General features: G+C 48.6%; 4 protein-coding genes across 6 annotated transcripts; 2 read left to right on the top strand and 2 right to left on the bottom strand.

Annotated features, from left to right (window-relative positions):
* The first annotated feature begins 29,752 nt into the window (after window positions 1-29,752).
* LOC101761527 (pentatricopeptide repeat-containing protein At1g73400, mitochondrial) lies at window positions 29,753-34,561 on the top strand. Of its 2 annotated transcripts, XM_004953929.3 has the most exons (3): window positions 29,753-31,686; window positions 33,161-33,290; window positions 34,053-34,561. In XM_004953929.3, the coding sequence occupies exon 1, from the start codon at window positions 29,972-29,974 to the stop codon at window positions 31,622-31,624; it is 1,653 nt and encodes a 550-aa protein (XP_004953986.1). In that variant the 5' UTR covers window positions 29,753-29,971; the 3' UTR covers window positions 31,625-31,686; window positions 33,161-33,290; window positions 34,053-34,561. The 2 variants fall into 2 exon arrangements, with proteins under 2 accessions (XP_004953986.1, XP_004953987.1); XM_004953930.3 differs by lacking the exons at window positions 33,161-33,290; window positions 34,053-34,561 and adding an exon at window positions 32,311-33,154.
* A 1,579-nt stretch (window positions 34,562-36,140) lies between these two features.
* Window positions 36,141-39,579, top strand: LOC101762209 (F-box protein FBX14). The gene is made up of 3 exons (XM_022827648.1): window positions 36,141-36,945; window positions 37,561-38,071; window positions 38,170-39,579. The coding sequence occupies exons 1-3, from the start codon at window positions 36,221-36,223 to the stop codon at window positions 38,929-38,931; spliced, it is 1,998 nt and encodes a 665-aa protein (XP_022683383.1). The 5' UTR covers window positions 36,141-36,220; the 3' UTR covers window positions 38,932-39,579.
* An 8,538-nt stretch (window positions 39,580-48,117) lies between these two features.
* Window positions 48,118-50,659, bottom strand: LOC101762610 (SNW/SKI-interacting protein). 2 transcript variants are annotated; one of them, XM_004953933.4, is made up of 2 exons: window positions 48,693-50,659; window positions 48,118-48,297 (listed from the first exon to the last, which is right to left on the bottom strand). In XM_004953933.4, the coding sequence occupies exon 1, from the start codon at window positions 50,512-50,514 to the stop codon at window positions 48,694-48,696; it is 1,821 nt and encodes a 606-aa protein (XP_004953990.1). In that variant the 5' UTR covers window positions 50,515-50,659; the 3' UTR covers window positions 48,118-48,297; window position 48,693. The 2 variants fall into 2 exon arrangements, with proteins under 2 accessions (XP_004953990.1, XP_004953989.1); XM_004953932.4 differs by having other exon boundaries at window positions 48,118-48,598; window positions 48,693-50,658.
* Window positions 50,660-55,079: 4,420 nt separating this feature from the next.
* Window positions 55,080-57,577, bottom strand: LOC101763304 (cyclin-D3-1). The gene is made up of 6 exons (XM_004953934.2): window positions 56,911-57,577; window positions 56,627-56,713; window positions 56,443-56,541; window positions 56,148-56,349; window positions 55,917-56,038; window positions 55,080-55,791 (listed from the first exon to the last, which is right to left on the bottom strand). The coding sequence occupies exons 1-6, from the start codon at window positions 57,244-57,246 to the stop codon at window positions 55,558-55,560; spliced, it is 1,080 nt and encodes a 359-aa protein (XP_004953991.1). The 5' UTR covers window positions 57,247-57,577; the 3' UTR covers window positions 55,080-55,557.
* Between the last annotated feature and the right edge of the window lie 9,406 nt (window positions 57,578-66,983).

A 66,983-nucleotide genomic window follows, 5' to 3' on the forward strand; every position in this document is an offset into this window, starting at 1 on the left:
ATCCAGTCACACACACACTTAAAATGGTGTAATCCGACAGTCCGTTGGGTCAAGCCTGATGCAACCACTGAATATCTTGATCGAAACAACATGCAACAAGTCTCACATGAAGGTGAACACAGATGATACAACATGGTATTTCAGGTTACAAACATAGAGTTCTTAAGTAATTTACAAACCGAGTTAGAGTTCATAAAAGATTACAAGCCAGAGTTCTTGAAATAAAATACAGTGAAAGTCTAAACGATAAAGCGTGAATAAAGATACATGACGACATGAGTAGCCTGCCACATGTCATCCAACACGAGACCACCTCAAGGTGAGGGCGGAGACCACTCAAGCAACCACCGTTCAGGTAAAGGACGGTCATCCCAAGGTTGACCGGCAACCAACTCTATCATTTCATCACTAGTACCTGAAAGTAACATCAAAGCAAGGATGAGTATACTAATACTCAGCAAGACTTACCCGACTATGGTATATACTTAGCCGACTCCTAATATGAAAGGATTTTGACAGAGGGGTTTGTTTTGCCAAAAAATAACTAAGAGTGGATCCTTACTTTCAAGTTTTGGCATCCAATTTAAGGTTGAGCTAACCATTCCAAGTGAGCAACATTTTCAAACTTTTCAGTGTGGAAAAACTATTCATTAGATAACAACATCAACATCAATTCACATTTTCTTTCATTCCACTTCTTACTACGAGGTGATGCAGTGATCAAGGTTCTCTTAACTGAGAGCGGCGGCGAATCGATTCCATTTGTAACCTTGCAAGGTGGACCTATACACACGACATATGCATGCTCCATCGAGCCGCATATGGCAAATGGTCCCCTTAGAGAACGATGGCAGTTGCGAACTCCTAAGACCCTCGAGTGATAATCCCAACCAGTACCTCCCCGAGCCTACCGTGACTTACTGACTAGCACACGAATAGGAAACAGGACCAACTCAATCTGCAATCGCACCCTAAGGTACTAGGTTTTACCAGTTTCAACTACCTCTTACTTCCAGCATGTGTATAGTACAGTTCAAACTTGATGAGCAAGGCCACAACGAACAAACCTTAATCAACACAGGCAGAGCGCAACCACAATACTAACTTCAACTTTATTTTTTGTCGTTGCCCGATCTCCAACTTTTCTTTCATCAGTGGTTCATTCTCAAGTAACTTGCCATAAATATTGAAAGTTCCTATGTCTCGTGAGCGACAGGCAGTCACTCTACTTTTACCGTTCTTAATTAAGCATGGCACTTCTATCGACCTACACATACTAGTATTTTGAACTTGGGAGTCCTAGGGATCATGCAACTAAGGTTTCATTCAACTCCTAGGAACTTAATGCATAAAAGTAAACACGTATTTAAGATAGTTGTATAGTTCTGAAATTAGGGGTTATGCTTTGGGGCTTGCCTTCCAAATTAGCCTTGGGCTCTTCTGAACATTGGTTCAGGTCTTGGGATGCTTCAAATGGAGAGGCTTCACGATGCTCACTCTCGGGCACGGTGATCAATTCATACTGACCGTCGACTAGCGGGTTATCTACATGAAATGCATATGTATGAGTTTATTGAAAGGTGATGACACATGCATGAAATCAAGTTTAGAGATTGCAACAACTCAATCATACAAGATTACGAGTTCCAGTAGAGCATTAAAAAAACATATTCTCTCTACACAAGAAAGATGCTAAGGATAAAACTATAGGAATAACATACTAGAGGCCAATAAATGGCATATACAAGCAACCAGAGAGATTCTGCTAGCAAACTTTTCAGGGATGATCATGCTACTGATAAAGAGCATAACAACAATCTATTAGCCTAGAATTTCAGTAGCAAGTATTTTTAATAACTTAAACTAGTTTATCACAAGAATAATTATTCAGAACGCATTCTAGGTTATATGAACATAAAACATTTACAGTAGCTTTCTCACCACACCTAAAGTTTGCTGAAAAAAATTTGAGCATGATTGGATTAACACAGAAATTACTAAAAATCAAACATGGTGACATGGCACATTATAAAAGAATAAATTATAACTGGAGTTATATCAGTGATTAGGTGCTAAACACCTCTCAGAATAGTTTTCATCACTAATCTATACTACTGAGAATTTAACAAGATTTTATGAACAACATAACTATACCTTCCAAATAAAAGGAGATTAAACAACATGCATTTTATTTAGTAATGGAAACATATGGTGCACCTCAACAAGTAGATTTCCCTAGGTAAACAGTTCATAGGAAACCTAAAAGAATTTATTTCGCATTTTTATCAATTTCCTACAATTTTCCATAGGTTTCACAAGCTTCAGCCCTTTTAAACAAATCTAAACCCAAAAAAAAAAAGAAAAATGCTTTTGTGAGAAAGCCCTCCGAAACAACTTTTTCCAACAGACCTACCCTTCCTTTTACGAACCAGCCCCTGACTCTCACACTTAGGCCCCTTGATAAACTCCCACCTCACACTTAAACCTAGAACTTTTATGCATAACCCCCTTGACTTCTATCCTCTTCTCACACAGCTCCCCGCCCTTCTTCAACCTCGCGACGGTCACGGCCGGTGGCGGCGACGCGGCCACGCCAGTGCAAGGGCGCGTATCCCACCCCAATGACTACTCCGAGGGCTTTCCCTAGTGCAGACGCATCACCTCTCGTACTCAACTTTGCAAAACCCAAACCCTAGCTATCCTGGCGGCAAGCGGCGGCGCAAGGCCAGCGGCGGGCTCGAAATCGAGCACGGAAACTAGCCTATCTCCACTAAACCGCGGGCGCATCACGACCAGGAGCTCACTACAGTTCGGTTTTGGTAGTTTGTGGAGCAGAGGAGGTTGGGAGGTGAGGATTCATTGGTGGTGTGGAGCTCAGGCGGGTGGCGGCAATGGTGGCACTGGAGCTTTAGTTCTTGGCGAGTTGGGCCATGGTGCAGGCAACAAGTGGTGGCGGAGGTAGCTGGAGGGTTGAGAAGCGGTGGGCGGCGGTGATTTGAGAATGACGGAGGGTGAGCGGTGGATTGGGCCGACGGATGGAGAAGAACTCGCTTGGTTCGCTTGCTCTGGTTTTTTGCCATGGCATGGAAGCGAATGGAGAAGGCAGAGCGAGACCTGCGGCCTGGGGAGGAGATAAGGCCGCAAGCGTCGCCGGTGGTCTTCGGTTCCTTAGCAAGTAGTGGCGCGGCACAATTGAGCAGTGTGGCCAGGTGCGAGCAGTGCGCAGGCAAGGCATGGCGTGGCGTCAGCAGCATGGCGCGGCGGAGTGGTTGGCGACGGGACGGCGACGTACGGCACGCGCACGAGTGCTAACGGGCGCACGTGTGTTGACCGAGAGGCTGGGTGGTGGAACAGGTGGCGGCACGGTAGGGTCGGGGCTCACCCCTGCCATTTGTGGTAGAGAAGTGGTATGGGAGGAGGGAGAAGAAGGTGATGAGTGGGCCCGTGCTATTTTTCTAGAATTAACTTTCCCCATTCAAAAGAGCAAGGTGCAGCTAGCCAAAAATTCCCCAAAAATATCCATTGGAAATATAAAATCACAAAGAACTCAAAGTGCTGCGGAGACCGGTGTTGCTGATCGAACTCATTTTCTTTCGAGGAGATCGAAAATCTGTTATTTTCTGCGAAACAAATTTACATATTTATTGCGAGTTGAAAAGCGAAAGGATGAAGACTGATTTAGATCCTCTAAAAGCACAGGAAGTATGGATTTTGAGCTTTTTCTCCACCCACCTCTGAGCATCCTGTTGGAATGGAGCTTGAACCAACTGCAAATCTAACAAGGATTGCTCAGAATTTGGAAAGTAAAATAGTTAAAATTGAAACTTCACTGAATTTTTATCACTAGCAAACATCACCCTTAAATTATGGAAATTCTATAAATTCATCATTTTGCATCTAATATTTAATTAAAATAAAAGGAGGCACAGTTGTATTGCAAAAACTGAAGTTTCTTCACAAAGTCGCATTTGAACAATAAATGTCAATTTGATGGAGTTTTAAACTGATGCAATGACATGCTGCTCATTATGCACTAATGAAGTTTTCTAATCCTAAGATTAACACCCGAGGTGTTACACTGATGCTCGGGGGCTGTTCAACCTGTTTGACAGACCACTCGCTTTAAGCTGGGGGGGCTTCCCCCATGAGATAACCTCTGGGTCTCGCATCCTGCTCCTCCCCCTCCCAAGGCAAAACGACTAACTTGTGTGGTCAGCGTCCTAGCTCACGGAACCTAGACAACCTTGCGTTCACCCCTCCTACAAGCTCAAGATCCGGGCTCAGCAGGACGCTGGTCAGGCAAGGCTAGGCACTTAGCGGCTACAGGCCTCGGCTACACACTGTACTGTCGTATACACCAAGGGAGGGATGGAGCCCCTTTTCTCTACACATACGTTAAGTCAATCACATCACATGTCTTATCATACAGTTTGATACACCACAAGTTTCATTTTATAGGTCAAGATCATTAACAATGTTTTTTGCTACATCATTAAACTGGTCGGCCAGTTCTGGAAGTTTCTCTACAAGGAAGTCGCCCGCGACCCCTGCACCAGCATGCTCCAAGGGAATCCGCAGGAAGTGTGTCTTCAACACGGTCAAGACATTCTTGACGCACTCCACCACGGTGTCCTTCGGTAGCTCTGTCAGTCGACCAGGCGCAGCCTTCAGGCGATCGAGAATTGGCATCAGCGCGGTTGGGTCGGACTCTAGTTGGACCACATCCATCGCATAGCCGGCCGCTTTGCGCAGATCTTTCAGCTCCACTTCCAATCCTATAATCACCAATTGGTCATGCTGAAGACTATGCATTGCAGCCTCTAAGCAGTGCTCAGTATCTTTGCGCGCGTCGACTTCGTAGGCCAACTTCTGCAACACAGTGTACTCACGGTGAATCGCTACGTCATGCTCTTGCTGGAGACGAGCATTGCTGCTTGAGCCGTTGGTCCCTGACCTCGGCATCTGCTCATTCGAACAAGCACACATCAGCAAAAGGACTCCAAAGATAGAACTGAGTTGACAGGTCGGTGCAACTTACCTTTCAAGTGTGCAACAAGAATCTGATCCCACAAGGCATGGTCCAAGTCTTTTTGCCGGAGTTGCTCGGCATGCTTTACGACATCCTCTTTGGCCTTCTTGAGGTCGGCCTCAAGTTGTTCTTGTAACACCCCGGGTGTTAATCTTAGGATTAGAAAACTTCATTAGTGCATAATGAGCATCATGTCACTGCATTAGTTTAAAATTCCGTCAAATTGACATTTATTGTTCAAATACAACTTTGTGAAGAAACTTCAGTATTTGAAATATAACTGGGGATCCTTTTTATTTTAATTAAATACTCGATGCAAAATTATGAATTTACAAAAATTTTGATAATTTTTGGAAGATGTTTGCTAGTGATAAAAATTTAGTGAAGTTTCAATTTTAACTGTTTTACTTTTCAAATTTTGGCTAATCCTTTTTAGCTTTGGAGTTGGTTCAAGCTCCTTTGTGTTCTTCATGATTTTATCTTTCCAATGGGTATTTTTGGGGAATTTTTGGCTAGCTGCACCTTGCTCTTTTGAAGGGGGGAAATTTTTCTAGAAAAATAGCTTGGGCCCACTCATCACCTTCTTCTCCATCCTCCTATACCGCTGCTCTGCCACATATGGCAGGGGCGAGCCCCCACCCCTTCCATGCCCCCGCCTGTTCCACCGCCAGCCTCTCGGTCAACACACGTGCGCCCGTTAGCACTCCTGCACGCGTCGTACACCGCCATGCCGTCGCCAACCACTCCGGCGTGCCATGTCACTGACGCCACGCCATGCCTCGCCTACGCTCGCATTACTCGCGCCTAGCCACCACTGCTCAACTGCGCCACACCATTGCTTGCCAAGGAACCGAAGACCACCGACAACGCTCCCGGCCTTATCTCCTCCCCAGGCCGCAGGTCTCGCTCTTCCTTCTCACTCTCTCTTCCACACCACGGCCAAGCCACCGCGCAAACAGAGTTGATGGGTTACTCCTGTCCACTAGCCCAATCCGCCTACTCACCCTCGCCATCCTCAAATCACCACCACCCACCGCTCCTACACCCCTTCAGCTACCTCCACCACCACCTCTTGCCCACCGCCATGGCCTAAAACGCCGCGAATTGAAGCTCCCATAGCTGCCATTGCCGCCACCCGCCCAAGCTCCACCCCACCGCCGAACTCCACCTTCCCGGCCCCCTCTGCTCCCACAAACAACCAAAACCGAACTTTGGTAAGCCCTTGATCGTGATGCGCTCGCCGTTGAGTCCAATCACTTGATTTGCCACGCTCGATTCCGAGCGTGCCACCGGCCATGCGCTGCCACCTGTCGAAGTAGGGGCTACGGTTAGAGAGTGGAGGAGAAAAGAGGGAAAGAAGGTGCGCCAGTCTTGAGCAAGGCTCTAGGGGAGTCATCGGGGAGGGAAAACGCACCACCGCACCGGCGTCGGTGCGCCGCCACCGTCGGCTGTGAGCCGTCCCGAGGTTGAAGAAGGGCAGGGGCTCGACTGCGAAAGAAATAGAAGCTCAGGGTGTTGTGCGTAAAAGGGTCACGTTTAAGTGTGAGGTGGGAGTTTGTCAAGGGGCCTAAGTGTAAGAGTCAGGAGCTGGCTCGTAAAAGGAAGGGTGGACCTGTTGGGAAAAGTTGTTTTGGAGGGCTTTCTTGCAAAAGCGTTTTTCCTTTTCCGGGTTTAATTTTAGTCGAAATGGCTAAAACTTTGGAAATCAGTATAAAATCATAGAAAAATAAGAAAAAATTGAAATAAATTTTGTTGTCTTCCTGATGCTCATATCTACCTAGAAAAAATACTTGTTCTTGTGAAATAGGTGTTTCTATTTCTGATTAAAATGCATGTTGTTTAATCTCCTTAATTGGGAATAAATAGCTAGAGTACTCATAAAATCCTGATAAATTCACAGTAGTATATATTAGTGTTGAAAACTACTCTGGAAAGTTTGTAGTACTAAACTGATGATAGAACTCTAGTTATAAATCATCCTTCATAACTGCAGTGTAACCATGTCTGATTTTTAATAAACTCTATTGTAGCCCAATCAAGCTAAAATTTTTGCAGTAGATTTCTTGAGTAAGGGGAAAGGTCCTTTAATCATTCATGTTCATACACCAACAGAAGCTTCCTGAATAATTATTCATGTTGAAAGCTAGTTTATTTATTAAAGATACTTGCTACTAGGATTTGTAGGCCCACAAAGTATTCTTTATGCTCTCTATCAGTAGCATGATCCTACCTGAAAATTTTGCTAGCAGAATATCTCTGGTAGCTTGTACATGTCATTTATTGGCCTCTAGTATGATATTGCTAGAGTTTTAGCCCTAAGCATATTTCTTGTGTAGAGAGAATATGTTTTTATGCTCTACTGGAACTCGTAATCTTGTATGATTGAGTTGCTGCACTCTGTAAACTTGACCTCATGCATGTGTCATCACCTTTTAATCCACTCATACATATGCATTTTCATGTAGATAACCCGCTAGTCGACGGATTGTATGAATTGATCACCGTGCCCAAGAGTGAGCAGCGTGAAGCCTCTCCATTTGAAGCATCCCAAGACCTAAACCAAAGTTCAGAAGAGCCCAAGGCTAATTTGGAAGGCAAGCCCCGAAGCATAACCCCTAACTATGCAATTATCTTAAATATGTGTTTACTTTTATGCATTAAGTTCCTAGGAGTTGAATGAAACCTTAGTTGCATGATCCCTAGGACTCCCAGGTTCAAAATGGTAGTATGCATAGGTCGATAGAAGTGCCATGCTTAATTAACAACGGTAGAAGTCGAGTGATTTCCTGTCGCTCGCGAGACATAGGACCTTTCAATATTTATGGCAAGTTACATGAGAATGAATCACTAATGAAAGAAAAGGTTGAGACCGGGCGGAGACAGAAAATAAAGTTGAAGTTAGCATTGTGGTTGCGCTCCGCCTGTGTTGATTAAGGTCTGTTCGTTGTGGCCCTGCTGATCGAGTTTCAATTGTACTATACACATGCTGGAAGTAAGAGGTAGTTGAAACTGGTAAAACCTAGTACCTTAGGGCGCGATTGCAAATAGAGTTGGTCCTATTTCCTATTCATGTGCTAGTGAGTAACTCACGGAAGGCCCGAGGAGGTACCGATGGTGATTAGCACTCGAGGGTAGCAGGAGTTCGCAACTGCCATCATTCTCTAAGGGGACCGTTTGCCATACGCGGCTCGACAGGGCATTTATATGTCTTGTGTATAGGTCCACCTTGCAAGGTTATAAATCGAATCGATTCGCCACCACTCTCAGTTAAGAGAACCTTGATCACCGTGTCACATCGTAGTAAGAAGTGGAATGAAAGGTAATGTGAAATGATGTTGATATTGTTATCTAATCAATTGTTTTTCCACACTAAAAAGTTTGAAAATGTTGCTCACTTAGAATGGTTAGCTCAACCTTAAGTTGCTTTTGGCAAAACAAACCCCTCAACCAAAAGCCTTTCATACTAAGAGTCGGCTAAGTATATACCATGGTCAGGTAAGTCTTGATGAGTATTAGTATACTCAGCCTTGCTTTGTTGTTACTTTCAGGTACTAGTGATGAAATGATAAAGTTGATTGCCGGTCAACCTTGGGATGGCCATCCTTTACCTGAAGGGTGGTTGGTTGAGTGGTCTCCGGTCTCGCCTTGAGGTGGTCTCGTGTTGGATGACATGTGGCGGGCTACTCATGTCATCATGTATCTTTATTCGCGCTTTATCGTTTAGACTTCTACTATATTTATTTCAAAAACTCTAGCTTGTAATATTTTATGAATTTCAAACTCGGTTTGTAAATGAATTATGAACTCTAGCGGTGATCGTCACGATCGTCACTACGGTGGTTGCGGTTGTCATGGTAGTGGTCATCGCAGCGATGGTCGTCGAGGTCGTTGCGGTCATCGTGACGGTGGTAGCCGCGACGGTTGTCGTCCCTACAGGAGTCATTACGGTGGGGTCGCTTGTACTCCACCGGGGCGCCAAGCTCTTTGTTGAGAACTGTGCAGTCCCAAAGATTGTGGTGTGTGTCCTTGTGGAAGGGCCATGGAGCGTTGAGGGTATCATCAAACTCTTCCCGAAGGCAGGTGGTCAGCCTGGCGGGGTCGCCTTCAGCAGTGAGGACCTTGGGGGCCCTTTTTCGAAGTCGAGACTCCGGTCGAGCTTGGTGTTCATGATGGGTCGGCTGTTCGTAGTCGTCGTTTTTGCGATGCTTGCCATCTTAGAATTGTACTGTCGCCGCCTCCTCTATGTTTGCCTGGGTGTTGACAACCTCCATCATCTACCCAACCGTCTTGGGGGTAGCCTCATACAACTTGCAGAACATGGGGCAGTTCATCAGGCCAGAGCAGAAATACCAGATGATGTCACGGTCCTCGACGCCGGCCACCCTGTTGCGGTTCTCAAAGAAGCGGTTGGTGTAGTCTTGAATAATTTTGTTCTTCCACTGACGGACTTGGCCAAGGTTCTCTGTGTTACCAGGTCGGCTGTAGGTAGCCTAGTAGTTCTAGGTGAAAGCTCTAGTGAGCTGACCCCAACTGTTGATGTTGTTTGGTGGGAGGTTCTCCAGCCATAGAAGCGGGACGGGACCCATCACCACCTGAAAGTAGGTGGCCATCTGGTCATAGGTGCCATAGGCCGCTTTCACCGCGGTGTTGTACGTCTTGAGCCAAATGGTGGAGTCGGAGCAACCATCGTACTTTTCATTTATGGCTGGCTTAATTGGCGCAGGCCAGTCAATAGCCCTAAGCCATGGGGTGAAGGTGGCGAAATCATCAATTGTCATGTCATCATCGTCCTCTAGGTTGTACACAACGGCTGGAGCCCTGGGGCATCTGCAGTTGTCGTACCTGGGCGAGACATAAGCATCTTCAGGGGCACTGTACATGTGGTTGTAGTCAGCGCAGCGGCGCATCTCATCTTCCTGGTGCTGGTGGTCCTCGCATTCTACGTCACGGTTGAGTCCAGGAGCGCCGTAGTCGCGATTGTACTCGGCGCGGCGACGGAGCTTGGCCTCTTCCCGCTCTTGGTGAGAGTTGTTGAGGTCAGGACGGAGGTCCCAACGGTCATAGAGGTCACGCAACTCTTCAAAAAGATCACGTTGCCGACCATGTCTACCGCGATCCTCAGCATCGCCTCTTCTTGATGCCGGATTTTGACACGTGTTTGGATCGGCGTCAAAGGAGAGGAAGGCGGCCGACGTGGTGAGCAAGAAGCTACAGGTGGGAATCGACCGATTAGAGCTACAGTGTTTCGATCAATCGGCTGAAGGAGTCAATAGAGGCTGGCCGATTGGGAGCCAGAGTGGCTGGGCTGATGTGGGCCTAAAGTGGGCCAGGGTGATGATTAGCTGAAAGAGAAGATTGGCCCGTGGGAAAATAATAACCAACTCCGATATGGGTTGCATACGTTTCTAAATATTTATCTTTAAAATTAGAAATAGATCTTAGTTGGTTAGGGAAATCAGTTGTAACAGGGTATAGATAGCTGCCTCGTAAGGCTTGTAAACAGCAACACTTCAATCAACAAAACAAATCTACTTTTTCCTTGCACTTTACTTTCAAGTCGGTGACTTTGCCAAATCCTTTTCTTTTCACGAGTTTGTACGAGTTGGTAGGGCTACGTCAACATGATCTCTGGCCAATTTGTAAGTTCCACTTATCGAGTAATATCTAAGCTTTAACTTCGAGCGCATCACTGTCATTTCGTTTAGATTTATTCACCAGTTATCGATATTAATTAGAATTATAGGTTTTACCTGTCGTTTTAGTTTTATCACCAGTTATCCAGCTTGAGACACGAACTGTCGGCTTTTCATTATTATTTTTATTTATCATCACATAGCCGATTAGATCTATTCCAAGTGTTGCTTCTATAGCTTTGTTTAGGTTGCTCTATTAGTTTTTCCTTACAATTGCTACGTGATTATCGGCTGTTTTATAAACGGTTGTCTCTACAGTAAATCGGCTGATTCGCTGATACACTTTTCAAGACAGATCGGAAACTTAGCCGATCGAAGCCCCTGGAATTTAACATTTTTTCTTTCCTTGTCAATCAACAGGTCAGATTGACTGGCACGCCGCGCGAATCGCACTAGGGTGATCACCCGACCAGGAGTTAAGCATATTCTCCTGGGTCGTGTGTCCGACGCCGAGAGTCATCAGCCGATTTTTAGTGTCAACACACTTTTGGCATGCCCAGTAGGACTAAAGCAAGATCCATCACGTCAAAGGCTACTGAGATCTCGAAAGATAACATCATCAAAATCATTGAAGCAAATCTCAAGGACGACCAGAAGGAAAAGGTGGCAAAGGCTTTGGAAGAATACAAGAAGGCATGCCTGCAATCCTTTAGTTGTACCAGAAGTGGGAAGACCGTCAGGAAGGCTGCTCTTCCAACCCCTTGCCATATCACCATTGCCGAAGACTCGGGAAAGATATCTGAGATGATCCAGCAATCTGTTTATCAGGCTATGATCGACCAGTCCAAGATGATGACCAACACAGTGTACAACGCCGTCGTTAGCTCCATGGTCAACAGCACGGCTCAGGGGTACCAGGGATCAGCTTACGCCCCCCCCCCTATCGTAGCACCGATCAGAGGCTTATCAACGGTGCCAAATATGCCTCAGTCGGCTCCTCAGGCGATACAGATGCAGAGTGGGGGGTACAACGCTACAATGCCCATGGGATATAATGATGCAATGCTCTATCAATCACAAGCGCCATTTTACCCTGCACCGGTTCCCCCTGCACAACTGTCGTTTTCAACCTCGGTGCCATGGGGAACGACAGCGACACTTGCCGATCTGGACCCGTCCTCTAGTTACGGAAAATCTCCAATACAGGCATCGTTTCCATTGGCCTCTCGGCTAACAACCCCGCAATACCAGAAGACCACATCGGAAATCGGCAAGGGGGCAAACGCTCCAGATCCACTCAGAACTGCGGCGCCGGTAGTATTGTACGATAGGCGGCGGATGCACTACGTCAAGTTGACCCTGTGCGACAGCAGCCATGGGCTCCTCAGCCGGCAGCACAACTGCAAGATCCGCATCACGTACCAGCTTATCACCCAATTGTGGTGCCGCAAGTCCAACAGCACGTGCCGATTCCTCAGTCGGTTGTGCATCAGCAACAGCAGCATCAGCAACAAGTGGACTGGACCGCAAGGATAGCTGATATAATACAGGATCAGTTCAGGCTAAAACCGAAGGTACAGACTTACACGTACAGGACACCGTACCCACCTGCTTATGACCTCTTACCGTTCCACATCGGTACAAGGTGCCGGATTTCACTAAGTTCTCAGGCCTGGATGACACGTCTACGGTGGAGCATGTCAATAGGTTCATCATCCAGTGCGGAAAAGCTATTGCGCAAGATGCTCTGAGAGTCCGGTTGTTCTTGTCATCCCTCTCTGGGTTAGCCTTCCAATGGTTTACGATGCTGCCGCCTAACTCCATTGTTACCTGGGCCGATTCGAAAAACAATTCCACAAGTACTTCTTTGCGGGGATCCACAAGATGAAGCTCTCAGCCTCAAGCAGAGAAGCGACAAGTCAGTGGCCAGCTACATACAGAGGTTCAGGGAAGTCAGGAACAAGTGTTACACCCTAGTTCTGACCGATGCCCAGTTGGCTGACATCGCTTTCCAAGGATTCCTGCCGCACATCAAAGAAAAGTGCGCTTCACAGGAGTTCGAGAGCTTGAGCCAAATCTTTCACCGGCTGTCCGGCCAGGAAGTGCACCCCTTTGACTAGTGAAGAAATTTTCAGAAAAAAGTGGCGTACGTGGAAGGGTCCAAATTGAAGGAGGAAGCAGAAATCGGCCTGGCAGAGTGGGAAAAAGGGAAAAAGCCAATATCGTGTCCGTTCGGTAAAAAGGAACCGGAGACATTCGGTTTCAACACGTCCAAGGCCAAAAAAATCTTTGACTTACTACTCCAAGAAGGAGAAATCAAACTTTCACCCTACCACACGATTCCGTCGGCTGAGCAGCTCAAAAGGATGAAATATTGCAAGTGGCACAATGCCACATCTCACGACACTAATGAGTGCAAGATCTTCCAACAACAGATACAATCAGCTATCGAGCAAGGGAGACTTAAATTCGAGGTCCCGGTGAAGCCAGCGAAGCCAATGAAGATCGACCAGCACCCCTTCCCTGCTAACATGGTCGACATGGGAAGGAACGTGCTCCAAACCAAAGTGTTGATGTCAGAATCGGCTAGAAGGATCAGCGCGGTGGACCCTAGAAACCAGGCCTCGGCCAAAGACATTAAAGGGAAAGGCTGGATGGAAACCGAAAGTGAAGGTTCGGAGAAACCACATCAGCCAGTCACGTCCCGGGACTTGCTCAGCAAATACCAGAGGCAGCGGGAGGATACAAGACACCGTGAAGAGATGGTGCGCCGACATGAGGATCACTGGAGATGCCCGTTCTTCATTCACTGTTGGGAAAACAATCTCAGGCTTTCATCAACCGATAACTGCCCTGAGTGCAATGGTCAGTATCGCAGCAACCGCCCATTCAAGAGATCACGCTCCGAGGATCGAGGACTAGAACCGATCAGCAGAAACAGGCACGAGCAAGGAGATTGGCGCATTTCAATGCGTGATCGGCTGGGGGGTAGAGTAGACCACCGTAATCGGCTGGGGGGCAGAACCAGTGCACATGATCGGCTGGGAGACATGGCCGACGCAAGAGTCTCAGATGAAAACCCTCTGAGGTGGGAGCCAGACTGGGAGCACGCTAAACCGCCAAGCAAACCGGTGAACCTCAGGTGGTGCCCAGACGGTCTGACTAAATCCCACAAAAGAAGGGTCCAACGTTTGCGCCAATGGGAACAGCAAGAAGAGGACAAAGACAAGCAGTGGACAAGAGAGGGGTCAGATCTCAAGTTTGGCACCCCAGAAGAAAAACCGACGAAGAGAACGACGATCAGGATTCAACTACTAATGTCAACATGGTGTTCATCTTGCCGATGGAATTCATGGCTCCCGTCGACCGTGACGACGTGATAGAAATAGAGGAGCAAATGGCACAATTGGCTTTGGAGCCAATGACCGCCACTTTTGAGAAACCCGAGGATGAAAAACACCAGCACCTTAAAGCTCTGTTCCTCAAGGGGAGTGTCAACGGACGACCGGTCGCTAAACTGTTGGTAGACGGAGGCGCTGCCCTGAACATCATGCTATAAGCTATGTTCCGCAAACTGGGCAAGGGAGAAGATGATTTAATCAAGATGGATATGATGCTCAAGGATTTCGAAGGCAACATATCTCCGGCCCGGGGGGCACTCTGCGTCCACCTCACCATCGGCAGTAAGACCCTACCCACCACTTTCTTTGTTATTAATGGCAAAGGGTCCTACAATATGTTGCTCGGGCGAGATTGGATCCATGCAAACTGCTGCATCCCGTCTACAATGCACCATTGCCTCGTCCAGTGAATCGGCTACACCATCAAAGTAGTCACCGCCGATTCCATCTCCAGTGTTGCCGCAGCCGACGCGCAACAATGGAGCTGCGAGCACGTCAGATGCATATCTGGCAGGACTTGGGACACTAACTTCCTGAAGGTGTCCGATTTTGGTCTACAGCCGATCCAAGCAGTCGGCTTTGAAGAATCAAATTAAATAGATTAGTTTGTCCAAGAAGACGGGAAGCTTGGGCACGGGTTTACGTCGGCCGATTCATTGGAGTTGGTAGATCTTGGAGACGGTAGCAAGCCAAGGCCGATGTATATCAGTGCTAGGTTAGACCCCGAGTATAAGCGTGAGTTAATGAGTCTGTTAAGAGAATTTATTATTGAAATTAAAATCCGACCAAGAATTTGTCTGCAGCGTGGAACAACAGAAAGCCTTGGATAACATCAAGCAGTACATGGTCTCCCCTTCGGTGTTGGTCCCTCCGCAGGCTGATAAACTGTTCAGACTGTACCTATCGATCGATGAGCGAGCTATCAGCTCAGCGCTGGTCCAGGAGTTCGAGAGGAAGGAAAGGGTGATTTATTACATCAGCAGAAGACTCTTAGATGCGGAAACTAGATACCCTCCGGTGAAACGGCTGTGCCTTTGCCTATATTTTTATTGTACCAAACTCAGACACTACCTATTATCGGCAGAGTGCGTAGTCGTATGCAAGGATGATGTCATCAAATATATGTTATCGCTGCCAATCTTGAAGGGGAGAATTGGAAAGTGGATTCTGGCCCTTTCAGAATTCGACCTGAGGTACGAATCGGCCAAGGCTGTCAAGGGTCAAGTAGTGGCCGATTCGTAGCCTAGCACTGCGGACCAGAGATTGACGTCGTCGAGCCAGCTCTATGGACACTATACTTTGATGGGTCTTCTTGCGGAGCCGGGTCAGGAATCAGCATCATCCTCATATCGCCTCAGGGGCAAGTTATGATTTCTCTCTGCCGATTGAGGCATTCGCTACTAACAATCAAGCCAAGTACCGGGTTGTTCTAAAAGGCATCCAACTGTTGAGGGAGGTCAAAGCCGACGCGGTGGAGATATTTGGGGATTCCATGCTTATTGTGGACCAATTAACTGGAAAATCTGAATGCAAGGATGATATTTTAAGGATCTATTATGAAGATTGCCACCAGCTTCTGAGGGAGTTCAAGTCCGCAATTATTGAGCATATTCCTAGAGATTACAATGAGGAAGCTAATAGGCATGCCCAGCATGCTTCCGGGTATCGGCCGATTCAAGGTACTATGGCCCTGGAGCTTGCAGCTGACGACTGGAGTAAAGAGATCGCCGATTATTTAAAGGACCCATCCAAGAACGTCAAACAACGAATACATTTTCAGGCTACAAAATATGTAATGCTTGAAGATGATTTGCTTTACTGGACGATTGATGGAGTGTTACTCAAATGCCTTGGGGTAGAGAAAGCAAAGACTCTGATGGGGGAAATTCACGAATGCGTGTGTGGAGCCAATCAATCGGCCTTCAAGATGAAGTGGATGATTAGAAATAATGGTTACTACTGGCCGACAATACTTGAGGATTGTTTTAAATATCATAAGGGATGTCAGGATTGTCAGAAATTTGGCAACGTGCAACAAGCACCGGCTTCGGCTATGAACCCAATAATAAAGCCGTGGCCGTTTAAAGGTTGGGGGATCGACCTCATCGGATAGATTTATCCTCCATTGAGCAAAGGACATAAGTTTATATTGGTGGCTACTGATTATTTCACCAAATGGGTGGAGGTAGTTCCTATGAAAACCATGACATCAGCCAACATGATCGAATTCGTGAAGGAACACATTATCTATCGGTTTGGTATTCCTCAAATAATTACAACTGATCAAGGGACAATGTTTACTTCAGGAGAGTTTCAGGAGTTCACTGTCGACATGGGAATCAAGTTGCTAAATTCTTCTCCATATTATGCTCAGGCCAATGGCTAGGCTGAATCGTCCAACAAGGAGGTAATCAAGTTAATAAAAAGGAACATAGAGGAACAACCAAAGTGGTGGCATACAACTTTGAGTGAGTCCTTGTGGGCCTACAAGATGGCTTGCCACGGTGCTACCAAGGTGTCTCCTTACCATTAGTATATGGACACGAAGCAGTGCTTCCTTAGGAATTGAAGACTGGGTCTAAGCGCGTGTCACTTCAAGATCAGTTGATGGCCGATGACTATTCTATCCTCATGAGAGGGGAATTGGAGGATTTGGCATATCAGCGATTGAGGGCCTTGATTAGTATTGAGGAAAATAAGAAAAGGGTTGCCAGATGGTATGACAAGAAGGTCAAGGTCAAAGAGTTCTCCCAGGGAGACTTGGTCTGGAAGTTGGTCCTGCCGATAGGATCTAAAGACCCCAAATATGAAAAATGGTAACCTACTTAGGAAGGGCCATACAGGGTCAGTCGGTGTGCACTGGGAAATGCATACATATTAGAGACCATCGAGGGAGAAGAATTTACAAGGGCTCTAAATGGAAGGTATTTAAAAAGATATTATCCCAGCATATGGGTAGACGCCTAGCCGATGATATAGCATTTCGGTTTCTTATGGCCGATTCCTATTGACTCGGGTTTATATAGCCAATGCGAGAAGCATCGCCTTAAGGACAAAAAAGCGAGAAGCATATGTTCAAATAAGCTGATTATTATTCGGTACAATAATTGGGTACATGGCCGACATGGTACAAGTCGCCCTCAGAATAAAAAGTACCAATACATTCATTGAATTACAATATGTTAATGGCGTTTTAATTGAGCTTTACTTGTGTTGATATCTCTTTGAATCTGGCCTAGTTCGATCAACAGGCGGGAGCTCTTTTCCTCCACATCCGCCATGGCATCTTCAAGAGCGACTTGGCGGGGCAATTGGTGGCTCCTCTCAACTGGAAGCTGAGGTGGCTTCCTGGAGGCGTTGGCCTTGATATGGTCCACAATCTTCTTGATGTGGGTGGGGAGATGGTCCTTAAGTTCTTCACAATGGGCTTGGATCAGATTTGTGTCCGCCTGCGTCAGCGGTTCATCGGAATGCATGATCTTGATAGCCCGCTCAAGATCGGGGCTGAGCCAGGCTGGTTGGAGAAACAATGGGCAGTCAGTTGATGGTAAAGATCGGTCAAGAAGCACGAAGTTGATTTTGTACCTGATTGACGGAGGAAGAAGAAGCCATCAGGATGCCTGGTTGGAGATCTAAAAGCGTTTAGTAGAGGGCAAATGTATGGATGTGGTGTGAGTACCTCCAGAAGAGACACGAAGATCCCATATTTATAGAAGAAAATGATAAGAAGCAACAGTTAGTAAAAGCATTCATTCAAAGCAAACGACTGTTGGGCTAAAAGACTGCGGAGAAGATCTGTTCATCTTCGTATTCACACAGCAACGTTAAAAGTGTTAATGTTTTACAAAACATCCAGAAGGCGCTCAATGTTCTGTACATTCATTCAAGGAGGGAATTAATGGCCGCGATCGCCCAGTGGCGGATCTGATCTGCCGAGTCTAATACTTGCTCGTCGTCATCGGCCGATCCGGGAACTTCTGGCATGTTGCGGTGGAGTCGGATGGCCTCGTGGGTGACATTTTGCCTCTCCTGTTTCAAATCGACGATGATGGCTGGGAGGTCTTGGAGTTTCTTTTCTTCAGCAGCGATGGCTTTCACAACCTGCTCCATCTCCTTGGCAAGTTCTGCCCTGCGCCGCTTGAGTCGGGCAATGGCGCTGACAATGCTTGGGCGTGAACTCTCGAGAGTGCCGATTTGGTGATGCACTTCTTGAGCTCGGTGCTTATAGGAGTCTTCCTCTTCGCGTGCCTTTGCCAGCTTGGCACGGTCGGCCATATGCCTGAGAGCCCTAAACACCAGGATTTGCATTGATTCAATATATGCCGCGGGTGCAAGAGCTTCTTCTGCGTCTTCTGGGACTCGGCCTATGATTTCATTGAAGATTTGCCGAATCGGCAAAGTATCTTCCACCAATCGGCCGATGTCATCCTAGAGGAGGGTTCGTATACTCTGGAGCTTGGCACGGATTTCTTCGGTTATTGAGCCCAGGGCCACTTGACGTGAAGCAACCTCCTCATCATAAGAGACAGCAACCGTGAAGGAAAAGAGGCTATTGTTGGGCGTGTCTTGTTCCTGAGAAAGTAAAGAGGAAAAAGTGTTTTAGCCAACAGAGGTAGGAAATCGGCCGGTAAAATACTGAGGGTTCTTACCTCCTTAAATCGGATTTCCTCTGCTGGCATTGGTGGGAGTGCTATCCTTGTCTTAGGAATCGGAGTGGTTGGCTCGTCAGAAGAGGAAGATTCGACGATGATTGGCACGGTGCTTGGACCAGCTTCCTAGAGAATGATAGGAAAAATCTCTATGAGTATGAAGGGATAATTGGATCTGAGAATGGGTGTCAGTTCTCTTACTTCCAAAAATCGCGCGGTTGATGGCTGCTTGAAAGGGACAATCAATGTATTCAGGACGGCCTGTGCCAAAGATCAGTCAGTTTTAATTGAGGATTGGGAAACTCAAATAAAATGTACATTCTTTACCTCGACTGGAAGGCTTGCTGGTGGTTCGGTCTCTGCCCGAGGGTCGGCCGATTGATGCATAGTTCGCTCCGGAAGAATTTGCGCAACCTAATAAGGAGTGGAATTTAATGTCGACAGTATACTTAGAAGGAAAGGGTGATCATTGACAGGATTACCTGTACATCTTCTACTAGCAAGGATGCGGCCGCCGATCCAGCTTCTGAAACTGCTTGGGGGTCAACCTCCTGAATGATTGGCAGTACTTCTGATTGAGTCGGCGCAGCTGAGGGCTCGGCTGGTAGCATCACCGATTGATCGGCCGATTCTATACGGGCACGTACCCGTCGGCTTGTTTTCTTCGAAGAGGACATCTTCAGTTTCTGCTTCAATCAGCCGGTGGCTATGTACTCCATCGACGGGGTGTGAAAGCCGATAATCGGGAATGATGTATATGGATGGCGGTTTTCTATCGGCCTTCTGCTTCGGCTGCGTGTTGGAGGAGGCTGACTTTCAGACTGTGCAAAAAGGGGAAGTCAGTAATAACCCTGTAGCATGAAAAAGACAGTTAGAAATCGACCAGGAAGATTGTTACCTCTGCGTTCAGGTCAATATGAGCAGGGTCCAGCTTGTTACAATATATTGCAGGAGATGTGCAAAAAAAGGTGTTGTTTCCACTCTCTCCACCATAATTTGAATTGTTGAACGAAGAAGGGTGCTATTAGCCAGCTGGTCAAGTCGATGGTGCTAGAGTCTGGTATCAAGCTGCACAGCCGATTGTATTCGAGCCCTCTTGAAAGCCACTCTCGAAACTTCACACGGCTGACAAAGTAAATCCCAATTGGCATCTGTCCTAGGCCAAATTGCCGAGCTGCCACCGATGGATTGTAGAATTCATAAGTTGGAGAATCCTTTCCAGAAAAGAAGTTTGCTAGCAGGATCCTGGGCTTGATCAAAATATCCATGAGTCCATCTTCAAAGGAACTAGTGCTCAAGTCAAAGCAATCAGGGTTTTCGAAAAGAGGTTCTTCTCTCTGCTATGGTACCAGCTCGTGGTTTCTTCACTAAAACCAATGTAAAAACATCTGAAGTATTCAGCCGTTCTCGAGGGAGTAAATCTGCTGCCAAGAAAAGATGATACAGCTTCACCAAAGGATGTGCAACGGCGTCGTGATGATGGATCATCCTCTGATTCAATGTTGGGGAAGTTTTTGTCTTTGACCCATTCTCTGGAAACTCTGCTCATATACAAGTTAAGCCAGAGGGTGGTAAACCACCAGGGACCACATGGGTTCCCAATAGCCTCTCCGGATGATAGCTTTACGGCGATCTGATGCATCATGTAATAGGCTGATCCCAGCAAATGCTTTCCCAAAGGAATAGCAGAGCCTCTTGCTAAGGCTTCGGCCAGAGATTGTGTGTTGGAGGAGGAACCGACTGCTCTGCCACAGAAAAAGTGTTTCTTCAGCCACATCATTAAAAAGGCTGTGTACTCTCTGTCGCCGATAGGCCCGGTCTTCATGTTTTTCTCGATGAAGCCCTTCCACCCATCGATTCCTTTTGTTTCCAGACGGTGAGTGGGCTTGATTAGGAAATCAAAGGGCGAGTCAGGGGAGGAGACGTCAAGACTAGTCAACATCAGGACATCGGCCAAAGTGGGGGTCATGGGCCCGTGGCCGAAAAGGAACGCATTGAGGGCGTCGAACCAAAAATAAGATGCCGCGATGACCAAGGAATCATTCCTCTCCATTTGAGACAGAGACAAGTTTATGTAGTGGCCGATTTTTATTTCGTCCTAAAGAACTCTCTTGGAATTGGACATCCTCAGGAACCATTCCCTCCAGCCGGGGGTCTCATTCGGCCAGGATCTAAATGTGCCTGACCATTTGTTCAAATCCATGCTTGATTGCTTGAAGGGGATTCTATGAGTCTCCAAGTTGATTAACTCGGTTGGATCTGGATTCCCCATGGGACCAAGACCGATAAGACCCGGTGCATCGGATATAGGAATGGTGATTCTTTCCCTAAGCTCCTGAGAAGATATGAGAGAAAACTAAGAACAGATCTGAAGATGCGCAAAATGGTGAAAAGTGAAAAGGGAAAAAAATTTCGGAGTATTTACCTCTAGGATGAAAGCTATGGTTGACGATGGAATCGCCATTAGGGAGACCGGTGCGGAATGATCAAAAGATGAAACAGGAGTCGCCGGAGGAATGCAGCTGGAAGCTGAATGGGCGTCAGAATGCATCGGAAGATGATCCGCTGGAGAAGAAAAGCTTTTGGAGCTCGGGGAGAAGAAGCAGCGGAAGATGTGAGTATTTAAAGGCCGGTTTGAGAGAAGGGAAAAGGTGGGATTTTTATCGCGCCGTCTGCACGAATTTCGGGAAGAGCAATTGCCTACGGGTGCGCCGTTCGAAAGAACCGCAATCATCAAAGGGAAGACTTCGGAGCAAAAAGGAGTTTTGACGCGTTTACTGTTGCACTTTCTTTGGGGAAAAATTAGAGTTGAAGAAATTTCGGAGCAAAAGATATGTTTCACTCCGAAACTAGGGGGCATGTGTTGACGCTGGATTTTGAAATGTGTTTGGATCAGCTTCAAAGGAGAGGAAGGCGGCCGACGTGGCGAGCAAGAAGCTACAGTTGGGAATTGGCCGATTAGAGCTACAAGGTTTTGGTTGATTAGCTGAAGGAGTCAATAGAGGCTGGCTGATTGGGAGCCAGAGCGGCTGGGCTGATGTGGGCCTAAAGTAGGCCAGGGTGATGATTAGCTGAAGGAGAAGATTGGCCCGTGGTAAAATAATAACCAACTCTGATACGAGTTGCGTACGTTTGTAAATATTTAACTTTAAAATTAGAAATAGATCCTCGTCAGTTAGGGAAATAAGTTGTAACAGGGTATAAATAGCTGTCTCGTAAGGCTTCTAAACAACAACACTTCAATCAACAAAACAAATCAACTTTTTCCTTGCACTTTACTTTCAAGTCGGTGACTTCGCCAAATTCTTTTCTTTTCACGAGTTCGTACGAGTTGGCAGGGCTGCATCAACACGACCTCTGGCCAATTTGTAAGTTCTGCTTATCGAGTAATATCTAAGCTTTAGCTTCGGGCACATCACTGTCGTTTCATTTAGATTTATTCACCAGTTATCGATATTAACTAGAATTATAGGTTTTACCTGTCGTTTTAGTTTTATCACCAGTTATCCAGCTTGAGACACGAACTGTTGGCTTTTCATTATTTATCATCACATAGCCGATTAGATCTGTTCCAAGTGTTGCTTCTGTAGCTTTGTCTAGGTTGCTCTAGTAGTTTTTCCTTACAATTGCTACATGATTATCAGTTGTTTTATAGCCGGTCGTCTCTACAGTAAATCGGCCGATTCACTGATACACTTTTCAAGACATATCAGAAACTTAGCCAATCGAAGCCCTTGAAATTTAACGCTTTTCTTTCCTTGTCAATCAACAGGTCATATTGACTGGCACGCCGCGCGAATTGCACCAGGGCGATCACCCGAACAGAAGTTAAGCAAATTCTCCCGGGTCGTGTGTCTGACGCCGAGAGTCATTGGCCGATTTTTAGCGTCAACACCTCTCCTGCCACGACGTCGGTTGTCGTTGTTACCGTTGTTGACGTTGTTGGCGAATGGGTTGGTAGGTTGCTCCACCTCTTCTTCCCGGACTCGGTCTAGCTGACCTCCCACGCGGTTGTCGCCTCAGTGGTGGCCAGATCTGCTATGCCCAAATCGACTCCAAGAGTGCCAGGTAGCCATGGACCGGGAGTATGTGGACCGGCTTTGGGATCGCTCTTCGATTTGAGTGTTGGCGGTGCGGATACGCGCCCGGATCTACTGCAGTTGCTCCGAGTCTGGAGGTTTTTCCAGGTTGGCGAAAGCAGCCCCCAGGTTGGCCTGGGGTGTGGTGAAGATGTTGTGGCCAGCCTGCTTGAGGTTGACTTGTAGAATGCGGGCGCGTGCAGGGCGCCTATGTCTGGCACGGGCACTGTCCTAGTCGGCGTTATCGCCATCGTTGGCGCACGGTGGTCAGCGCTGATCACTTTCTACCTCATCGTGGGCAGCAGGTTGTTGCTAGGTATTGTCCTGTTTCTGTTGGCGTCATACCGTGCAGTCCTGGTTCCTGGCGTTGCGACCTGCTTCTTGAGAAGAGGTTTCGCCATCCCTAGGTGGCTCGTCAGCGGAGACCACGAAGGCTTCACGATCTGGTGAGGAGGAGTTCTTATCCTTGTTGCTTCCATAGGGATTTGGAGTCATGACGATGCGGGGGACCTGGAACTCACCACAGTCCGAAATTTAGGCGGGTTCGGGTGGGTCTCCAGATCAGATCTGGAAAGGCTGCGCAAGTTTTGCGGAATACACGGCGGCCGTGTTTTGCAGACCGAATAAGGCGAGAGAAGGACCCCGCGCCGAGCTTGTTGAGCGTAGCACTGCCTCAGAGAGATCTATACACTCAGCAATCTAGCCCCGCAATTAGCTCGGAGGTTGTGGGTGGGCGGGTCGCAACTAGGATGCCTGGAATCCTCTTAGAGAGAGAGAGAGAGAGAGAGAGAGAGAGATCGCCGACCTGCTGGGCAAGCGGCGTGATGATCCTTGGGTAGAGGTTTAGCTCCGTCAGAGTAGATCCGGAGGACACAGAGCTGGCGACAGACGCCGAGTCGACAGAAGACGTGGTGGAGTCGGAGTTCGCCAGCATGCTCCCAAAGCGGAGCTGGATCAGATTGGTGAGGTAGCCCTTCATGCTCTCGGGGAAAACGACATCGGGGTGGGATGCCATCGAGCTCACCAACTGTCGGATTTATAAGCCTGGCAGTCCACCAGGGGGTTACCCAAGTGGTTGATTTGTAGGTGGAGGGGATTGTGAAACTAAGAACTTGAAGGTGATCGCTAGAACACAAGGGACACGAGGGTTTTAGACAGGTTCAGGCCTTCGAAAAGTAATACCCTACGTCCTATATGCTGGTGGCTTGTATTGCTTTGCGATGGTGCGTGAAATCTAGGGATGAGGTCTCATCCTCTCGGGAGGCTCCCTTGGCCGCCTTATATAGACTACCGACCTAGGGTTACAAGTCGGTTTAAATCTAATCTACTCGATAGTTATATGGAAGGTGATCTGAGTTCGAGTACAATATGTATCCCGCAATATCCGGGCTGATTTGAATCGCTCGGCCTTCTTTGCGTGTACTCCAAGCATCTTTGTGTCCTTAGCCCGCGCGCCCTAGTCGGGCAGGCCCACTTGTCAGGTCCGGCCAGTGTCCTGGTCGGTATGGACCCATGGGGTACCCATATCCCTTAACTAGTCGGCGCATTCACCAGCCATGCTAAAAACAAGCTAGAGAAAAATAATTATTAAAAAAGTGGCTTAGCTTGATTCGTGCATGATTGTCGACGAAGCCGTGTCGATTGTTGATGAAGCTGACTAGTCGGAGTCGATTCCGACTAGTTGTCGACGGTGTGAGGCCCGCCCTTGACTAGTTTTCTAGTCGAGACAAGTGGTCGAAGTAGTCGTCGGCGACTTGATGCGGCTGGACGTTGGGGTAGCAGTTCTCATGTACATCTTCTATATACGTTAGGCTGTGATTTTGAGGTCTTGTGATAGCCTTCCATGTGCGTGTAGCACAAATCCCTCAAAATTGCTTTTCACGGAGAGTAGCGGAGCTGATTATTTGTCTCAATCCACGTGTGACTGTAACAAACCTTTGTCATCTTGGGAATTATGGCATAGATCCCTCGGTCTACCTGATCTCTCAACTCGAATCGGATTTTCCTCTGCCTTGATCGACCAGCCGCATGCAGCAGCCTGTAGTGGAAACCGACTCGGCCTTTGAATGGAACGCGGAGCGCATTGATTCTGTCTCGGCGTAGATTTGTCTGCTCAGAACTCTGACTCAGTTACTTGCTTCTTGTCGAGTAAATTGATCTTGATGATGAGGTCCTTCAAGCTTGCTCGATGATCTCGACGATCACCCCTACCTAGTGCACTAGATGTTGTTGTTTTATATCTGGCAACCTACCGAGGGGTATCCCAAGGTTGTAGATTGGTCAGTGGAGGATCATCGGATCTGAAACTCGAAGATAAAAATGAGAACACAAGACACAGATTTATACAGGTTCGGGCAGCCAGAGTAGCGTAATACCCTATGTCCTATTTGGGGTGTTGTATATTGTGCCCTGCGCTTGGGTGTTATTTGGTGTTGAGGATTTGATCCTCTGTTGTTGTTCTAGGAGGTCTTGGCCTCTGTTGGTCTGAGCTGCCGATCTAGATACCCCTGTCCTCCTTTATATACTTCAGGGGGATTACTAGTCGGTTACAAGGAGGAGTCCTAGTAGGATTACATTGAGTCCTAGTAGGATTACAGGGAAATCTTCCTTGCAGATACTGAGGATCTATCCCCGATAGCTGCTTTGATGGGTTGCTTGCCATGTACTCTCAACCTGGAGGCTCTTGGCATCGTCGGTCGTGACCTATCTAATCTTGATGAACCTTTCTCTGAGAAGGAAGTCTGGGGAGTGATAAAATCGATGCCATCAGACAAATCACCAGGGCCGCACGGTATGACGGCTACATTTTGTCAGGCAGTGTGGTCAGTGATCAAGCAGTACGTACTGCAGGCTGTCAATGCATTCTTGTTGATTGACCATAGGGGGTTTGCCTGTCTCAATGGTGCCTTGCTGACACTGATTCCCAAGAAGCCAGACGCGACTTCTCCAAGGGATTACCAGCCCATCAATCTAATAATTCACAGTTTTCCAAAGCTGATGTCCAAACTCCTCGCAAATCGCCTCTCCCGGCACATAAATGACCTGGTACTATGCAACCAAAGCGCCTTCATTGGCGGCTGCTCAATCTTGGATAACTTCAAATATGTGCAACGGTCGGCAGTTATGCTCAGGAAGTGCAAGATCTCAAAGCTCCTCCTCAAGCTTGGCATATAAAAAAACCTTTAACACGGTGTCCTGGCAATTCTTGCTGGAAGTCCTGCAAGCTTGGGGATTTGGCGCCCGTTGGCGGGACTGGATCGCCCTCCTGCTGTCCATGGCATCCACTCATGTTCTGCTCAACAGCGAACCAAGGCATCAGATCCAACACCGTTGGGGGCTGCGACAAGGGGATCCTCTCTCGCCAATGTTGTTTGTTCTGGTGATGGACATGTTGAACGGACTTGTGATCAGAGCCAGCGCTGATGGTGTCTTGCATCCAACCGGTTTGCCGCCCATCCAGCACTACTGCAGTATGTACGCGGACGACGTCATCCTAATAGACACCCCTACAGCAGGAGAAGCTACAGTGGTGAGCCAGATACTTCAGATCTTTGGCGAGGCATCAGGGTTGCAAACTAATCTAGAGAAATGCTCTATCACCCCCAATCTATGGATGTGACACTGGTCTGAGTGATTTCCAAGCGATACTACCTTGCCCGGTTCTCCAGTTCCCGATCAGGTACCTTGGCGCTCCGCTAGCCATCAGGGCGTTGCCAAAGTCCCAGTACAGACCGCTAATTGAGAAGGTAGCCTAGTAAAGTGGGAGATTGACCCTAGTAAAGTTGACCTTGTCCGCGATGCTGATTTATCTGATGATAGAACACAAGATGCCGGCCTAGGTGATCCAAGAATTGGACAGCATTCGCCGGAACTTCTTGTGGACTGGAAAAGACACGATGGTCAGGGGGAAGAACGCGGTTTGCATGGCCTACTGTTTGTCATCCGACAATCTATGGAGGCCTGGGGGTAATTGACTTCAGATTGGCCTCTTCGCGTTCGTTGGCTGTGGCTACAAAAAAACAGACAGCGAGCATACCTGGTCTGCACTACAGCTCCGGGTTGAGTCAGAGGTGTAGGCGCTCTTCAACGCTTCTATTACAATTGTGATCGGTAATGGCAAAAGAACTCTATTCTAGGTGGATAATTGGATCGATGGTCGGTCGGTCAAAATGATTGCACCAAGTGTCCTCGCCATGGTCTCTAAGCACATCAGAAACACAAGGACGGTGGCACAAGCGTAGCCAGGATGCCAATAGACGCAAGACATCATGGGTGGACTCTCCATCCCTACGCTGCTGGAATACATCGGACTATGGCACCGTGTGGGAGAAGTGCAGTTGGTGGCCGATAGAGCCGACGCCTACAGATGGCGCTGGACAAGCGATGGCACCTGTACGGCGTCATCAGCATATCAACAACTTCATGCAGGAAGCGTCAAGCTCAAGGGTGTGTTGACGGTCCTTATGACAGAAATCCGACCGGCACACTACTCGCATATTTGTTATCGATAACCTAGTTCCACATGTATTGGCAAATAAGTTATTTCAGGGATACAAGTCTGTATAAGAGAGGAACCGTGCGCAAACGTGGACGAAACACACTGAAGAATACTAGACGCGTACACGACAGATAAGAGGGCCCACATGCTAGAGCAAACCAGCCCAAACCAGCATGGGTCCACAAGGGAAATGACTAAGGCCCATTAGGCGGCCCACCACACAAAGGCGGTGGTGAGACAGCCCAGTCAAGGGTCAGACGAACCCCAGGTTCGACCGAACCTGGACAGTGCCCCCTCGTCCCTATCTTCCACGTGGTGGGCAATGGTTGACTCCCCAAGGCGGTGGCAAGGGATCTGCTGGAATATTTACCCGGGAACCGCCCTCTACCACCTATAAAAGGAGGAGGAGACCCCCACCCCTCTCTACACACACCACACTTGAAGCCTCTCCCCGTCTCTCTCTTGCTACTCTTGTAATCCTTAGGCTAGTGGAGCTAGGATAGTGCTGAAACTTTTGTAGTGCTAAACTAGACTTTGGGTTGGTTGGGGATATAACCTCCGGCTCTCGGTATGGCTTTGCACTCGACTTGTCGGTATTCTATCTATAAAGAGTATGGTTGTTATGCTATTTCGGTAGTACTCGCAATGCCATGTCTTGTGCTTTATTAAGTTATACCCATATACTTAGGCTGAATCTATGTTACCGCATCGGTTCGTTGTGCCTTCGAGCTTGCTCTAGTTCTATGCATGTCAATCATCATGGTCGGGGTTCCGGAGGGGCTAGAGTAGTGATCCCGTATACGAGCGTGGTGCTTGGACGTGTTGGGATCCATCGAATATGAATGTGTCCCACGGACCGAGGGGTAGGCGGCAGGTGGTGACAGCCCTATCCGTCCCTTTTAGTCCCCTACATTCGAGTATGGTGTAAGAGTTCTGAAAGATACCTTGCCTTGGCAGACCAGGGACATGTATTCTCCCCGTAATATTGTATGCCTAGAATTAGTTCTAATCATGTGCTTGTATAACCTTTGCTAGTATAGATAGATGCCATTAGGACCTCATGTATGCCTTGCTCCCGCTAACCTTAGGCTTCTTCTTTTATTCTTTATTTTTGAGATTGGTTGCGTGTGTCACATTACCCTCATATATTTATCATGTCTTATCATGTATGAACTTTGGTTTATTTAGCATATCGTCCTGGATATGTATCCGATAAATCCTTTTACACCAATGCCATCCTTTAGAAAAAAAATATAAATAACGATACCTTAAATACTCTTCGGATAAAATGTTACAACAGTATATCCGTACGCTTGCGGATTTATTTAGGGTGCTCGCCGGATTTGGAAGAACTGGGCTCCCAAAAGGTGAAGTTCTTCACTTGGCTGGCAACTAAGGAAAGGCTGTGGACTGTGGATCGGCGACGCCGCCATGAATTGGACGCCCACGACACCTGCTGGCTTTGTGACCAGGAGAACGAATCCAGCGACCACATCCTCGTCAACTGCTACTTTGCCAAGGAAATCTGGTGGGGAGCTTGGTCTTGGATGCGCTGTAATTGTATCTTCCCCGGGGTGCCAGTAGGTCTACAAGATTGGTGGGAGCATGCACGGAAACTCCAACCCAAGGAAAGACGGCGTGGCTTTGACACGCTGTTCATGCTGGTCATCTGGAGCGTTTGGAAAGAACGAAATGCTCGGCTGTTTGATCGAAAGGTCAGTCTCGCGCCGGACCTGCTGGAGATGATCAAGCGAGAAGCGGAGCTTTGGATGGCTGCTTGGGCGCGTCGCCTAGGTTGTTTACTTTGGGAGTAGTCAGGTTCCGGGTCATCTATGGACATGTAACTCCTTCCCCCAAGTACTTATGCGCTAGCGTGAGCATGAACTCCGCGGTGATGTAACTAAAACATTCTCCTTCTTAATAAAAAATACGTAATTTTCCTGCGTATTCGAGGAAAAAAAATTAGTTGCTATAGTACGGTGTACGACCATGGCACCATGCTATGCCTTTCGGCTTTCGGCATCCACATGTAAGTTTTGATCTGTTTTCCGGCCAAATGCTATGGATTAGTAGGAGTGATCCGTCTGCCACATATGCGAATTTTCAAACGTTGGTTTCAGTTTTGGATTTCGCAGTTTCTGATCCTCCACAATTTATTACTAGTTTCTGAGCAACTGTGTTTTTTTTGCATTGTTCATTATCCCTTTATCAATTTCTTCCTTGCCGTTCTGGATTTTGAGATCTTTTTATTTACAAAATGTTGTCTGACAAAACGTATTTGCAGTTGGCAGTTGCAGGCTTGCAGCGAGTCCGCGGCAAAACATCATCAGGTTAACAAAACTCATGGGCCGTACGCACGCTCGTGGGCTGTGTTCGCTCGAGCGCGCAAGCTATGCGGGCTTCGGCTTGGTTCCAGTCCAAGAAGCGAGCGCTGGGGTGGGCTGTGTCACAGCCACTCGAGCGCGCAAACTCTCAAGGTCCACCTGCCCTTCGGCTTTGTCTCCGGCGAAATCCCATCCCCATTCGTTACCAGGAGCGCAGACATCGCCGGGGCGCCCCACCGGCGGCCGCGCCGCGGTGCGATCCCTATTCCCAAATCTCCCTCCTACGCAGGCCACCCTCATCATCCTCTCCAACCTCCAAATCCGCGCCCTGCCTGCCCTTCCGCTCCCAAATCCCACGATGAACCTCCCTTCCCGGCTCCGCCATCTCCGCCGCCTTCTCGCGGCCGCGCCCTTACCAACCCACGGCGCCACACACTCCCCCAACCCATCCTCCTTCCGACCGCTACACCCCACCCGAATCCTGCCGCCGCCGTCCCATCTACCCATCCTCCCAGCGCGGCGGCTCTTCTCCGAGCACGCCATCCTCCCCACTCACCTCCAGGACGAGCGCTTCGCCGGGATCTCTGATAGGATCTATGATGCCATGCTTAAGACGGAGGCGGAAGCCCACGAGGGCACGGAGGCCGCTCTCGACGCTTTGGGCGCCGAGCTGACTACCCCGCTCGTCGCCGACGTGCTTCACCGCCTCCGCTACGAGGAGAAGCTGGCGTTCCGGTTCTTCGCCTGGGCGTCCCACCAGGACGGGTACAGCCACGAACCGGCCACCTACAACGACATCATCGACATCCTCTCCGGCACGCGGTACAAGAGCCGCCAGTTCGGTGTCCTCTGCGACGTGCTCGACCACATGAAGCGCCACGGCACGAGGTCGGTGCCGGTTGAGGAGCTGCTGGCGATCCTGCGCGCCTACACGGAGAAGCATCTCACGCACATGAGGAAGCTGGCCAAGAAGCGGCGGGTTCGGATGCGTACGCCGCCAGAGACCGACGCGCTCAACGTGCTGCTGGACGCGTTCTGCAAGTGTGGGATGGTCAAGGAGGCGGAGGCGGTGTTCGGCCGCGTGAAGAGGAAGTTGCAGGGTAATGCCGAGACGTACAGTATCCTGTTCTTCGGGTGGTGCCGAGCGAGGGATCCCAAGAAGGCCATGAAGGTGCTAGAGGAAATGATTCAGATGAAGCACACACCAGATAGTTTCACCTACATAGCAGCTATCGATTCATTTTGCAGTGCTGGATTGGTGTCAGAGGCAAGGGAGTTGTTTGAGTTCATGAGGAATGAGGGATCAACGATATCGTCACCCACAGCCAAGACGTATTCGATTATGATTGTTGCGCTAGCTAAGGCTGATCAAATGGAGGAGTGTTTTGAACTGATTTCAGATATGAGAAGTAGTGGGTGTATGCCTGACGTATCGACTTATAAAGATTTGATTGAAGGGATGTGCTTGGTGGGTAAACTGGATGCTGCCTATCGTGTGTTGGAGGAGATGGGAAAGGCTGGATTTCCTCCTGACATTGTCACCTACAATTGCTTTCTTAAGGTACTTTGTAGTCTTCGAAAGGCTGATGATGCACTTGAACTTTGTGAGAAAATGATAGAGGCACATTGTGAGCCCAGTGTTCATACCTATAATATGCTGATGGTGATGTTCTTTGAGATGGGAGAGGCGCATAGAGCATTAGATATCTGGCTTGAGATGGACAGACGAGGATGTAAACGTGCTATTGATACCTATGAAATAATGATCGATGGTCTGTTTGATTGTGGAAGAACAGAAGATGCAAGTGCTCTTCTAGATGAGGTTATAAACCGTGACATGAAACTTTCATATAAGAAGTTTGATGCTATAATGCTGCGGTTATCAGCTGTAGGCGACCTTAGCGCGATACATCGATTGTCCGAGCATATGAGGAGATTTTACAATGTTGCGATGTCAAGACGATTTGCGATCACTCAGAAGAAGAAGAGCATAGGTCTGAGAAGGAGATGAGTGCTGTTACTATTGATGATGTGGTTTCTTGTTACTATGGATAATCAGAAGCTCATTCAAAGGTAAAAATGCACCGTGGTTTGTGGCCTAGACATGTTGTTTAAGTTGTTTATGCAATCAGTAGTACATCTAAAGTGGCAAAACAAATAGCATATTCCAATCAGGTTCTTTTCTTATGGTATATCTTATCCCGCATCTGCTGCCTTAATGGTAAACTTGTTCGGTACCATAGCCTCTCCTCACCCCAAAAGTTAGTGCAATGCCTGTTCGAACTATAATGGAGTCTATGTATATATAGAAATACCAACATGAAGTAGGATATTTGCCTTTTTATTATGCAGAATACTATTCTGGATATGCTATTATGTAACATCCTTATCCAATAGTCCGATATTTGCTTATTGAATAGGAAGATTCCTTGGTGTCTTTCAATGTTTTAAGGATCGTTTAGGGTTGATTTTACTGGACTGAATTGGATTGGCTTGGTAGATGGTTTCTTCAGGACCAGACACCAAGTGTTTTAAAAATGTGTCTACTTGACTAATCGCAAGTAGTTGGGTGTCTCAATGAGCTCCTGTCACTGATCTTAACACCTAATCTTTACTGAAAGATAAGTAGGTAACTGAGCTTATTTACTCTGCCGTTTTAGTGGTCGTCTTGCCGAACTCGTTCCTTTCTCATTTCAGCTAACATCACCAACTGAACTATCAAGGAGCAATGGGCATGTACAGCTTATAGCAGGCTTGGAATGCCTGATGTAGCCAAGCTACTCAAGATTTGGATGGTCAATTTTTTCTGGGATCAACCAGATATATAAGAATTTTGCTTGTTATCCCTATCTGGGATCTAAGCAGGAGGGAAGTGGAACCTTCCTTGAATTACAGCTCTAAGGATTTAGGACAAGATTACAAGAAAGGGTTAAATGGATAGCTGCTAAGCCAATAGTTTTTGTAGAAATTTTTGCAATAACTAGCAACATTGCCCGTGCGGCCGTGCGTTGCAGTGGCAGAACAAATAAATAAATAAATAAATATATATATATGTGTGTGTGTGTGTGTGCATAAGTGGTTCATACGAGGTGTCATAGGGGAAATTTTTGGTATGTGCAAATAAAATAAGTCAATAAGTAAATTCCCAATAATCAGACACAGGCACACAGGGCAAGGGTGGGTAAATAAGACAAAGTATAGGGGCAGAGTAGTGGTCACGCCATCAACACCGTAGCCTCTGTAAATAAGTAAATTCCCAATAATCTAATGTTTTGGAGTAGCATAGATAAGGTCTGAAGGTGCTAGGTAGCATATATGCTGGTAAGCTGGTTCAGTTTCAGTTTCATTCGTTGGGGATATATGAGCTTTTGTCAGGTATTCATCAATGAGATTATGGCAAAAGGATACTGTGAAAGTTATTATAGTTTTCTTGACAATTTTATTAGTAGACTAGTGAAGGACGTAACTTGCAGTCCTTTGGCCATTATTTTTCAGTTTGGTTTTGCTAAGCAGGAGTTTTCTTTATTCTGAACATGACTTTGTGCAGGGTGGTTGATGTATGCCAGCACACATTGTTGGAACAATTTGGAGTGGAAGAAGCACTGCATGAACTCATTCATTTGTTTAATTGAACCAGGGCTGTGAATATCATTGCATTTGAACATAACATGCACAAGGTAATCCCCCAACCCCACCCTTGCTGTAGCTAACTGGCGCAAGAAATATTATCTGCATTCTTATTTTGTTTTGAGTCCTATGAAGCAGGCCTCTTTTATGGCCTTCTTGTTCATGTGGGACCCCTCTGTGCACTGTATAAGTCTAGAACTGAATTTCCTGCCATTGAACATGTGATCTGCAGTTCTGCACCACATTCCTCAACTCCTGAGTCCTGACTACATGTTTCTCAATATCAATTTTTGGATTATTTCAGAACTCAGATGCTCAAGGAAACATTTTACTTGTAGCTTGTTTCTAGTTGGATTTTATTTGTTACTGGTCTACACATCCAGTTCATTTTCCCTAAAATGGAACGGAGTTGCACCCTTCCCTCTGTTAGTAGTGTGCTTGTATGTAGAGGGGCGACAGTGACTGAAATTTGGTCATTTTGGCTGGTGTCCGAAGCTGAAGACCTAACCGTAGTATGATGCACTCCAGCTGCATCAAAATTATGGTGCTAATTGTGGCTACACTGTCGAACTAAAGATGGTAAACTTGTCTATATAAATGCACACTCCAGCAAATCACAAGAGTAAAGCGAAACAATAAATGACTTAACTAGTATCAGTATGACTGAATCAAGATTCGTGGAAGCAGGTATCACTGTATCAGCAGCCATCAGCTAACTTGACTCAAGTCTTCAAGTTTTGGTACTGGTACCAAGTAGCATTAAGCTTCATCAGTATTAACTAACGTTCATGCTTGTACTTCCGTACTTGCAGGTGGCGGCTACTGGTTATCAACAAGACAGCAACATGTCGGGCCAAAGGCTTATGACCCGCGTTGGCTCTCTGGTCCTTGTTCAGCTGCTGTACCAAGCAATCAAGGACTCAAGGCTGTGAGCCTGTGAGCTACATTTAGGACGGCCATAGCTGCACACCCTTCCTCCAGCTGGGAGCCGGGAACGCCAAGAAACCCTGGAATTGAGAGCTGTCATCGGATGCCTTCAATCGAATCGAGCGCAGCGCAGGTGGAATTCTCTGAAGACGAGACCTCATGGCATAGCAGGGGCCCCGGCCGGACGAGCGCTTCGGGGGTCGCGAGGTTTCATGAGTCCCGAGGTAAAATATGGTTGGCTCTGACGGAAAAGATATCTCTGCCAACTGCCAAGGCCTTGTTTAGTTGGCCAATTTGGGAGGTGCCAAATTACTGTTACAGCACTGTAGCACACTGTAGCGTTTCGTTTGTATTTGTGAATTATTGTCCAAATATTGACTAATTAGGCTCAAAAGATTCGTCTCGTAAAGTACAACAAAACTGTGCAATTACTTTTTAATTTCATCTACATTTAGTACTCCATGCATGTACCGCAAGTTTGATGTGATGGGGAATCTTCTTTTTGCATAGTGTCAAAGTTGGAAGTTGGGAGTAACTAAACATGGCCCAAGTGATTTCTCCGGGTTCCCGCCCCTCGCCGTGCATGATTCTCCGAGTCAAGCAGCTGTCTGATAGCTTTCACCTTTCAGTCTGTGAAACCCGCATCTTTTTTATTTTCTTTTGGGCTGCCTCTATTCTCGCAGAGGAATCTGTATGCCCAACGATGCAGTAACCACATGTAGAAAGAAAAGGAATCAAAACATGCCATGTTTTTTTCTCCCTTTTTCCGAAAGCTATCATGTTTTTTCTTCTCTGGAACGTAAAAATTTCCTATCCGTCATATGCAACGTTTCATGGTCTATGGTCCATGCTGTAGATTTCAATCGCCATTCGGGAAAAATGACAAAACATCAACAAAGCAACACGACCGTGCAATTTACGCGGTGATGATGAACCAAGAAAGTGAGCGAACAGAAACTACACTCCACCAGAAGCTGTCTTCCCTTTCGCTAGCAGTGTGGTGTCAACGTGGTTCGGCGAGCCGGTGAGCACCTGCTCCGCTCTGCTCGATCAGACGCCGAGCCGCCCCCTGCGCCCGGCCGTCTCGTGAGCTGCACGGACACACCGGTGCACGCGGCACGCGGCACAGGAGTAAAGCGAGCAAGACCTCGCGATGTAGCTGAACAGTGGGCGCCCCGGGGCCCGGGCGTTGTGTTGTGCATGATTGAGCACTCAAACAGTGTCGCCTTGCGTGACAGGAGGAGCCATGCTTCGCAATAGTGCCTCACCTGTCACTGTAGCCTTCTTTCAACACCTCGTCGTACGAGTCAAGAGTCAAGACCCGGTTTGAATACGTGTATCTGGTCGCCTGTATGTACCTGATGATTCTCCCGGAGTTTCTGAACTCCCCATACGGGCCTGATAGTTCTGTGAATGCTAAAACATTCTTTGCCGTTTTAGTGTTAAAATACAGTGCATGGAGTAGAATGAAGCCGTCCTGCCAGATTTGAGTGTTCTAGAGGTAAGGAATTAAGGTGGTTAGTGTTGGTTAAAGCACGAACGAAACCTCCGTGTGTTACCATCATTGAGGTAGCAAGGAAAGGCTCTTGTTACCATCATCGTAATAAAAAATATTTTTTGGAATTTGTGAAAAGATAAGCTTATTAGGCTTGCTCTAATAAGTGACAAGAGCACTGGAAGCCTAGTACGAGCTTGCCGTTGCCCAGAGGAGAAAGGAACAAAGCCCATGCTAGCACCTCCTGGCTGCTACAACTACAACGTCTTCGTCTCCCACCCGTGCGTAGCGAGTAGCGAGCAGCGTAATGGTGTATCGTCCTGTTCCTTTCCCGGGCGTCGCCGGCCGCCGTTGGCATCCGATCTGATCTCCGTTGGCGTTGGCGTCTTCTTTGCAAGCCCAAACCGAAACCAGCCAAACGGAGGAGAGAGAGGTGAGGGCGAGAGAATAAAAAGGCAGAGGCTTTCGATCGCCGCCTGCGATGCGTCCCAGTCCACCTCGCTCGCTCGCTCCTCTCTCAGATCTAATCATTATTTAATCCTTTTTTCCAGGTCTCACATGAGCACTCCCCACTCGTCCTCCACCTCCTCCTCCCCCGCACCCCACCGCGCCTCCCCTCCCCAGATCCCCCAATCCCTAACCCTAGCGCCGCCCACGGCGTCCTCCGCCTCGCCCTCGTCCTCCTCCGCGTCCGGCATGCGCGATGCGGCGGAGGACGACTCCGACTCGCCGCCCTCGCAGATGTCGGAGGACGACCCCGGCGGGGGAGGCGGCGACAGGTGGGAGCCGGATCTGAGGGGCGGCAACGGCGGCGGCGGGAGGTGGGCGCCGCCGGACCAGGTGCTGGAGAACGTGCTCGAGAGCGTGCTCGAGTTCCTCACCGCCGCGAGGGACCGCAACGCCGCCTCGCTCGTCTGCCGCTCCTGGTACCGCGCCGAGGCGCAGACGCGCCGCGAGCTCTTCATCGGCAACTGCTACGCCGTCTCGCCGCGGCGCGCCGTCGAGCGCTTCGGCGGCCTGCGCTCCGTCGTGCTCAAGGGCAAGCCGCGCTTCGCGGACTTCAGCCTCGTGCCGTACGGCTGGGGCGCCTACGTCTCCCCCTGGGTGGCCGCGCTGGGACCCGCGTACCCGCGCCTCGAGCGCATCTGCCTCAAGCGGATGACCATCTCCGATGACGACCTCCACCTCGTCGCCAAGTCGTTCCCGCTCTTCAGGGAGCTCTCGCTCGTGTGCTGCGACGGCTTCAGCACGGTCGGCCTCGCCGCCATCGCTAAGCTCTGCCGGTACGTCGCCGTAGCACTCAACTTTTCTATTGTTGCACACGAGCTGAATCTAAGCGGCCTTGTGGTATCCGGGGGAGTATTTTACCAGCTTTCCTCGCTTTGGGAGGGTATCATACTATGCCATTCGTGCATTTGTTCAATCCTAGCTGCACCACGCAAATTCCCCCTTATTTAATGTGCACTCCTAGCCCTTTACGCTTTTCAGTTTTATTGGTCCGACCGTGCCATGGATCAGAATCTGATCTCGCCGAGCTTTTATGGCCGTATTGGTTTCTGATCGCAACTCGCCTTCCTGTCAAAATTACCTGTAAATCTTTATTTATTGTTCTTGCTGTTCTAATCACCGAGCTCGTGACACCTGGTACTGCCACAGTCGAATCTTGCCGTAGAAAGTCCTATGGTTTCTATTGGCAAAGTTTAAATTTGATCTTTTCCATTTACCCCAAGGTCCTTGGCAAAATAGTCTAGCTAATTAAATTGGTTACACCCAGATTTGGGGTACTTCCAGTTGCAAGCTGTCTGCTTTCCGTTGTTGGGGAATAGGAACACTAATAGCAGCATTTAAGTTGTAGCACTGGTATCTCACAGTCACGGTTGGTGGTTTTGATTTTGTAGGCATCTTCGCGTGCTAGATCTCATTGAAGATTACGTTGAGGATGAGGACGATGAGCTGGTGGATTGGATCTCCAAGTTCCCAGAGTCCAACACCTCTCTGGAGTCACTTGTCTTTGATTGTGTCAGCGTTCCGTTCAACTTTGAGGCCCTGGAGGTACTGGTTGCTCGCTCACCAGCCCTGCGCCGGTTGCGTGTGAACCACCATGTGTCAGTAGAGCAGCTGCGCCGTCTGATGGCAAGAGCACCCCAGCTCACGCACTTTGGAACTGGTGCATTCCGATCTGAAGCTGCCCCTGGTGGGGGTTTGTCTGTGACTGAGCTTGCTACATCTTTTGCTGCATCCAGGTCGCTCATTTGTCTATCAGGTTTCCGGGATGTTAATCCAGAATACCTCCCAGCAATCTACCCAGTTTGTGCCAAGCTCACTTCTCTAAACTTCAGCTTTGCAAGCCTAACTGCTGAGGAACTCAAACCAGTTATTCGCAACTGCATCAATCTTCGCACTTTCTGGGTAAGCTGCCTTCCAGATTCACATTGATGCGTATACTAATTTTTATGTGAACTGGCAGTTAAAAACGTAGGCATTGATGTTTAAATTTCTTACTCTAGGTTCTTGATACGGTGGGCGATGAAGGCCTTCGGGCTGTGGCTGATACATGCTCGGAACTCCGTGAGCTGCGAGTTTTTCCTTTGGATGCCTCTGAAGATTCTGAGGGCTCAGTCTCAGATGTTGGTCTTCAGGCGATCTCAGAAGGCTGCCGGAAGCTAGAATCAATCCTCTACTTCTGCCAGCGGATGACAAATGCAGCCGTAATTGCTATGTCCAAGAACTGTCCTGACCTTGTGGTGTTCCGCCTCTGTATTATGGGCCGCCACCGGCCTGATCGGATCACCGGGGAGCCCATGGATGATGGTTTTGGTGCAATTGTGATGAATTGCAAGAAGCTCACCAGACTTTCAGTCTCTGGCCTGCTTACTGATAAAGCTTTTGCATACATTGGGAAATATGGGAAGCTAATAAAGACTCTGTCTGTTGCCTTTGCTGGGAATAGTGACATGTCCCTGCAATATATATTTGAGGGATGCACTAAGTTGCAGAAGCTTGAGGTCAGAGATAGCCCTTTTAGTGACAAGGGATTGCTCTCAGGACTGAACTACTTCTACAATATGAGGTTCTTATGGATGAACTCATGCAGGCTAACTATGAGGGGCTGCAAAGATGTAGCTCAGCAAATGCAAAATTTGGTGGTTGAAGTAATCAAGGACCACCCTGATGATGAAGGGGAGGCTGAGATTGTTGACAAGTTGTACCTGTATCGGTCACTGGCAGGACCAAGGAATGATGCTCCACCATTTGTTACCCTCTTGTAGTACTGCTGTTGGAACCTGCTGTACCCACGAACATGTTTGTTCAATTATTCCTCATCAAGTTTTTCAGAGCCAGCGAGGGAAGCTTCCTGTGGATGATTTTCAAGTTGCCGCAGGAATGCTCCTGTAAATCAAGAGGCTGCTGATTATTCTTTTCTCTTGATCTTCATTGATCGTTGGGCTGGCAGGGCGGCATTCTGAGTTGGGGCAGTTGAGGAGCACGTCCAAAGCAAGTCATCGGAGCGCTTGGCGCTGGTCTTACAGTATAGCAATGATGAGTAGGGACTGATTGCACAGGGACTGACTGCACACTGACTCCAGTCAGCTGGCTTCGGATGGTTCTTCGGCACTCAAGTCTCAAGCTACTTGTATCTTGCCATCTCCCTTTTTGTTTTTCTGCTCAGACCAAGGAATGGCAATGCTGCCTATGTCCGAAGCTTCAATGTTCCATCGGCCATTATGTTTTAGATTATCCAAAACTCGGCTACGCTATTTTTTTCTCCCTTTTTTTCTACGTTTTTAGCACTCATGAGTTATTTTTGTAGACCTGTAGACCATTATCCCTTTTCTTGGTCTCCACCCTCTGCTATTTTTAATCAAGAAGCTATTGGAGGAATTTGAAATTTCATCGGCATTGTTTGGTTTTGCCCTGCTTGTCATCGTCATCACTGTTCCATTGCTTGCCATGATCATCTATATGTAACCTCGACTGTGACAGCTCTATCGCTATAATAAACACCGTAGCCTCGGTATTGAATTGCCATCATAACGATAGGCCCTACCAATGATTTGCTCTGATAGTCGTCGTCCTTGTTTCTTGTAGAGCCTCATGACATCAACTGCACTGATGGCCGTCTGTTTTTATTCTGCTGCCTTTTCCCTTCTGCACCTTTCAGGATCCTGGAGGGGTCGTCAAGGCAGCTCAACACCGACCCCAACTGGCAAAGGTAACAGCAGTTTTCTAACTGATGGTGATGGAGTTCCATTGCTGCATATTTGAACGCCCAGTTGAGCACCACCATCCGCGTGCTAACCACTACAGTTTTCGCTACGACCCTAACTCGTCATCGCGAATAGTTAACTAGGATGTGTTGTCTCTTTATCATGGATCAATGCATTGTTTAGATCTCTGCTGTGCCATCCCGGCTGAGAGGCTGGCAGGCATGTGGTTTGTTTCCTGGGGTCACTGCACCTCGCATTTGTTTTCTCCAGGATCCAGTTCGATCTGCCCGTTTCTTTATATCATGAGCTGCTGCATCTGGGGCGATCGGTCGCCTCGATCTAGATGGTTTTTCCGCTGAGGATTTGAGATCCCTGGGCCTTTTTAGATCTCAGGTTCTTTTAGGGTTTTCTGGTATGATACCACGCCTTGTTTATGGCGCTCCTCGTGTCTGTCATTAAGAGGTTGTCGGGTTCTTTAGGACCCCGATTAGCCTTGTTTGGTTTCGCTTGTGGGTGCTCGAGGAGAGGCATCTGGTTTGGGAGAATCAAGCCGCTGGGGAGATACCCTTTCTTGCTGGTAGCAACGCGTCACGAACTTGCCTAGAAACCTAACCGGATGGTGGTGGACGAAGGGAAGTTTGGTACTTTGGATACTGTTAGCTTCTTGTTGTTGAAAATAAAGCCTGTTTGGTAGTAGAATGCCACGAGCAAACTCCTGAGATGTTTTGCTTTTGGCAGTTTGGCCGGCTAGATCGCCAAGATGATGCAACGTGCTGGGGCAGGCCAGTTTCGGTGCCATTTTGTCGTTGTCGAGGTGCTTCGGTCTCAGATTTCGGTTCACGTCGGCGAGTAAACAGCATGTTTGGCCTCAGCACGCCAGAGTTGTACTACAGCCTCACAAAGTCACAGGATTATTCAAACGGGACCTGAAACGTATCGTTTCAGTCATTGTGCTAGTGCAGGAAATTAAAGAAATCAAGTCTTTTAGACCGGTGTTAATTAGTGCATAAAATCTTCGAGTCAGTGTTGCTGCAATGGGTTGGTGTAAAGGTCGTGTAAATGGCTCACCAGGCCAGTCAAGATTACCCTACACAGGACACAGGATGGTTGCGTACGAACAACGGGGAATCGCCGAATCGGAGAGGAGGGACCCTAACGCTGGTGATTGGAACGTACGACGTCATCGATTCACCGCAGGTGCAGCCACCAGTGCCTGCCGTCCACCGGGCTTTGATTTCTTCCTGTGGCATGGTAGCATTCAGCAGTGCATCTTTCTCTGTCCCTCTCACGAGATGCCAATCGGCGCGATCATCTCGTTAGGATATAGGACCGGTAGAATTTCAGATAAATTTCACTTTTGTTTTTTTAAAAAAGATAAATTTCACATGAAATGAAAATGAAATAGTCATATCTCCTTGTCAAAGAAAAATTCTAGGGAAGTCCGTGTTCCATTGGAAGAATTCAAATGTTTAATTTGTTTGGTTGCAGCAGCAAGAGGGATACACTCCATCCTCAAAGATATATAAACTGTAGCTGGATGCAAAGTATGCTACTTTAGCTAAAATTTGATCAGCAATTTCGGTCCAGTTTGAGCCCTTGAAAGAGCACCCGGCAGATCTGTGCCAATCCATACAAGTCATCTAGAAATCTTCGACTTTTGGAAGCATCGGTTCGTCTGAACTCATCAGTCATTTCGTTGGTCCTGTCAACTATATCCTATCTTCGGTATTATATCTTACAGTGAGCCCTGCGATGTAACCTGAAGATTACATAGACACAAACAACCTTTTTTTCCTGTCCCTGTGAAACGAAACCCTTATCCAATATTCTCTCCAGCTACTTTTCACTCTCAATCCCTGATGAGTCGGTCAATCGGACAGTACGAGAACAGTGCAGCCACAATCATTTTGCTGGTAAACCCTTTCAGGTCTACTCGTTACAAGCCAAAAACAATCTTGGCTGCGCCCTTGTTCGTCACCTTATCCCTGTCAAATCTGCATCCCTTTTGCGCGTAAACTCGACACCTCACCAAGTCACCAGAGAGGCAGAGAGGCCATAACTCATGCAACCGGCCAACCGCGTGGCTGAATGCCTGAATTCTACAAGCCTGAAAAACAAGGCAGGTCGTTGTCCTCGGCTTAGCATCTACCGAGAAAGATGACGAGAAAAAATGATCTTGGAATGGGACGAGCAGCCTAACCATGACAAAGGCCCATGCCACAAGCGAAGAAGCTGGCCAGATATCGGTCGAACACGCACCAACCATCATTGCTCGCGGCTGCTCACCAACGACAAAACCTGTGCCGGGGTTTCGCAAGAGATCTCAGTGGCCTTTGACGAATTCGTGTGGATCACAGGTACCAATCGGGACAGCTCTGCGGTGTCTGAGGTTGATTTGTGGCTTTCGGAATCGCCGGCCGGCTCCAGATCCTTGATATCTCCGGCGATTGCAGCGTCGGATTCTTCCGCCAGTGAGGCGGCGAACGTTGGATCGGCGCTTGTCGTCTTCGGATCCGAGGACCACAATTTCGGCAGGAGAATACTGTGTTTTTGTTGTTTTCACGGACTAAGTGGTGGTGATGCTGAAACCAGTCAACATCCGGTGCTGTTGCCGATCCTATGCAATTCCCTGTCCACTCCTTTGGAAAGCTAGCTTGAAAGTGGCAGCACCGCAGCATGAATATGCACAGTGTGATTTGTAGCTAGGCTCTGATTGGTGTCACCTTTAGAGGTCGGAATCAGGGGGAACCTGGAATGGCACATGTGAATTTTTTTTTTTGACAAATATCTCGTTGTGCCATGGAAAACGGAGATGAGATGATCTCTTTTCTTGGAAAAAAAAAAGCAGGCTTGTTGTGTAATCAAAAAAATCACGGTGGATGATGTACTCATTTGTTGTTGAAGGATTTGGTGGTTGTTTGTTGGCAACATGTAAACGAAGAAGCTTCCTTCCTCGCAAAAAGTAGAGAGAGGAGCTGACTGGCAATGGAATTAGGTACTCCCCGTCCTAACACCGCTATTCGTCACATGGGCGGTAGCCGGTAGTAGACTTGTAACATGCCAGTTCAATCACGTCCACGAGCAGATAGGACAAAACGAGCAACAGTGTCGATGTGGCGCAAGCACAAGGCCCCGCTGCCTTTTGACGACCCGAAAGGCGGGCGGTCGGTCAGGCAGCCGGACATGGAGGTGATCACTCGCGCGCACCGATCCCTCTCCCCCTCGGCCACGGCACGTTCCACACGTACGCCCGCGCCGCAGCGGGCCGCGGCGCCGCGCACGTTGCCGCGACCCTTGGCGCGATCGTGACCGAGATATGATGTCGAGGGCGGCCGCGTAACCGAGCGCGCGGATCACGATAGGTTGGCCGCTAGGGGGCCGTGTCCTCGTGCGCGCGCGCGAGCCGGCCGGCCAGCCGGTGGACGAGCCGGCGAGGAGGACGGGGGATGCTGCCTGAGGTTGCGACGGCGACCAGGCGATCACCGAATCGGGACACGATCTCCGGACGTGCCCCTTCGCACGTACGCGACGCGTGGTTCGTTCGCGCCGTGTTTTTCCTCCACCGCCCTTCTTTAATTTTCCACGGCTTTTGCTTGCTTGACCTCCCCACGTAGCAGTAGCTCCTCGCTCGTCGTCCTCATCTTTCTCTGTGCTCTCTTGGGCAGGCCATTAGAAGTCACGTTGATGGGGGACCCCGCAGGATACGAGCGTAGCTTTCAAATAGTCTCACGATATGCGTCACGAAATTGACGGGAAGGACTGATGCGTACGGGTTGGCGTATGTGTGCAATGCGTAACGGAATCGTTCACTTGCAGTAGGTACAATGTACAACGAAGCGAAGCCTGAATTTTTCTACTTTGATAAAGTTCGAAAGCGAAGGAATAACTTGGGCGGCTGATCGACAGTGCTGAATCCGGCCGTCGTCAGATTACGAACAGTCAGAACACTGTCGAGGCCGCCGCTGGATTGCACAGTCTAAAGATAGCGTCTTGTGCAACGGATCGATGCGGCGAAAAGCAGAGGGATGCAGCGGGCGATCGAAGGCGTCCTCGTGATCGGTAGCGAGATTGTTAGCATCAGAATCGGTAGCGAGATGGACGGCGCAGGGATCGAGCGGAGGAAACTGGCGCCGGACAAGTTGGGGTCGCCGACGAGACGGCTCTGTGGTCGCCCTGCTCCCATACAAAATCCTTGCCGATTACGCCGGAACCAACTTGTTCCTGAGGTCGTAATGCTATAGTGAAACGAAATATTCGTCTCGCTCCTTTCCGTTTCTTTTGGGTGGTGGTCATGGCTGAAATGTCACGCTCGGTTCACAGGAAACTAAGATTCCTGTGCAAGGAAAAAAAAAAAGATCCATGATGGGCCCAAAATTACTTTGTTTTGAGCCTAGCAGGCCGGAATTTATGGCCCATGCGAGTCGTGATTGATGCTGGCCCATCTCAATAGCCCGTAGCGTTTCTTCTTCCTTTTCTTTTTCAAGGGACCTCAGCGTTTCTTCATGACATGGAACACTGGGATATGTTACTTAGGAGTATGTGAGGAAAGAGCAGCAACATCGTCATTGAAGCATCAAACAACCTGCACCCAAATGGATAATAGCGCCTCCTGATCAACCAACATCGGCAATGATGGCGCAAAGAACATAATTTTTTTTAAACGAACCGGCAGAAGATCCGCCTGTTACTTCCTTCGTCCCATAAAAAGTGCAATCCTACCTTTTGAAAAAAAAATCACATAAAAGAGTGCAATCCTAGAGAATAGATCTAACTACCGCCTAATTAAGTGGCCAGATCTGATTTGCATGTCAAAACTTACTGCATGTGGCCAACAAATAAGGATATAATTGCACTCTGTCCTAGAAAACACGTCACCACTAATCTATCCTAGAAAAATTAGAATTGCACTCTTCATAGGACGGAGGATATAATTGCACTCTTCATAGGACGGTGAGAGTATATTAATAAAGAGGAGAGGCGGCCGATGGCTGAAAAATTACAAGATGGGCTCAGAAGTCCCATAAAAGAAATGAATCACACTCTATGCAAGAGACACGCCAGTTACTTGGCCCCAGCAAGCACCCAGGTTTTGGCCTGCGCAAAGAACACAATTACGTTGCTGCTAATGCCACTGTCTTTAACGGGCTGATTGGTCCACTGTCTCTGGAAGCTTTGGCTTGCAATCAAGCATCATCCTTTGCGTTAGACACGGGTGTGCACAAGTGCGTGATACCTTCAGACAGCTTGGAAGCGATCATGAATTTTCAGCAGCACGTGTGTGCAGCATCTCATCAAATCCTAAAGGAAATCAAAGCAAGGAGCGTTTCCTAGAACAGAATTATGTTGATGCTAATGGCACTGTCTTTAGCGGGTTAATTGGTCTATCGTCTCCAGAGTATGGAAGCTTTGGCTTTCGTTGATGCAATGAAGCAATATCCTTGGCGCAGACATGGCTGCGTATGTGATAGCTAATGCTTCGAAGCGATCACGAATCTTCATGCGCAGACATAAATGAACCTTACCCCTTTTTAGCCTCGACTTCGGAGTCATAACATTGATCCCAAAAGATGCAAATCGAATACAGAAATTTGCTTATTGAATTTAAGCTTTAAAATTTTTACCAAAGTGGCTACAATAAGAGTTAATGCAATTGCAGATTATGTAATTAGCCCAACTTAAACGGCCTTCATGCGAGGACGCAACATCTAGAGGGTGTCATCGTCTTACATGAAACCATACACGAGTTGCACCGAAAGAAACAAAATGGGGTTATTTTCAAAATTGATTTCGAAAAAGCCTATGATAAAGTAAGATGGCCATTCCTATTACAGACCCTACGGATGAAAGGCTTCTCGCCCAAGTGGATCTCCTGGTTGAATCTTTCATTTCGGGAGGTAGTGTAGCGGTTAATATTAATGAGGATGTCGGGTCATATTTCCAAACAAAGAAAGGTCTTCGACAGGGGGATCCATTACCACCCTTACTTTTTAACATCGTGGCTGATATGCTAGCAATCCTAATAAGTAGAGTCAAAGTGGATGGTCAAATTAGTGGGGTAGTACCACATCTTGTTGATGATGGATTGTCTATTCTACAATACGCTGACGATACAATTATTTTGATGGAACATGACTTAGAGAAAGCACGTAACATGAAGCTATTGCTTTGTGCTTCCGAGCAACTATCAGGACTCAAAATCAAATTTCATAAAAGTGAAATTTCCTGCTTTGGCAAGGCACAAGAAATAATTGATCAATATACTGAACTATTTGGCTGTAACTAGAGATATTTTTCATTGAAGTATTTGGGTATTCCAATACATTATAGGAAACAGTCAAATGCTGATTGGAAGAAAGTAGAGGAGCGCTTTAAGAAAAGACTCAGCAGTTGGAAAGGTAAACATCTTTCCATAGGGGGACGACTAACACTGATTAACTCGGTGCTTAGTAGTTTACCTATGTATATGATGTTTTTCTTTGCGATCCCCAAAGGGGTACTCAAGAAACTGGACTACTTTCGCCCAAAATTCTTTTGGCAAAGTGATGACCAGAAACGAAAGTACCGCAAGCCGAAAGATAAGAGGGTCCAGGGATTCAAAATTTAGATTTTAAAAACACTACTTTGCTTAGTAAGTGGCTTTTCAAGCTACTCGCAACAGACATGACTTGGCAACAAATACTACGTAATAAATATCTTGGTTCTAAACCACTCTCGGTGGAGAAACAGGGACTCCCATTTTTGGGCCAGTCTTATGAAGGCAAAATTGGAATTTCTATCTTTTGGGACCTTCATAATTAAAGATGGAACACAAGTTAAGTTTTGGAAGGATAAATGGTTGGGAAATTCAACGTTGCTGAACAATATCCCTATTTGTACAACATAGCTCGTCACAAACATGACAATGTTGCAGAAGTGTTCGGGACCTCACCATTGAACATAACTTGGCGAAGAGATCTAATTGCACACAAGTTAGCAGCTTGGAACAATTTGCTTCCACGTATTGCTAACATTGTGCTAAGAAAGGAATCAGATGAATTTCAATGGAATCTACACCTAAGTGGTTAGTTCTCAGTGAAGCCTCCTGGCAATGATCCATAGCAATGTTTCCAATTTAAATAAGTGCCTGTGGAAACTAAAAGCTCTGTTAAAAACTAAAATCTTTATGTGGGGGAGTGATTTTGACAAAAGATAACTTAGCAAGACGCAATTGGCAAAGGAGCAGAAGATGTTGTTTCTGTCATAAGGATGAAACAATTAAACACCTTTTTATTCGAATGTCGGTTTGCACATGCGGTGTGGTCCATTATATATGCGGCATCTGGGCTTTCTCAACCTCATAGTGTGTCTAATATATTTGGGAATTGGCTACAGGGCATTGAAAAGGATATGAAACCGTTAATTCCGCTAGAAGCGGCTGCTACATGTTGGTCGTTATGGCTATGCAGAAATGATATAGTATTTGGTAAAAAAATAACTCATCTTCATTGCAAGTTATCTTTCAAATTATACATTGGCTCCATACATGAACTATCTTACAGAAGCCAGCTTCACATGATATGGTTGCTGCAGCATTACTACGATTGGCGCAGGTGGCTAAGGAAGTTTTTTACCCAAGCACATGGATGGCGATCTAGTCTACGGATTGTCATATATAGGCTGTATGCATCCCGCTATGCAGAGGTCGGGAGTATTTTTCAAGACTTTGTATCACGTTGATGATGTAATGCTCTTGAAATTTAATCAAGCTTCCTTATCCGAAAAAAAAAATCTTCAGAAGCAGAACCTGTGTACTCATCAAACCTAAAGAAATTAAGGCAAGAAGCATATTGCTTCACGAGTTTCTAATGTTGAGGCTCATGTTCTTGTTTAATGTCGCACCAGGGAGGTATGTTTGGCTTCTTCGACGACCAGAAATTTCAAAAGAATCATCATCACGATTGAATCTTATCAATCTCATGGCTAGTTTGCATTCTACAAAAAAGGACCACGCGATGTTGCGGTCATGTACAAACCCCCTCAGCTACTACAACACATAAATGCGACCAAGCAATCATGCTGTCAAGTAACCCCTCAAGCTACTACACATAAACGAGTTCTCTGAAAATCACAGCCATCGACAAGGAGACTTTTTGACATGTTCAGAACAAGGCTCTGTAATACAAAGCCATCATCGAATAAAATAGATTGAACATAGTCCACGAAACTCCACATTAACAAAACGAGCACAGCCAAGCAACACATGGTCACTGCAATAATCACAAGGTGAATTCTTATTCAATACATCTGTGAACAAAACGACTCGATGATTACAGATGACCAAAACACCCAAAGATGAAATCCTATTCGGTACATCTATGAACATCAGATCCATCTCACCCTCAAAAAATTGTTAAGCCATAATCTTCGCAGCATCAGCATGAATTCACCCTTCCAAGACAGACCAACAAATAGGTATGTTGAGTTCTTCCATATCCCACAAGCAGTATAATTTATGTATTTATAAAGTTCCTACCGCTTGGCAGGATTGATGTATTTAAAATTCATTCCGCTTGAAAGTTCAACAGAGACGTATGCTTACATAATATGGGTAAAGAAGATGATAGATCCCATCATTAACTGATACACAAATACATAAGGATCATAGGATCTAAAGAGTACACTCTTTAACACAACCACTGAAAGTACGGCAGGGACATGACCTGCTGTAGCTTAGACATGAAGCCCTTTCCTATCAAAAAGAGTTCACCTTCTTACATGGCACCACTTGAAACATTTGATAATGCATTGAAAACATGCAGAAAGATATCATGAAGAGCAAATACCTTAACGCCCCCTTTCAAAATTAATGCGGGACCTCCCAGATCCTCCATCATAGTCATCCCTCATTGAGGACCCACCACTTGCCTTCATGGTGCCTCCACCTCCAATCTTCTCCACGGCTTTCTTTCCCTTCTTCACCTCAGTCAAGAACTGATCCAGACCGAAGGGATCATTCTCCTCCTGCTTATCGAACTCCACAGGCCTGTCTCGCTTGCCAGTCCTCTCTGAAGCACCAGTGAAACCCTTGTCAGGCTTGAACCTCTCAGTCTTCATAACCTTCTCCAACTGTTCATCCGCATCACCATACACATCAGAATCACCATCTTTCTTAGGCCTGTACAACGTAGACATCGTGGACTGCGCTGTGAAGAGCCCCTTAGAGTAGATGTTGTACTGATCATCAGTGGCAAACCCAGAGTCCATCCCCTTGTCCTGGTTGAACAGCCGCTGGTCGTACATGACCTCACCACCTTTGGCACCACCAGTGCTTGCCATACCCAGAGCAATCTTCTCACTGATGTCACGATCTCTGTCTCTCGTGATCTTACTCTTCTTGCCCATTGCAGCATCCTTGGCTTCTAGCCTCCTCTCCCGCTCCCTCTCGCGTCTGCGCTCCTCACGGATTCTATCACGCTCGATCCTCGCTTCCCTCTCTTCTCTACTCTCCCTGCGCTGCTCACGTGGTTCACGTGGTTGCTCCATATCCATATCTTCATCGATAGCCTCAACCGCTCCCCTGCTGCCACCAGTAGGCACACCTGATGGTGCAGGTGGGCCACCAGTCCTCTCCATGCGTGCCTTCTGGGCAAGAGCCCTCAGCTCTTGCTCCTTCCTCTCCTTCTCCTTCAGCTGTAGTTCCCTCTGAACCTTGGAGCGCATCTGTACTGCCTCCCTCGCCTTCTGCTCTGCGACATACAATGCTTCAGAAAGTTTTGCAAAGTTATCATTAATCTGCACCTCCTGCAGCCCCCTTCCGTCAGCTGCCAACCTCTTATCAAGTGGAATTGTGTACCCCTTTGGATTTTTCCAATTCGAAATGCATGGCGGGATCTTCCAATCCTGCTGATCCTTCACTGTAACTGGCCGTGGTGGCGAGTGCATCACCGGCACAGGTGGTGACCCAGACGCCCGAGGCACCCGCTTGTGCTTGAACTTTGGCGGCTCAAGAGGATCCACTGCCATCTCTGACATCCTAATGATCCTCTCCTTTGCGCCTGAATTGAAGGCCGCGGATTGCTGGGACGGCTTATACTTGATAAACTTGGACTCAGAATCATGCGTGGGCACATTCTTGGGCTGAGCAGCTGAGAGGCGTACGTTGACAACCTTCTCCAAGGCAGCCTTCGTTCGCTCTGTGGTCTCCTCAATCTCCTTCTGCTCCTCGTCGCCGTCGACCGGCGCCTGGGAATCGGACGTGGCGATCTTCGGCACGAGGTCGCTGTGCTTGGAGTAGACGATCTTACCGGCGTTCTCGCCCTGCTTGACGACGGCGTCGAAAGCGACGCTGCCGTGCGCGTCGACCGTGAGCGCGAGGATCTTGGAACCGCCCTTGTCGTCGCGGCGGCCCATGCCGAGCGGGTACTGAGCGACGTGGATCTCCGGGAAGGCGCCGCCATCCCCGAAGTCCTCCGGCCGGCGCGGCACGAAGCCCGCCCGCTTCCCGTAGGGCGGGATGGCCCTGGTGGCGGCCGCGGGCCTCGCCGCCGCGGACCCCTGCGCCGGCTCCCCGCCGTAGCGCTCCTTGAACCAGGGGTCGCTGCTGTGGTCGTAGAAGGTGGACGCCGTCGTCTTCGGCGCCGGGAGGAGGTCCTTGAGGGTCGCCATGGCGGCGGCCGCGGAAGCGGCGCGGTGGATCTAGGGCTAGCTAGGGTTCCGGCGAGTCGCCTGGTGGGGATCGGGGGGGATCGAAGAGGAGGACGAGCTAGGGTTTGATTCTAATTTTGGGGAAAGTGATAAGGCTTGACTAGGACGGTCGGTTATGGCGGCGACTGGGTGGGCTGGGCTTTTTGTCAACACGGAAAGGCCCAAGCTCGGAAGAAGACGATACAGATAGGCCGCCTGAACTGTTTCGGGGAAGACCTCGGTGCCATTGCGGAGTCCGAAACAAAGGCGGGTTTCCTAGTCCGTGACGTGGACGACGCGTTAGGCGTGATGAGTATGCTCAAGATAAACCGGATCCGGATGCTTCCTGTATAGAAAAAGGAGATAAACTAGATTCAAAAAAAAAGGAAAGGAGATAAACTGGATGCTATTGAGAATTGCTTGGCTGGACACGACGTTTGTGGGTTCTGAGCAGAAACTTCTGTTGTCGTGGCCAATTGATTGATAAAAAAACTTCAGTGGCTGCCATTTGGTTAAACCATAACTTGGACGCGACAGCCAACAACAGGTTAAACTCTTTGCATTAACGCGATGAGCCAATCGCAGAACACTAAGAGGCCCAAAAGAAAATGTAACGGAACTTGGAATTTTCAGAGACGCAGCCCTCGGTCCTCGGAGAACAGTCGCCCAGCCGCCTAGGCCTTGTGGCTGCCTGAGAGCAACTCCAAGAACTCCCTCAAATTAATCCTAAAATTTTAATTAGGGGGAAATAGGAAAAAAGTTGCTCCAACAAGTCTCTCAAACCTACCACAAATTTGCGTCCACCGCGTCGAGAGCTATTCCGCCTGCAAATTTGCGCGGCGCTTCTCCCCCAATCCGCCCACGCACGCCTACCATTGGCGCTATTTTTTTCCACACGCGCCATTCCTTTCCCAAGCGGCGGCGGCAGCGGCGATGCCAGTCCTTTCCCGACGGTGATGAATCGCAGGGGAGTGATGGTGTTGCCGGCGAGATCGACGCTGACGCCAACGGCGGGGGCGGGAGGCCGTCGATGGCGACCGTGGCGGCGCTGCTACTGGCGTGCGCGGCGCGGCTCCTCCTCCTCGCGCTCTCGCTAGCGGGGGCCTCCGACGGCACCGAGTCCCGTGGCACGGGCCTCTCGCGGCCGCACGCAAATCAGCCTCCGATCGACATGGACGAATCGCCGGGGAGCGGATGCGTCGCCGGCGAGATCCACGAGGCATATGTGATTCGGCCCCTTCTTCTTCGAGGCGGCAGTGGGATCTCGCCGGCCCATCACCGCACCACAAATCCATTTTTGGAGGAAGATGAAAAGGGTGACAAGATTAGAGAAGAGAGAAGGGGAAAGGCTGGAAGGGGAAGGGGAAAAGAAAGAATGCGCAGAGAGCTAGGGAACAAGACGACGCGAGGAGTGAAGGAGAGACATGGTCACGGTGGTGGAGGGGAAAAAGAAACAAACTTCTAATAGGCTCAATATGATGATGTGGCATGTTTTTAAATATTAGGGGGCTAGTTATTAGGAAACTGTTGTGGGTTGATACGTTTTTGGGGAAAAAAATTTTTTGAAAGAGCTTCCGATACATAATTTTAATTTTAAGGAACTTGGAGTTGCCCTAATCCAATCTCGGCCTTCCCGCCAAAGAGCAGTCGCCCGCTGTTTACCTCGCACAAACCCGCGCGAATCCGCAGGCAGCAGATCCCAGATTCGAAACGGAGGAGGAGCACCGAGCACGGCAGATCAGATCGCAGCTCGCAGCCACGCCGGGTCCCCGGCGATCGCGTTGCGCACACCGAACAATCATCTCGTCACGCGGGGCACGTACGGCGCACGGGGGAAGACCTTTCCAAACCGACTCCTAGCTCGGTACGGTGGTGTGCCCGTGCGTGGCGGGCCGGGGGCCGTGGCTGCGCTGCGCTCCGTCGTCGGCCGGGCGCACGCCCCTGCCTCCCCGCCCCAAACAGCTCCAGATCTGTCTCTTTCCGATGATTGATCCGTCGCAGGCTCGCAGCAGCAGCACCACCAGCTGCACAGAGATCCAAGCCCTTCCCCTTCCGGTTCCGCTCGTCGCTGGCTCGCCCGCCTCTTCCCCGTGTAATCTTACGTTGGAGCCACGGCTCCTTTGCATCTCCCTCGCCACTGTTACCAGGAGCAACCCGCACTGCCGCACCGAGAAAACACGAGCCAATCCTGCCGTACCATCGTACATGTGTTGTTGCAGCTTGGCCTGCAGAAGTTTACCTGCAGGTGAAGAAGTTGGGAAGCTCTCACCGCAAGGTCCGAGTTGTTGCAGCCATGGGGGAGGACCAGGCGGGGAAATCGCATCCGCTGAGCCCGTGAAACCTGGCAAGTTTCCAGAGGGGCGTGGACACCGGCACCGTCAGCTACGCGCCCGCTTGTGACGTAGCGGCCGTCCAAGCACACCATTGAATTCCGTTGGCTTCATGTATGGTATGGGTGATGCACTGATGCAGCCTGGACCTGCCAATGGCTGTGGTCACCACTCACTGGCACCAAAAGTTCACTTCGTAGACAAGCCCTCCGCGGCGACCCACGATTCACGCCGCGGGGGGACAGGCAGGAGAGACCGCCCGAAGCGTAATGTCTACAGCGATCTGAACTCATGGCTCATCAGAGTATCATACGATGTGAAGAGGACTACCACCACCAGCAACAGTGTACCTGCACATGCCTCTGCAACTGCACCTCTGCAAGTCTTGCTCACGCATAGTTTATTTCACGCACCGCGTTGCCATCTAAAATCCATGTTTCGGCTCTGAATTTGCTGCTGCCTGGGATCGATCTCTGACTCTGAAGTTGCTGTTAACGAGTCAAGAACCGCACTACGGTCAAGAGGCAAGAGGGTGCGTGACAACGAAGAGCGGGGGCAGCATGATCGTGCTGCTGGCTGGGGAGGGGGCGAGGCGATCGATCGAGATCCAGGACGACAAGTTAATGTGCAGTGCTCGATTGGTAGGAGGGGGGCGACAAGGGAATGCAGGTGGTAGGAGCCAGGCATGGGGAGCGCCCAATGAGGAGGTCCAGGCACGGAGCCGCTGCCCTCCCTGCGACGCAAGGTCCACGACCCGTGGAGGAGGGCTCATGAGCCATGATGTGCGCCATTGAGTCGATAACGAAATCATGATGAGCTACTCCGGTCAAGTCATGGAGCAGGTCTTCAGAATGTGCCTTCGAGCGATCAATGATCATGGCTCCGCCACCTGTAGTGAATGGAGGCAAGGACTGGGCGACTGGCCTGGATTCAGAGCTGAATAATTTTCCCCTTTCCCTCTTTGCTGCATAATTGCAAAGATCATGTGCAGAGCTTCTGAAATTTCGTTGGGATTTGCCATTGTCCAGCAAGCGTCGAACAGGAGCTTGTCGGCATGGCCAGGCCAGAGTGTTGGATCTATGGCGATAGCTGTAAGCTGATCCGGACATTTGGTTGGGTTGGGACTGTCGCTGAGATCACACACCCGCAGTAGTCAGTGCTGGGGGCACGAATAGTATTCAGCACCAGCAGACTGCAGACTGTACACTGCGACATCCCATTACCAGGTATCTCTGAAGTATTCAATGGAGAGCTATCAAGTGTATAAAGCTGAACGATTTTCGTATGATAATTCTTGATCGCAGGTTGCTGTAAGTTGTGCATCTGCGCAATGCAGAGAAACAATTTGAACGACACAAAGAACCCTTTTCTAGCGCATTAGCTCATCAGTGATTCAGTGCAGGGGAGCATACCCATCCGGAAACAGCAAATGACAGGGCCAGGTGAACCAAGACAGAGGCACGCCCTACACTGGTAGAAAGTAACTACAGCCCATTGTACTGCGGGTAGAATGTCAAGCAACAATTGTACTTGGCACCATTGCTACGCAGTAGTGACCACACACGACCAGGGTTCCAGAAACCCAATTGGCAGTTCAGGGGACGGGGGTTTCCAGTTATCGGCTGGTTACTGATGATGCTTCACAACCCTGGCTCTGTTCATGGTGCAATAGTTACCGGCTCCAGTTACCTCAGTGGCATATGCAGTTGATGGGGGGGAAAAGGTAAGTGGCAATAAAACAATAGAGATTCTTGCCTCCAAAATATGCTTGACCGTGAGGCGCACAGAGATGGTAGGTGGATCTCAGTTTTGTTTACGGGTGGAATTCAAGTGCAAATGCATCAAGATCGATACTCAAAAAGTCCAAGTACACAACAATAGTTACTGTGCCCAGAGGATTCTTCTCAGGGTTTTGCAAGCTGATCTAAGGTTTATTGGCATAGTCTTAGCTTTCACCAGCATCAATAACAAAATATTCCCAACCAAATTGTAACTTTTAAGTGACAGGATCCCTTTATTTATACTCCCCAATTTGATCAGATAAACTACTGACCTAGCAGATTAATGTATCTTTTAAACCCATGAATCATTTAAGGTCCGTATATGTTCCAGATAAATAAATAGAGTGGATAGGACAGGCAGGGTAGCAATCAAGGATAATCAACGATGGTACCGTGCACATGATCAACCATTGAAAAGAAACAGAACAATGCTGAGTGTCAACAAACTGATAACTCATTATTAACAAAAGAAAATATATCTTTAGTATCATGAAATATATCAAATTGTTCTATTGCACTGCTGATCCCTTTTTGGATTCTTCTCATTCATCGCAAGTTCAATGCCCAAGGCAACCCTTGCCTAAAGTTCAATGCAAATTGAAGGAGCAAAAGTACAAAATGGTAAGAGAGAGCTCTTATCTCTACAATATATGTAAATTCCTTGTTCCCTCTCTACCTACACCAGCATCCTGAACCCCCAAGGGTTTTGTATTCCCCTTACGGATGTCAATTGCATGAACTGGCTCACAGCACGCAGCTTGTTATTTGTTCTATATGGATCAAGTAGTGTGCCTGCTTTGTTGTTCCTTTAAGCAACTACTTGACTACACCATTATCCTTGAGTGGCCAAACTAAATTAAGATGATTGAACCAACCAAAAACTCCTAGAGTGGTGAGGAGCACACCTGAAGCAATCAGAGCAGTCTTCTAGTAATCCTTCTCCTCTTGCTTGTGGAAGAACTATGGTAACATGTTGCAGGAGATCCAACAGTAGCATCATCGCTTTGTTGACTCAGACAGGCTGCAGCATCTAATACACCAATGGGGCTTTGTGGCACAGAGGAAATTGATGATCCAGCAGATTTTAGGATAATGCTTCCCATAGTAATCTTCTCTTTAATCATTTCATGGCATCTTAAAACTCGTTCCTAAAACACATTAATGGTGTTTAGACTAAATTGGAAACAATTTGAGTAAGTGTTGCACTCAGAGGTTACCATCCAATGATAAGTGCTAAATGGTTCAGTTGGAACACAGAGCTGTGAAATATTACCTTGTCCAAATACTTGCAACTAGTAGCAGCTCTTTCAATTACAGAACTTCTGCATTCCCCAATCGCAGCAAGAGCAACACTGGCAGCAATCTCTGAGGGTCTGAACACCACAAATTCAGCACCTGCAGACCCAATTGTCAAACTTTAGGAATTGATTGCTGCCAAATTGACAAATTCAATATGCCGATCGATGAAGACCAGGAATCACATCAACTAATTCTAAAATTGTACCTTTAGCAGTGCTCAAGATAAGGTCGGCAGAGCGAGAGCGTGCGAGCAAGGAGGGTACACCAAGATCACTCAATTTGTGAAGAAAGTATTCAATAAAGGAGCAAGCAGTAACAGCGTGCATCCTCCACTTTAAGGTGCTTAGCACCACAAGCTCCATCCTTTTTATGGTCCTCCCCTCAAAAACAAACTTTGCCTCAGGAACCTGATAGGCAAAGTCGTCAATTAATCTCTCGAGAAGGCAAAACTTTCACAATGTATGTGCAGGCCATTTATGAGATGCATCGCACTGACTCACCTGCAAGTCCAAGGGGAGTGGCGCAAAAGTCTCCTCCATTTTCGAAGCCAAAGACAAGCATGCCACTGCCAAGAGCTGCGTCATCCAAGGGTTACCTTCCTGCCATGATTTGGATCTCCCCCCCATCAACACTATGTAATTTGAGTAGGATTGCTTGCAGTGATACTAAAATTGCAAGACTTACAGGAAGCTCATACGTGGAGAGGAATCTATCGAGGTAGTTCACAGATAAAACTGCAGTCAACGGTGCGAAATTGTAATGATCAATGACCTATCCAGCAAAAAGATGCGGATTCAGTGAGCTGTGAAGACAATATACATCCAGTACGACACCGATGAGCAGCAATCAAGTCAAGAACCGCGATGAACTCTATAAAGGAGAAACCTTTACGCAAATCCGGCGATTCACATCTCAGCATCTCACCATAATAACGCAAAGAAAGGATCCGATAGATTCACACAACTCACCTTCCAAATCCAATCGACGGCGTCCCTCCGGACGGCGGCCAAATCCAGGCCCCCATACCGCCGTTGCAGCTTCTGGGGGTACCCCTCCACCGGCATGTGCTCCGTCTCCCTCTCCACGAGCGCCGCAACGCACTCATCCGACTGCAAGGGGAACTCCGTCAAGAACCCATCGGCCGCGATCCCGGCGGCGGCGGCGGCGGCGGCGACGACGGTGTCGCGTGGCGGCGTAGCGCCCGCCCAAGAGGACTCCTCCCCCTCGTCGTCAAGGCCGAGAATAGCGGCGTTGTCCTCCGCGCAGAGCAGCACGGAGGCGGCGCAGTCATAGCCCGGCAGCATGCTTGCCACGCCACCTACTTGCCAAAAGCTGCTACGGCAGGAATGCAGGACTGGAGCAACGAGCAATCAATTCACCAGCGCAGCTCTTACTCTCCTCTCCTCCCCTCCTCGCGAGCTGATTGCTATCCTCTCTGAATCTGGATTGCTACTATCCTCCCCCTCCCTGCCTTCTCTCCCTCTCCCTCTTCTTGATTTTATTCAGATAGATATAAAAAAGGTAAAAAAAAATTTTGCCTTTTTTCTATTGAGTTCTTCTCAAGTGGAGAGGCCAGAGGGGCGAGAGGGAGGGAGGGGGAGGAGGTCAGGAGGATGCCGGACACTGTAGTGTGGAAACAGGAGGAGAGACCAGTGGAGATGAGGGTTTATGTAGGGCGGCCGGGCGCTGTGCCTAGTGAGGGTGGAAGGGGAGAATTTGAGATTTTGGAGCGGAGCGAGGGGGTCGGCGTAAAACATGCTCGCGACTTCTTTGGGGGTTGTTTTGTTTTGGCATTTTCCCATGAGAGTTTTTGGAGCGCGGATCCTTTGCGCGCACGACACTGGGTCGGGTTTTGCGTGAAGGGTGTCGCAGGGATTTTCTGTTAACTCTATTGCGAGTAGGTTAGTGACATCGATGCGCAGTGCTTGGGTATTGATGATAAATCCGGTAAGTCCTCCATTTTTACACTATTAATGAACGAATTAGATGATGAAATTCACTGAGAAAATCCAACTTAATACCCCAATTAGATGTTGGAGTAGTAGTTCATTAACTATTGCAATCTTAGTGATTGACATTTTAACATCTAAGAAGCGTACTTTTATTGGTAGTGGTTCAAGTTGTTTCTCAGCATAAATGAAGAAAAAACATGGTGCAGCCATCACATCTCGGCATCTAGCTTGGGTGCACTTCAATTATGTTCCGTCAAAGTTACTATGTTGTGTAGCTAATTCCCTTTGGAAAGAGTAGTTGTGGCTAATTTTTTCAATTTCTATTACAGTACTTAGTCTTAATATGTCGTGGATAATTCCTGCCAAACCTATTCATTGCACTCTTTTGCATAACGAACCCTCAAAATGACATCAACCGCAAAAGAATGATGATTCCTGATTAATCCTGTTCGTTATGCATTTGAGCCGTTTTATATTATATTTTTCCTGCTATAGAGTCCACGTAAGATAGCAAGCCGACTGCTTAGCAGCACAAGTCTACGCACTACAACGGAAACAATGGAAGTTGCATGACCTGGATCCACAATTTCGGAAAACAGTAAGCACATCCGCGCAAGAATGTCAGAATACACGTATAAACCTGCTACGGTGGCACATCTCGTCCAATCCCCAGCCTGGATCCACAATTTTGAAGAAATAATCCAAGTATAACAAAAACAGCAGAAACCTGCACATAATTTTGAGGAACCGTAAGCCCATATTGCAAAAATGGCATTAACCAGTACACGTAAGAAAGCGCCTCGGTGGCACCAATCGTCCAGCCGCCAGGTGGCCACTAGCACAAGAAATTTCTCTCGGCGCGGCGCTGCACGCGACCCGCCGGTTCATGCGGACCGGCCTTCTGGACCGGCTGATGCGGACGTGCGGACCAATACGAAGGGCAGTTTGGTCATTCCGACTGACGGAAACAGCATGGCTCAGATTGGGCTGGGTCAAGCGAGCCCGGATCCATTGGACACCCGATACCCACCGGGGCCCGCGGGCGTGCCGATGAATGGCAGTTTGGTCATTCCCCCGCGCCATCCACGCTCCTCTCCTCTGGCAGCGCTGCAAGGGGCACGGCACCGCACCGCACGTTGCTCTCGGCCTCTCGGGTCGTCAAAGCAGCGAGTAACTTCACACCGAGATGTGTGAAAAGACGGTTGTGAAAGGAACGTTCCTTTCTCCGAGGGGTGCTGCCGGGGGAGGTTCAGTCGTTTCATTGTTTGGGTGGCCGGGACCGGCCAATACCGGGCTAGGATTAGGGGCTGTTTGGATACGAGGTGCTAAACTTTAACAGTGTCACATCGGATGTTCGGATGCTAATTAGGAGGATTAAACATGAGCTAATTATAAAACTAATTGCAGAACCCTGTGCTAATTCGCGAGACGAATCTATTAAGCCTAATTAATCCATCATTAGCAAATGGTTACTGTAGCACCACATTGTCAAATCATGGACTAATTAGGCTTAATAGATTCGTCTCGCGAATTATACTCCATCTGTGCAATTAGTTTTGTAATTAGCTTATGTTTAGTACTCCTAATTAACATCCAAACATCCGATGTGACAGGTATTAAACTTTAACAGGTGTTTCCCAAACACCCCCTTAGGATGGTACGGAGTATGCTTTGCTCTTCATGGAGAACTGTGCACGTCCACTTCTTTTTCACCTATCGTTTGTGTATGGATGACTCTCGCAAATTTGTGTCTCTACCAGTGCGAATTTTCGTTCATGGTGTGGAAAGGATTATATATATTCAGACGAAATGGCATGCCAGTTGGAAAAGGTTCAGTTTATGCATACTCTTTACTTCCACTAACAAACAGTACCTGATCTCAAGGGAAAAAATCGTGCTCCCATTCTAAAGCCTTAAAATCCTAAGCAAAAAGTTAAGGAAATGGTCTGATTTTTGTGAGGTAATAAAAGGTAAATAACTTCATGATATAAAAGACATGTCATATATTGGATTTTTTTATTTCAAAAATATTGGATTTTTTTTCTTTGTTTGTTTCTCCTTGTAAACTTTTGTCCGAGTTGAGATTTGTGGAATGGTTGAGGATAGCATAATCCACATCATCATTTCCTTTTGGGGATTTTCTGTCATTATTGGCATAGTGTTTATGGCTTTGGGAGCATATGAGCATCGGGTTTTTTTCCCCAACTAACCTCAAGTGTCTCATAGGATTCTTTTTTAGTACTTTTCATTTTTGTAGTGTTTGAAGTAAGTAGGTTTCACCCTCTCATAACAAAACAAAGTGTAAAATTATCCAGTGGACCCAAGTGTGATCAACCAAAACATGTGCTGGCAAGAGCCACTAGGCCTTGTGCTGTTTTCCCTTTCTAAAAAAAATGTGTTTTGAGTTGATTTTTTTTGTGCTGTAGTACTACATGATAATAGCACAGTATCTGCCAGCATTATTTTGGGGAACTTTTGTTGTCACTGCTGGTGGTGTTTTATGGCTTGGCACATGGGAGCACGCAGGCAATCGATATTTCCCCCCTTGATCTCGAACGTCTTTTAGCCAGTTTTTTTTTTCCTTTTACTGTTCACGCTTTTAGGTAGGTTCGAGAAAAAATGCTACGAATAAAAAAGGCTATAGAATAACGCTAGCGCGAAACAAAGCCCCGGACACAAAATCCTAACAAAATCTCTTAAATGCGCCACAACAGCCTAAGTGCGATTAAACCAAACAAGAGCCACTAGGCCAGAGGCCTTATAAATCGTGACAAATTTTCCAGATGAATTTCTCAGAAAAGGACACCCAAAAGGCGCGAGGTGCATCGCAGTGGGGGAATCAGATGCTCGCTAAAGGCAGGTGGTAGACAAAGCTTCTCGCACTGGCGACGATCAAAAACAGCGGCTTCAAAGTGGAGGCCAAAAAAAGGTGAAACCGTTCCCCCTCGTTCTTGTTCTTCTGTATAAATAGCCCTGGATCATCAGGGAATGACACTGCCACTGCCGCAGCGTGCCTGCAAGGGGAGCATGACGGCAGCACAGCGGCTGCAAAATTGGCGCCGGAGAAGACTCACTGGACGATCCACGAACGATTTTGCACGTAGCCCTTTGCTAGGACGCCGAATTTTCCTTGGGATCTCCGATCCTCCTGTTTCTCGACGATTCTGCTCGATCTTTTGCCCCGGGTACACTCGACACTGCTCGGGACGCGGCAAAGGATGAAACACACGGAGGCATCCATTTACATTTCCATTTAACAAAGGCGTGGTACACTCTACACTGCCCCCCGGACGACGCAAAGGAGATCTCACGGAGGCACCCATTTAACTTTCTTCTCCATTGAAAAATCGTGCAGCGGCAGCGCCCATCCCTGCCACATCCCATCATCATCCCCTGATCCACACAAAATTATTTTTTTCTCGAGTAATTAGTTCTCTGATTGGTACGTTTCCCTCGATCGTACTGGTATTGACCTCCTGTGTGTGCAGCGTTTATATTCCCCTTATATATAATAATATATATATAAAAGCAGCAGCAGCAGGAGGAGGACTGGAGGACGCCGCGCCAGTGCTGGCCGTGTCGCCCGCCCATACTAGAAATCGGTGCGGGCGCACAGCGGAGAGCCCGCGCGGCGATCCAAGAAAAGATCGGTGCGGCGCGGGGCGCGCAGCGGAGAGCCCTCGCGGCGATCCAAGAAAAACCCCACGGGTTTCCAGCGCCGCGGCCACCAAAGCCCCGCGGCTCGGCGGCTGCTCCGGTCGTTGGCCGATCGATCACGACGGGTAGGGACGCAGGCGAAGCGGAGGAGACGGCCGTGGCCCCCTGCCCTCGTCGCCGTCGAGACAGCGGACAGCAGGAGTTGCAGCGCTGCCTGTTCGATTCCGGAAAGGACCCTCCCCCTCTCGAGGAGTCGGTGACAATCTCGCACCGTCCGATCGGCTCGGGGTAGCGCCACCGCCCGCTGGATCATTGGCTCGGACTAGTCGACTGTTCCGTTCGGAGCCTAGCCCAGCCAGCCAGCAAATGTGAACTCCGACAAGAGTTTGATGGATGGGTGGCTGCTAGCTTTGATTGATCCATCCAACGTTCCATTCGAGGCAACAGTGTATGCAAGCAAGGCAGTTTGGCAGCCTCGGCGCCGCGCGCTCCCGCACCTGCAAAGTGGAGGGCATGCATGCACGCTCCGTGCCCTGTTCGTGCCGTGCCGTGCCGAGCAGAGGCTGTAGCGTGATAGGATCAGCCATGGCCGCGGGCTAGAGTGGCCAGGCCAGTAGGCCATGATTGAACGCCATCGCCGTGGAATTCTTGCGATCGGTGCTGGGCTGCTGGCCATTCTCGTCAATTCCTCCTCATCTTGGTTCGGTGGACGTCTCTCTCTGCCCCGCTGTTGGCTCGCCTGGCTGTAAACATCCTAGTACCGATCCTTGCAAGCCTCTGTGTGCTAAAAAACAAGATGTGGCACAACTGCACTCGGCTCCACACTCTGATGGAACGCATGATGGTCTTGGTGGCCTGCTGATTTAGTTTATTCTTCTAATACCTTTCGTGGCCTGTCTACAAGATTTAGATTTTTTTTTTGATGGTGGAAAGGCGCCAACGCGCGGTCGAGTATAATTTCTTTGGCGGGAAACCGACACCCCGGACCCTCACGATTCCAACAAAGAGGAATTTCAAGTCATGAAACAGTTGTCACGAGAATTGGAGTGTCGTGTGATGCCAAAGGCATTTCCCACTTAGCTGATTGTGTGAGCCGCCCGCCTATTTTACTGACGGATTGCTGTACCTCAGAAAAATTCCGAATTCTAAGAACTCTAAGAATATGGAATTCTCCTGAGGGGCAACAGAGTAATTAAAGGTGCGTGTGTTATCTCATACCAAAGCGTCGTTGAGTAAGCCAACGATACGATCCATCTATTTTTCTGACGGATCATGTCCCTCATGAAAATTCTGATGTAGAATTTTCCTGAGGGACAACAATGTAATTAGAAATGTGGTATCGTCTCATGCCAACGGTACGATCCGTCTATTTACCTGACGAATTATTATCCCTCATAAAAATTGCGGATTCTGAAAAATTCAAAAAATCCGAAATTTCGTGCAATTAGAAGTGCGATATTGTCTCATACTAAAAGCGTTCTCTAGTAAGCCAATGATACGGCCCGTTTAGTTTTCTGACGGATCATTGTCGCTCGTGAAAATTCCGGTTCCCGGCACTCTTTTCATTCCGTTCCCGCGCACCTGCTCTCGTGAAATCCATGTGTTCTCGGATCCCACCAATCCCGACACGTCATGTTCCTCTAGAAGTTGTCCGATCGATCGTGCCCATTTTCGCCGATTTAATAGGCGCACTCCATGAGATGGAGGACGTTGTTTCCATCCGGTTGACTAGCACACAAACACTGGTATCCCATGTTGGCGTATAAATTGTCCCTGTCCAGCACCGATCTTTTCTCTCCCGGTCGAGCTCTACCATTTCTATCATATCCAATAATTCCCCATCCCCCGATCTGGCCCCCGTGGCCGGTGAGGACGGCTGGATCGAGAGACACATAGCATGCGCGCAGCTGGTGCGTGAACAAAAGTAATCATCCACCGATCCACCCTCCCTTTGCCCTGTCGCCTCCGAAGCATCAGTGATCCGAAGCGCTCGGCTCGGCTCGGCTCGGCCAACCCGGCCGTTGCCGGCCGGCCACGCCCACGCACGCACGTACGCTCCACGTCCACCGGCCGGCCGGCCGGCCCCGGCGTGTTTGGGAGCACGTATATTATAGGGCGGATCCGTCCGGCACGCTCGCAATATTCTGCGCGGGCGGCTTCGCGATCGGATCGATCGGGGTCGATCGCGTCGCGGACATGGGGGCTCCCAGCGGCCACCTGCTGACCTGCTTCCGTACGGTCATGAGGCCGCGTAAAGGCTTTTTCACTCACTCCCCTCCGATCCCCTAGCTAGCTGCCTTTCACGCACTCTCCCTGGAGTAGAATCGAAGCAAGATTTATGGGCGGCACATTGGATCGTGTTCAAAGGCTAGCGTGCAGTTACTCGCAAAAAAAAAAAAGGCTAGCGTGCAGAGAGCCAGAGAAGATGGTCCTTATCATAACTCATCTTATCCCTTCTTTTTTCTTTTTCTGGGAGTAAAGATCCATCCATCCATCGATCGCGCTAAGCACTATCATTCCTCGTCACACTGCCGGTTCAGCAGTAGATCTGCATCTACGAGTGACTCACGGCGGATCGATCGACCCAACGGCCGGCTGGGTCACCTAGCAATCGATCGATCCAAGACACGTAGCATACGTTATTTACTAGGCACTTGGATCGTCGTCGATCTTCTTCCTCACCACCACCCAAAAAAAGAAACTCGCAGCATCCTGGCGTTCCCCGCTGTGCAGATCCATCGACACAACGGGTAGGGGTAGTAAACCTGCAGATCTAAAGCGTTGGAGCCCCAGAACATGCCGCGCGTGCTGCCGTGATCGACCTGCCTCTCCCGTCCACGCCGCGCACACATGCGGCCGCGCGCTTTGGTTTTGTTTTGTTATCACACCAGCATCCGAGAAGCAAAAATGCATGGCAGCGGATGCTTCGAATCTGATCCTCGGTCCCTCCCACTCGAACATGGCCACAGTAACTGTGCGATCATCATGCACAGGCTATTGCTTATAGGTTAAGAACCGACAGCGCGTCGAAAACCCTGTCCTTGTTAAAAGGGGCCGGGTTGAAATCGCCTCCAAAAGCTATCGAGTAAACCATGGCCAAGCAGAGGACAGCGGCGCAGGGCGGCAACATGTATGGTGTCCCCCCCGGGCCTCTCAGATTTGCAGAGTCAGATCTCCACTCCACCACCACGGCAGACGGCACCACCACCACCACCAACTCGGTTTCGATGCATGATGAGGATGCCGCCGTGGTGGTAGGAGGAGTATATAAAGAAGCGTATCGCACCGACGAATGGTGGCGAGCAGGAGAGGCCACGCAGAAATTGCCACCTGGGTCGTCGTCTCTGCTGGCCTGGCTGGGTTCCTCTTGCAGGGTCCATGCGTTCCCGGCCAAAGCGAAAAGACGCAAAAGGATCGCCAGTTCAGGGCTTTCAGGCTGCAGGTGTTCTGAGTCAGATTCTAACGTCTGCCTGCACTGCACGGTTGGAGACGAGGACCACACGGCTCGCCATGCCTTGGCTGCCATGGTGGCGGCGTACGTGCTAGCTCCGTGCCTCCGTCGCAAAGCCCGACGCGAGAATACATTAGCTTATCCGTCCTCCATGCATTGGCCAGGGAGGTAAAATTAACGGAACTTTTGCGTGTAATTAACTGGGGAAGTATAGATTATGACCCCGTGAAGAGTAACTTTTGACTAGAGCTCGAGCAAGCCGCGACAACCGAGAGCTCGTGTTCGCTTCGCGCGAAGCACGGTGAGCGCCCGCGAACGGGGTCGTGCTCTGCTAGCTGCCGCGCGCGAGCCGGCGATCAAGGCCGGCTTTGAATGCGTGGCCATGGCGCCGACCGCCGCCGTCCGTCTTGATTGCCGCCGCGGAGCCGCCCCCGATGGACGGGAGGAGCACGCCCGCGCCCATGCTCGCGGTGGCGGGGGCACACGCTGCCACGCTCCGGGCCGCCGCCGCGGACCATCCTACCATCCGTTCCTCTCTGGTCTCGACACCGCCCCCCTACTTGTCCGCCGCCGCTGCGGCGACACCGGAGACCGCGACGCGTACGCGGGGCACGTAGTGCGCGCACCGATCGGCGAGGGGAATGCGTATTCTTGCCCGTGTGGTGTCTGTACCAGGCTACGGATAGGCAGTGCGAAAAGAATGTGTGACACGGGGATGTCACGTGATGTCTCTGGAGGCCTTTTTGTGCCCGTCGCTACCGCGATTCGTTTGGGTAACCGCGAGACACCAGGAGGCGGAAAACATTGTTAACCTCGAACACGTCCTCGGTAAATTGTAAATCAACTACTCCGTATGCACGACCAGTAGACTGGTATGTTACGGTTACGAGTATGACGAGTGCGTGCGTGGCCGCTGATCGTGAGGTGCGAGGCGGATCGGTCAAGCCTCTCAGGCGGCAGGTTTCGCCTCGGGGCGCGAGTAAACAAACGTTTTAATCGCCCCACGCCGGGCCGGGCCGATCGCAGCAGCCATGTGCTAGAAAACAGCCAGCAGTAGTAGCATCGCGGCCGGCCCAGGCGTCAGGCGTGCCTGCCTGCCGTCGTCGCTGGAAAAGAGTTAGTGGCCAACGGGGTCGGCCATTTGGTTGAGAAAACTGGAGTCGCGCACGATCATGCCATGGTCGTGAGTTCGTGCCAAAGGGGAATCCTATACACTAGACATGAGTGCTTCTGTGGACTCCCAACACACGATTTTCTTGGCCTCTCCGTTCTCTCGCGACTTTTGCTCCTGTACGTACTTCCCAACTTCAACGAGGTTGCCACAAGAAGAACACTTCTCCGGTGGGTTTAGGGTCAGGTATTTGGAGTGGAGGCTACGATTTCAAATATATACGAGCATAGAAGAAGGGTGTGCGGGTGAGGCCGTGAGGGCACCGTCGGTAGAGCATGGCCGACGGGCAAGGTCGAGAGTCGAAACAGCCCCGAGAGAGTCAACAGAGTATAGGTTACCATGGTGGTTGCTTGCAGCTGCGAATTCTCATCATCAGAGGAGGGAGGAGGGTGGGGGATGGCGTCAGTAATTGGATGAGCTCATAGGAGAAACGAGAAAGGGGTTGGCTGTTTCGTTGTAACTGCTATTGGACGAAAGATCTATGGTGAAATTTTTTTGACTCCTCAAAATACTCGAGCAATGTGTAGGCAGCCCAGGACCTAAAACGGAGTGTCCGGTGTCATCCTCGTTACCTTTAAAAAAAAATTAAACAGAAGAAAGGTCGAGGCAGTTCAAACGTAATTCATCCAATTTGGACGGCGCCATCCAGCCGGGCCTTCTTTTCACGTGGACCGTGAGCTGACTTGTTTTTGGAAGCCCAGTGCTGCGGAAGAAGCTGGGCTTAATACATGGGCCTAGTATATCAAGAAGTCGCTCAACGACTTTGTGCGAGAAACGACAGTGTGTTCACGATCTTTTTTTTTTTTTTTT

The sequence above is a fragment of the Setaria italica genome, chromosome I (assembly GCF_000263155.2).
Source record: "Setaria italica strain Yugu1 chromosome I, Setaria_italica_v2.0, whole genome shotgun sequence".
Classification (NCBI taxonomy): Eukaryota; Viridiplantae; Streptophyta; class Magnoliopsida; order Poales; family Poaceae; genus Setaria; species Setaria italica.

Coding starts and splice junctions, on each gene's coding strand:
- LOC101761527 (XM_004953929.3), top strand. CDS start 29,972: ATGAACCTCCCTTCCCGGCTCCGCCATCTCCGCCGCCTTCTCGCGGCC.
- LOC101762209 (XM_022827648.1), top strand. CDS start 36,221: ATGAGCACTCCCCACTCGTCCTCCACCTCCTCCTCCCCCGCACCCCAC. Junction 36,946..37,560: donor GCCATCGCTAAGCTCTGCCG/GTACGTCGCCGT, acceptor TTGATTTTGTAG/GCATCTTCGCGTGCTAGATC. Junction 38,072..38,169: donor TCAATCTTCGCACTTTCTGG/GTAAGCTGCCTT, acceptor TTCTTACTCTAG/GTTCTTGATACGGTGGGCGA.
- LOC101762610 (XM_004953933.4), bottom strand. CDS start 50,514: ATGGCGACCCTCAAGGACCTCCTCCCGGCGCCGAAGACGACGGCGTCC.
- LOC101763304 (XM_004953934.2), bottom strand. CDS start 57,246: ATGCTGCCGGGCTATGACTGCGCCGCCTCCGTGCTGCTCTGCGCGGAG. Junction 56,542..56,626: donor TCTCCACGTATGAGCTTCCT/GTAAGTCTTGCA, acceptor AAATCATGGCAG/GAAGGTAACCCTTGGATGAC. Junction 56,350..56,442: donor CACTCCCCTTGGACTTGCAG/GTGAGTCAGTGC, acceptor TTTGCCTATCAG/GTTCCTGAGGCAAAGTTTGT.